The 72,089-nt window shown below is 37.7% G+C and overlaps 1 protein-coding gene and 1 pseudogene across 3 annotated transcripts; both read right to left on the minus strand.

Annotated features, from left to right (window-relative positions):
* Positions 1-1,842: 1,842 nt before the first annotated feature.
* USPL1 (ubiquitin specific peptidase like 1) lies at positions 1,843-41,456 on the minus strand. Of its 3 annotated transcripts, XM_061170646.1 has the most exons (9): positions 41,356-41,456; positions 32,898-33,063; positions 32,253-32,381; positions 25,881-26,526; positions 22,095-22,208; positions 16,263-16,392; positions 13,060-13,185; positions 7,400-7,557; positions 1,843-5,472 (listed from the first exon to the last, which is right to left on the minus strand). In XM_061170646.1, exons 2-9 carry the CDS (start codon positions 32,994-32,996, stop codon positions 3,572-3,574), a joined length of 3,303 nt encoding a protein of 1,100 aa, XP_061026629.1. In that variant the 5' UTR covers positions 32,997-33,063; positions 41,356-41,456; the 3' UTR covers positions 1,843-3,571. The 3 variants fall into 3 exon arrangements, with proteins under 3 accessions (XP_061026629.1, XP_061026630.1, XP_061026632.1); XM_061170647.1 differs by lacking the exon at positions 22,095-22,208; XM_061170649.1 differs by lacking the exon at positions 32,898-33,063 and having other exon boundaries at positions 41,356-41,436.
* A 5,435-nt stretch (positions 41,457-46,891) lies between these two features.
* LOC133076311 (pre-B-cell leukemia transcription factor 3-like) lies at positions 46,892-47,650 on the minus strand (annotated as a pseudogene).
* Between the last annotated feature and the right edge of the window lie 24,439 nt (positions 47,651-72,089).

Genomic DNA, 72,089 nt, shown 5'->3' on the forward strand with positions numbered 1-72,089 from the left:
TCACAGCTCCACTGAACTGTCCTGGCTAAGTTACCAAGGATGTACGTCCCTGTTACCAAAGCCAACGTCAAGTCTCAGTCCTATTTCTCTACTTCCCAGCAGCACCTGACAAATCAGCAGCAGATCTGATAGATCTTCCCCTGATTTTCAGGACACCACTCATCTGGTTTTCCTCCTAACTGCCCCTTTTGTTCCCCAGAGCTGTTTTAACTCCCTAAATGGCCCCATCCTATATCATGGCATTAAATAGGATCCATGCATTCATAATTCCTGAGGCCCAACACTGCAGATCCACTTTCCTATTAAATTATCTCCACTTGGAAGTCTAATAGAGAGCTTATGCTTAACGCATCCAAAACTGAATAAATTATTTCCTTTAAATGTCCTCCCTCCCAAGTCTGTCCCATCTCAGTAAATAGCGCAACCCATTTGTTCAGGCAACAAAATCTGAGATTTATCTTTGCCTCCTCTTTCTAGCCCACCTTCAACCATCAACACGACCTGTTGGCTCTGCCTTGGAAAGGCAACAGTGATCCAGCTGTTTACCGCCTCCACAGCGGGTCACCCTGTCTTAACTGAGACTGTTATAGACTAGCACTTCTATTTCTGACCAACTGCATTCTCCACGCTTCAGTGATCCTTTAAAAACTAGACCATGTTATTCCCTTGCCTGAAACCTTCCAGTGGCTTCCCGTTTTTCTCAAGCATAGACAAGGTCTTTACTATGCTCCACAAAGCCATACGTGATCTGGCTTCTGCCACCCTCTCTGATCTCCTGTTATAATTCTCCTTCCCTTGCCTCACTCTACTCAAGCACGCTGGCCTCTTCCCTGTTCTCAGTCATGCCAAGCACCCTCGCTCCTCAGGACTTTTGCTCTTCCTGGAATGCCCTTCATCCAGTCACGTGGCCAAGTCCCTAACTTCACTGAAGTACCTGCTCAAATGTCACGTCCCTCCAAGCAACCTTCCAAGTCCACTCAGTCTAAAATGGTCCTCCCATCATTCACCCACTTTTCTCCATAGCATTTAGTGCCACCTGACATTAGTCAATTGTCATTATTTGAAGAGTCTATTATTTGTGAATCTGCCTACTTGCCAAAATTAATTCGTAACCCTAAAAATCAATACTTGCAGTGCTCTTGTGGTCATTTATGGACATGTACACAGCAGTGAAAAATCTGAAACCCTTGCAGTACATTTGGTCCATGCCAAATATCAAGGCTCTTGCTATTTGGTACGGATCATTTGGCGTGGACCAAATATGCTCATGGACATTTTGGGTAGGACCAAATTTCAAGGACCATTGGCATGGACCAAATGTCTTATGGACACTTTTTGTCCTTTTTGTTGGTTATTTCACTTGTTTAAAATGGCCCCCAAGTGTGGTGCTCAAGTGCTGTCTAGTATTCCAAAGTGCAAGAAAGGTGTGACGTGCCTCATGGAAAAAAACATGCGTGGGATGAGTTCCATTCAGGCAGGAGTTACAGCGCTGGTGACCTTGTGTTCAATATTAATAAATCAACAATATATATTACATAAGGTGTCTTTAAACAGAAACCCACAAAAAACAACATTTGTTGATCAGGTGACAAAAATGTTGTGACCAGAGGCTCACAGGAACCTAACTGTATTCCCCCAGGAGCAGTGGTCCAGCATTTGCTAATTCAGTGTTTGTGGTGACTTGATACAACAGAAGTACCGCAAATAACAGGAGTCAACCGTATGTATCCCCTATTACCACCCAACATTATATATTTACCTCCTTGTTTAGAAGGCAAATTACTAAAAGGCAAGACTTTCCTTTTATTTATTTAGTTTTATTGCCTTATATCTGAGGTTTACAACAGTGCTTGGCACTCAGCAGAAATCTAGAAATAGTTGAATGAATAATTAATAACAAGGATGGATAAGCAATTCCTCAAAGAAACTCAACTGGCCAATAAAGTTACAGAAAATATTCAACCTCACTAATAATCATGGAAATGTAACCAAAACCAGCCAAGGTTTTTTCCCCTTCAATGCTACTACGTGGTGTTGGTGAGGGTTCAGCAAAGCCATGCAAACAATCATTAAAAGACTATAAAAACGTGCATATTCTTTGACCCAGAAATTCCACTTCCAGAAAATAAAACCTGAATCTGTGAAAATTTTTATCAATAAGGATAATTAACAATAACAAAACAATACAAATCACCTCAAAATGTAAATTGGTGAAACAATGGTAATACACACAATGTAACATTATATAGCTATCCAAAAGTTGTCAAAAACTAAGATGGAAAAATGCTCTTTAAACATTAACACAGATCATTAACAAATAGGTACAACAGAATCTCATATTTATTTCTTAAAGTCTAAATGTATAAAAATATGAAAATGTTTGCAGTAGTTATTACCACTAAGTGTTAAGATGAATGCTCCGAAATCTTCTTGGTGTTTTCCTGTATTTTCCCAGTTTTTCCTTACAATAAACATGACTTTTTACTTTTGCAATCAGAAAAAAAGGGAGGGGGAGGTTTGGGAGTAATTTTGACAAATCATTTTTGCAGTACTGAGTCCCTAACAAAGTATTCTCCCCCAAGACTGCCACCTTCAAACCTTAGTAACTCTGCTACTAACTAAAACCACTATAGCAGTGGTGCTGTTTGGGCACCCAAACTTTAAATGAAGCTAGAGGTAGAACATATATTAAGTTCAAGCACTGTAGTAACCACTCTATACTCAGTCCCAGCTCTACAACTTACTAGTTCTGTGCTGTTTCCTTATCTGTTAAAAGTGATGAGTACCTTGCTCATAGGAACGTTGAGGTTTAAATAAATTAATGTTTCATTTATAGTAGAATCCAACATAGGCAAGCCTTACATGCACTGGCTATTTCTCCCAAAATATAACTTAGATGGTGTCCCACTTTGGTTACAGAAATAAATGTCTTGGGGGAGAAAGATGATACTTACAATGTAAACTCTTAGCACATCAACACAAAAATAGGTTACTTTTTCCTGTTACAGATCATTTTTTTGATCACCTAACATTATATAAAGTTCTAGTAACAAGTTTCCTGCCATCTTTTGTAAAGAGAGAAAGAGGAAACAAGTTGTATGAGGGGAGCTTACATTCTACACCATTCCACTGGTAGAAGAGACAGGCTTAGGCTCTTATGTAAGACCACAAAACCATTAGCAAAACAGTCATGTGTTCATGTATCATATACAATGACTTAAGTTTGTATCAACTAGTGTTTTGCCTGAACCAACATAACTAAAATTTAAAATGTAGAAATTTAATGTACCCAACTGTACAAACTACCAGAAACTATAAACTACTTTTCATTTTTAACATTCTGAAATCCTCATTCTCCTACAAACACAAAATGAAGCCAACAAGGAGGACAAATTCTTCATCATTTAATTTGTGAAACAGATCATATGCTTTGTGGGCATAACCAAAGGTAAAACCTTCAGTAGCTTACATTTTGTTCATGACAAGGCCAGTGTGTAAACACTACCTAAAAACATAGTAAATTTTTCCAAGAGTAATAATAAATATTAAACTAAAAAGAGTTAATAAGCATTCAACAATTCTCAAACAGATAGTCATCAAAATGAGTGAAGTCTAATGTGTCACTTGCTAAAGAATTTAACGCTGAAGTAGAAAAAAACTCATCAAAAATATCAGTCTTCATGGGATTTTCCGAGTTCAATGTTGTAACATAGGCATTATTTGTGAGTGAGTTTGGCTGAACTTTGCATTGATTTTTCTTGGTGGGGCTGCAGTAATTATGGTCCTGTCTCAGATGTATGTCTTGGGGAATATTGTTTAATTCACTAGGTACTGGTGCTGGGATATGATTATCTCCCATTTCTAAGTACCTAAAGTCAGCCTCCTCATTTTCTGAGATCTCTGTTGAAACAACAGTTGTAGGGGACAGTAATTCTGCTAAAATTTCTTCATGAGTTTGACTACTGTATGAGGAAACACTAGGAACTGTGGCGCATCCAGATTTACTATCGGCAATATCAATTTGATGTTGTAGTTCTTTTAACAAGTCTTCTATTGATTCACAATCATTTGGAGATCCACAATGGGACATATGTTCTAAATTTTCACTTGGAAGTGTTCCATTTTGGGGGGAAGACATAAGAGCAGCTAATTTCTTCTTTTTTGCCTTAAGTTTTTTAAGAAGTTTTAGACGAAGTTTATGAATCTGACCCTCAACTGAGTCTCCATGGTTTGCTGAAGAAACACCATTTTCATTTCCATGAGAACTGTGGTTGAGGTGAGCTCCATATGAGGCGTTTTCACATTTCTTCAAAACTTCCAAATCACCATTACCATTAGCAGGGAGAGGAGAAGCTGTGCTAACTGGTGATGGATGGCTTGGTGCAGGATTACTAACTGGAGGAGGCTTACTTGCACACCTATGAGCTTCCCTGGATGCCCAGTTACCCTTTTGTTTTGTACCTTTAGTTTTAAAGCCACCAAAATTACTTGCCCCCTTAACTGAAGGCTGCAAATCAGTCATAGTGTTTCTATTATGAGCTGAAACACAAAACGGCATAAAAGAAACACCCTTGCTTAATAAGCCTTTAACCCAACTTCCCACAAATGGTTTTTTCTGATTTTCTTTCAGAGATGGATTCTGTGACGGCTTAGCTGTTATGGTTTGAGAAGATGCTGCAGTTTCTTTTTCCTTCAAATCAGACACCTGAGATGTAACATGTCGTTCTGGTTTTAATTTCTCAGTTTTTGGTAAAAGAAATTGTTTTGATGGAGCATCCTTCTCTAGGGCAACTGTACCCTCAGTTTCTACTGACTTTACTCTCTGTGTAAGGTCAGTAGCACGAATATCATTCACAGGCTGAGTAACTACAGTATCTTTTGTATTCAGCTGTACTGATGGCACATTTGTACTTACAAGTTGAGATGAAAAGCTTAAATCCACAAACTGGTCTTGGGTAAGCTTGTCCTTGCATGGAGCCGATACTAAAGAAGCCATTAGTGACTCTTGCGATTGCAAAGTATGTGTTTTGACAACCCCTGCATTTTCTGCCACAGGTTTATTTTCTAATAAAAAACCTTCAGAGTTAACCTGTATTTCTTCAAATGTCAAAGGTGAAATATTCTTGTCGACCAAACCTTTCAGACCTGGAAATAAATGATGTTCAAAAGTTACGGCTTCATCCTGTGAAAGAGTATTAGGAGCAACTGACACATTTGTGGGGTGAGTTCCTGAGGACATTTCAGCTGAGGCAGCATCACCTACAGAACACAATGCTGGAGATACTTGATTCTCATCTCCGAAAGCGTGTTGATCATAAGTCTTTTTAAGTGGGCAGCAGGCAGGTGCTTTATCTGTCATTTGGGATGTTTTTCTTTCCCAGATAACAATATGTATCTCTGAAGCAGGAACTTGAAATTCCTCATGCCTTTCAGAACATGGGCCTTTTAAGTCATCACATTCCAGCCAACTTCCTGGGGGATGGGGAATGAAAGTGAAAGATGTTAGACATTCAAAAAAACCACCATCCTGGGTTAACTTTCTTCTGGCCTTTTTAACCGCTGTATCACTGGATATCCACCAAAGGAGAATGCTTGAAAACATGGCCTTATCCTTATGTCACCATTTTTCTCCGCCAAATGTTAAAAGTCCGTATTCGGATAACAAAAGTTATACACTAACATCCAGAAATGTGAAAAATTGAGGTAGTGTTTACTCTTTTCTAAAGTGCCCACAAAAATCAAGACAGAAGTATCTTTAACTTCTGGAACTTAGAATACAGTACAGTATCACCTAATATACCTAACAATATTAGAAAATAGATTAAGTTTTTCATAATATAATAAATTTTCAAGATAAATGAAGCTTGTTACCTCAAGTACCAACACTTAATTCAATTCTTATTTTATTTCTTTTTGGGGTTAGAAAAAGAAGCTTAGGTTTTTAGGTGTCTGCTCTTATTTTATTTCTGAGCTCCTGTTTTGTCATTTGTCAAGTAGCAATGAGATGATGGATGAAGGGAAAGAGGTTAATGCCCCTCTACACACCAAAATATCCCAAACAAAACCATCTGTTAAGTTTATGTGGATACACCCTTATAAACTATCTGAACCCACTACTTTTTATCCTATACCCATTAAAACTTTGAGAATATTTTCTTTGCCTAGGTCAGTGGTTCTCCACCACACATACACATTAGAATCATCTGATTAATATTTGGGCTGAATTCTCAGAGACTGATTCACTAGTCTAGGAGAGAGCCAGGATGTTTTTTATAAGCTAACCATACAATTTTTATATGCTGTCAAAGTTGGAAACCATCTAACCTCTTCTACCTGAAGCAGACTTTTCTTTCTCTAGAATGCAATAAAAAAGTAAAATAAATTTTTTCAAAGTGTTTTTATGTTATTGAGAATCACTTCCCCTCCCCAAATTCTGAAGTAGGGTAAAACTTTAAGGTAATAACTATATTTATAACATGAGTTTCAATTTGCAAAGCGCTTTTATAAACACGTTATTGTGTCATCTAACCAAACTATCCCCAGGAAGAAAATATCAAATATGAAAAATTTCCTAACAATAGTAAATGGAAAAGTAGAACAAAATCAAAGTGACCCCTTATCAATGAACTGATATAACACTTTAAGGAGACTGGGTTATCTTGCCTAAGACAAAGTGAACATCGTGAGAGGAAACAAACTCAATAATAAACCACATTAAATATACAGAAGGGAAAAAGCAAAATTCATGAGCTGTAGTAGTTAACCTTGTATTGAAAAGTTTAATTATTTAAATAAAGGCTTTACCTTGACTGTAGCTATTAGCAAACTATGGATTTCAGATATTCTATTTCACAGTGAGAGAAGGTTACATAGTCTGTAATGTCTAAGAGTCTTAGAAATAGATGTTTACTTTTATTTGTATTACTAACAATTGCAAACTCAGCAAAACTTATTTTATTTTTGTTCTCAACTAAAAAACCTCCAGAACAATGTACTTTCTTTTTAAAAGAAATACAAGGTTATAGATCTAAAAACTCAAAATTGCCACCATTTTTTATACTGAACATGTATTACTCATATAATAAAAAAAATGAAAGCAAAGGCATTAAGTGAAAAATGGCAAACTGTAAACCAACAGTAGTATATCACCTCAATCTGTCTAAAAAAGAAATATGCATATGCATGTGTATACCCATAAATATGCTAATATAAATAAGCAAAGTTAAAAGTTAGGAGTGATTCTAAAGCATAGTGACGGAATAGAGGAGAGGGGCAGAATAGTAACAGGCAAGGACAAGAAGAGAGAAAAAAAAGCCAAGGCAAAGTCTGTCTTAAAAGAACAAATTACAGTTTAGTCTCCATGCCTATTATCATAAAAGAAAAACGTTTAAACACTTACCATCAGCATCTAAAATCCATGTTATAAAATGATTATTTGCTTGGTACTGAATTACAGAAGTTATTTGATAAAGACAGCCTTCAGAATGAAATGAATAGTGCTGCAAGTCATTATGCGGTAAGCCTTCCACAAAGTGCAACATGAATATGAGAGATACTCTGTGGGAGAGAAAGGTAAGAGAAGTCAAACAAATGTAATACCATGTGTCTGATTATACAAAAGATGGTCTGAAGTGAGTAAGTCACACATAACATTTTCAAGGCCAACTGCACTGATTTTTCTTGAGAACCTCCAGATGTGTGCCTTAATTAGAAATGGAGAACTCACTCTAAGAAGAATGTAACAGTAAACCCTTCTCAGAATGGTATCACTGACAGTTGGAAGCCATCATGCAATAAGGCTCTAACACAGACCATTAAACAAAAATTGCTCTGTGAGCTGTGATGCTGCTTTGGCTTAAAGAAGATGTCTCGGAAACTACTTCCCAGAATCAAAAGAAAAAAATCCAGACCTTTGAGAATTCTCTTTGGCATCAAGTGCCCAAATTAATTGCCTTTGTTAGATGGGACAGGTGATATGTGAAACAAAATAACAAACCTAAGATATTCAAACAAACATTTTAAAAACCCCAACATGCTAATACTTTGGCCTATTTCTCTCAGTTTTCTCAGGAAGTAGAGAGACCCATCAAACTAAAATTTCTACTTACAGAAAGTTTATTTGTGAGGAAGTAGAGAAGAAAATACAACATGATGGTTGATTTACTATAAACTTCAAGACATCCATAATTTCAAAAATACATTTTATTATTACAGTAACATGACAAACCAGAAAATAGAACCCAAAATAGGCCTCAAATAACTAAATTTAACAAAGCTCTCAGGATTTACAAAAAATGTTGAATACCACTTCCCAATATTTAAACAGCTGTCAAAACTTACTTAGCTTACCAAAATTTATTCAGCTGAAATAAACTTGAATCAATGTCCAAAATGCAGATTATTCAAACTGACGAGAGATAATTTGTAAATTATCCCTTGTCAATCTTTCTGTTAGAGAATAATCAAGTCTTTAAAACTTAAGTACCGATAAGTAAGAAGTCCTGCAAAACTGTCCATAACACTAAACTCCCATTGTTTTTTGCCACACATTGATCTGAGATGCCACTGATTATATAAAATGTATCATTATGAAAGAAGACTGCCAATTAAACTATACCATGCCATCGATTTTTAGATGTATTCCCATTTCAAACATGTTAAAAGGTGAAACTGTGTCTTTGAATCAGTGATCCACAGTAAAACCAGAGATTTACTCTCACAGCTGGATAGGCAGGCTTTAGGCCTCTTCAAGTACTAATATTTAGTTCTTTTGGCCTCAAATGTTACCTTTTCAATATATTTTCTGAGGCTAGTTACTAAAACATTCTCTTTTTGATCCCTAGACTACACAGTCTTACTAGTTTCTATGTGAGTTTATGCGTGGAAAATGTTAAATAAGCAGCATTTATTTCTTAATGGCATAATTTTAAAACAGTACAACTTAGAAACGTTGGCTTCTTGGAGTCAACAAAATAAAGCATATGCCTCCTCCTTTTCTAGTTTATTTTCCTTTCTACGTCTCCTAAACCCTAAAAGTCACAGTATTTTCCTACCCATAATTCCAGCTTGTCTCATTTCCAGCCTCTCAGGTGAGGGTTGAAGTTTACCTACCTCTAGCTTGGCAATAATAGATTTTGTTCTCACACTTCTTCCTACCCACAGTACCTTGAGTGTCAAAGATAGTGCTCAGAGCTGAAGAGAGCAAGTCAGGTTTTGACTCAACCATAAAAAACTGGATGGGACAGGTTAACAGAACTGGAACCAAGAGTCACAAGAGATTTCAAGCTACGATCCATTTGTACTCACCTCCCTAACATGAGATTCAACTACTCCTATTATAAGGATCTACCCTCAGGAAGAGAAGAAAAAATAGGAAAGAGAGAAAGCAAGCACAAGGGAACTGTGCTAGCTGCCCTGCTATGCAAGTCAGCAGGCCACACTGAGTCAGCTCCACAAAAAGTAGCCAGTCTTGTGCTAATGGCCTGGAGTACAAGTTTTTGATTTTCATCCCAACTAATGTAATATAATCATTCATATTTTAGAAAAAGCATATTTAACAATGTGCACATATGTACTTCTGAACTGTAATAATGTAGGCTTTAGGCAGAAAAAAATCTGCAAATGTAATTTTTAAACCTCATTACATTTTAGATCTATTATACCATTGTTTGAATTTGCAATATGACAAAAAATGAAGAATATGAGCAAAATTAGGTGTAATTCAAACAATTAGAATTCGTTCATGTTAATTGTAAAAAAGAAAATACATCTTTAGAAAAAATTCAACTGTTCGGGAATTCCCTGGCTGTCCACTGGTTAAGACTCCATGCTTCCACTGCAGGGGGTGTGGGTTCAATCCCTAGTTGGGGAACAAGGATCTCACATGCTGCGTGGCCAAAAAAAAAAAACTCAACTGTTCAACAAAGGTTTACAAACTGTGTTTTCTGAAGGTGGTTCAAGGATCTCACAAATAATGAAACATTTCCTGCCAAACAATGAAGACTTAAATTAAGAAACATAATTTTAACTATTTTTTATATCAGTATTCCATCCAAAATTTGTAGGGGAGAGTGTAGTTTATCTGTTTTAAAAAAGTCTGAAAATCATTGTATTAGACAGTTTAACAAAGCTCTCTTTATAAGCACAGAGCAGAAATGTCTTATTTCAATTCTCCCTACTCCCCTTTTAGAAATAGTTGTTTAAAAAACAGATCATTGTTAAAACTTTAAGTAAGTAAGCTTTTCAAATGACAATCCAGGATAGTGTATGACCAGATTCCTAAAGGAGATCGTGGCAGTAATGAGAGGTTCATTTCAAGAGTTTGTGAAGTAAAATTAAATCACATTCTAAGTCCATGTCACCATGCTCTGGATATAATTCCTAAACAATTTATTCAAATTTACTTAAAGAAAATAGCAGGTTTGGACCCACTAGATTTATCAATGGACTCTTTTTCCAATGGGAACATATAGAGATGGGGATTACCTGAGACAAGGTGTTCAGGGAACACTATTAGTTTTTAGAATGCTATAAGATTGAGTTATGCACGATATCATGATGGACCTAATTACTTTTAAGTTATCCCTAAAAGCTATATTAAATTTGCTTCTAAATTCCATTAGATACCAACAAGTTACACAAATTTCAAAGTAAAAAAATTACCAGGGACTTTATAAAGACCTTGTCATTTAAAATTTAAGTGAAATTTTACATACTAGTTCAATTTACTTTTGAATACAGTAAATGTCCAAATTATAAATTCTGCTTATAAATTGGCCCATTCATTAGAACTCTAAACACATTTCCCATTGAAACACTGTCTGGATACATTTCCAGATCAGAGCATGAATCTTTAATATAAGTAAAGCAACATATTTGTATAATTAAAAATTATATGTTGCAATGCAACAAATTAATAGATTAAACAAAGTAGTAGTGAGTTTATCTTCAATGCTAGGGCTTGAGAAAAAGCACTATAAACTGTTATAATTATATATACCAAGAAGCCTCAAGTGATCCAATGATCCAGGGCAGGATGACTTCCAATCCTGCTGCCCTTCTACCTCATCACTAAGGAAAGCACTTCAAAAAAAAAGGATTCCCTGGGAATTCCCTGGCGGTCCAGTGGTTAGGACTCTCTGCTTTCACTGCCGAGGGTGCGGGTTCAATCCCTGGTTGGGGAACTAAGATCCCACAAGCTATGCAGCACAGTCAAAAAAATAAAAGTGTGGGGGGGCATTCCCTCAAGACTTAAATCTCAAAGCTTGGACCCCAGACAGCCTATGGACTTTTGGTTAAAGGTATCTCCACTGTCTCCCCAATCAAATGCTATCAAATGATAGTAAAGGACAAAAAAAGGTAATAAACCAAAAGGACAAAAAAAGGGAAAGGAGACATGAACAAAGGAGAAGACAATAAATACTTAGAAGACAAAAAGCAAACAGAAAAATGGTAACTTAGCAGAATGAATGAAGTGATGAAATAAATGCTACAGAGTGGGGATACTGATGAGAAGAGCTTATATGCCCCCAAAGAACCCCTGAAGACTCAATACTGACAGGCAACAGATGCTGAAGAAGGTAGGGGTAAGGCCCTGGGCTGAATACTGAGATCGTGACCACAAGCGTGCGTAAAGAAGACCCCCATGCAGCAGGCCCAGGGAGGAGCCGGTGTAGATTAGAGCCCTGGAGCAGAAGGATGGAAGGTAGCCAGAAGAGAGGCTTCCAGAAAAAAAGGGGGAGGAGAACTTAAAAAACTGTGAAGCATTTGAGTGTTTAGAAAATTTATTAACGGGTATTTGAAGAATTTGGGAAAAAAATCACAATGTATATATAACAAAGCAAGTGAAAACACAGGCCATTAATAATTCCAGGAAAAATAAAGAGTTGTAAAAGAAATGAAACATAACCACGTATCCTGCTTGGCTGGAGAGGGAATATATGCATATTCATAATAAACAATAAGTACTGAAGCACTGATTTAACCAAAAATGTAATCATATTGGAAGGACAGGGAGAGGTTAAATAGAGATGGGGCCCAGGTGTTGGTGTAAGAGCCCTTAGTCCTCAACTACTATAAAAGAAGACTATATAAAGGTGGAATAAGTACACTGTTTTGAAATCTCAAAGTAAATACTACCTTAAAGGTTTAAAAAGCAGATGCCTGGAGATGGGGTAGGAGTGGCACTGCTCTTTTTTCCTTTTAAGTCTTGGCACTATTAGATTAACTGAGAATTTATTACTTGGATGATAATAAACCTTTAGGAAAGATTCTGAGAGGTTTCTTGGCACATCCAAGGGCATCAGAAAAAGGTTAAGAAAAGGTTAATGTCACTGGTTCTTTATTACATCAAATTAAACCTCAAAACATTTCCTTTATGTAGAGATAAGGGCAACTGAAAGCAAAGGTTAAAGAGGAGGTATGTGTGTGAGTGTATTAACAAAAGAGAGACAAACTTCCTAAAATGGAATTTACCTGTGAGTTTTTAAAGATATGGGGCTTCTGATAACACTGGAAAAGATAACTCTGATCAGTCCTCCCACTGAGGAAAAAATAGAAGAGCTGGCAAAATATAAAAAAGATACATCTGGTCAAGGGCAGCAGAAAGCTTACAAAAGGATGAAGAATTAGCAGGCCGAGGTCTGGAAGAAGATGGAAATTCAGACAGATGAGCCTATGGCTCATCTTTGAATCATCTTAGTTCTTGAAATTAGATTAAGGACATCCCAGAATTCTAATGACTCCAGGCACTTGGCAGAGGTGAGAAAAATGGAACTTTAATACCCTTAAAGAGAGAAAAAAGGCAAAAGAAGGTAAGACAGTAGGACAGTGGGGTCAGACAATCACCCTAAGTCAGCTCTGCAGTGGTATGTCGCCTGAACAGCTGGCTTATTGGCCAGAGTTCCTGATAGAGAGAAGCATTTTGGCAATTCACAAACATACGTTAACTCAAACTTCTGAAAGTAGGTTGTAGTCATCACTTTCAAGTCTACACATTAAAAAAAAAAAGTAAATCCACCTTCATTTTGTTCTAAAAATAGTAGGGCAATTTAAACTCACTTTTCTAATACCATTTTTCTTATCTGTGACTTATTGTTGCAATTGTTACATGGACCAAAATGGGCAGCATTAACTGGGTGCCACTCAGGGATGACGTTTGTAAAGGTGACCAGATTCTTCATACACCTATAAAAAAAGAAGACACAATTTTGATTAAGTTAAATTCATTTATGTTAACTCAATCAACATCTAAAATAAAAAGGTACTTTCCTTTATTTGTTTACTCATACTTTCCTATTTCCTCAAATCAATATATCAATGTTCCTCCCGAACCCTACTCTAGTAAAGCTCTCGTAAGAACTCTCCACATTAATTACCTATAGTTTTTCAGCTATGAGATGAAGAAAATGTTAAGGCAGAGTTTCTCAAGAGCAATACCATTGCTATTTTGCGCTGGGTTATTCTTTGCTGTGGGGCACAGTATTGTGCATTGCTGGATGTGTGGCCTCATCCCTGGCCTCTACCCACTAGATGCCAGTAACAGCCTCCAGCTGTAGCAACTAGTTATCTCCAGACATTGCCAAATGTCCCATGGGACAAAATTAGCCCCTAGTTGAGAACCACTGTTCTAAGGCTTTCAAATTTATTAAGAGCTCATCCCTTACTCAAAAAATTCACAATCTGGCTATCCATTATTGACGACCTAAAACAAAAAGGGGCACTTACAAATATATACAATCAGGAATAGAGACAACTTAATTATCTTGATCCTTAAAATATAAGAATATCAGCTGTGAAAGAATATGGTTTTCACAGTTTACACAAGTCCTAAATTTGCACTTTAGCCTGAATACTTGATAGCAATAGGCATCCAAAAAGATGATCTTTACAGATGCACACTGTACCTCAACTAGATTCGCTTTAGTAATATCTTTAAAAGAGCAATTATTTATTATCTAGGAGACACCACCTTCTTCTCTAAACAGTAACAAATACTGGTAAATCATAAGTGAGATAAGCACAGGCCATTAGACATAGATCAGGGAAGCTAACATTTTAAAAGCAAAGCCACATAGAGGTATCAACAAATACACTGACTATATTTCTGCTAAATTCTTAGTTCTCAAAGATAAACGTTAAGTAAAGGCTCCTATTTTTTAGTTAATAAAAGGGAGTTTGTCTCAGCAAATAAGCGTTAATGCTCCACATGACATCTAACATTTCTGAGCACTTACTATGTACAAGTCACTGTGCTAAGCACTCATGTACCAAACAAATCGAAGTGGCAGGTACTATTCTTACCCCCATTTTACAGATGAGGAAAGTGAAATACATCAGATGATAAATGACAGACTTGAGATAGGAATTCAGGGAGTCCAACTCCAAAGACCATGTTTTTAACTGCCTCCAGAACATATCTTCTAAATTAAGTAAAAGCTGTTCAACTGGCACTAAAAACAGCAGCACAAAAATGAATGAGTTTGCTGGGTATTCTTCCACCGGATTAAGTGAAAATAGTTTTAGTAAAATGCCACTTCATTTTAGCTTTTCCTCTATAACTCCTTTTACTTTTAGAACAAAGAACTTAAAAAAAAAAAAAAAAAAAACAAACCCAAGTGGTTGGTGGCTTCTGTGCCTTGAGCTCTCAGAGTTTTTTCTATACAGCTCCAAAATGCACTTATCACCTTGTATTCAAAGCCAACAGATCAAAATAACGACTAAGTCACTGGTCCTCTATTATGTTCATATGTTATTTCCCTAACTAACTGGTCTGAATTTGGCCAGAATAAAGATTACTTCTGTTGAGTTCCTGGCACATAGGATATGCTCAATGAAAAGCTGTCAAACAACTGAGATGGGGATTTTGGAAAAGCTATAATGAAGCTGATTTTAATCATCAGGCTTGTTTATGTTATTTATATCATTTAAAATCCAGGTGATGATTAGGCAGTATACCACAGTGAGCAGGAAAGTCTTAGAGAACAGAAAACCTAAGCCTGAATTTTGCCACTTACTAGCGTGTCACCTTGGGCATCAATCTAACCCCTTTAAAGCTTCAGTTTTCACATTGTCAAATGAGGAGAAAGTCAGATAATTTATAGAAATTAATGACAGAAGACCTAGAAGCAGGTATTTGTTCTCATACTCACTTACACAACATTATTTAAGTCCTAGGTATGAGTGAAATGCTAATTCTTACTCTGTTCTAGTACTTTCGAGCTAACTGGTGAAAAAACAAATGTTTCCTGGTTCTGTAGCTTGGATTCCCTAGAGTGTTCTCTCAGTCCCAACTCTCCTCAACTGATCCCTAAATACCTAAAAATAATCTCAATTAAGATAATGAATATCTAAAGTAATACTTTTCTCTTATAGTTTTATTTAATAACTTGGAGAGACTCCAAATTTTCTAGTTTACTAATAGTTGACTTTCAGAAAAGAGGAAAGGCCAGCCAGCCAGAGACTTTCTCATATATGGACAAAGTGTGGGTAGCATGCCTGATGAACTTTCTCTCCCTGACTCCTCTTCCAAAACCTAATTTCTCTCCTTATTTATGTGGTAGGTGTATGGAGGCAAAATAAATTTGCAGCTTCTTTCTTCTCCATGTTTCCTTCCAAGTACCAATCTCAGGGTCATGTACAACAATCATGATCCCTCTAATCCTCAACTAGAGGCATCAGGGAAGTAGAAAGTATGGCTGAGACAGCTCACGTGTGGAAGGATTCTGGTGATGGCTGGTCTTTCATGGGACTAAGGGAAGGAATGGGAAAGCGTAAGTTACCTCTGAGGACTGCTACCAGACTCTGGGAGCCTAAAATCAAGTTTCCATGATGCTAAAAACAAGCAAACAAAAGCCCTAGTCCCTAATACTGGAGTAAACAAAACACACATAGTTTTTCAAAGAATTCTAAGAGGTATTCTTACTCAGCAGGGAATCCAGAGGGGAGGGGAGTACAGGGGAACATGCTACGTTCCCATTTGTCCCCACTTCCCACTAAAGAACTTCTTAAGAAAATTCCTTCTAGTAATCTATCAAACCATTTTTTTGGTACTCTTCTAGTATGAAGAAGCAAGCAAATTGCAATTTCTGAGGCTCAAAATTTTCCTTTTAACCTTAATGGTGGAGAAACTTCAATATATGGTGGGAAATTTTATCAAGGGTAGAGAGAGCAGTGCTACAAGTGGAAGCAAGTTTTCTTCAAATTTTATTACTTGGAGCCATTTTCAATAGAATGAATCCATTTTAAAAAATAGAAACACTAACCTGTTTTGATATTTGTGTCCACAGTGTGAACATTCAAAATTCCAAGAAAAAGAATATGTGAAGAGGTTCTCAACGTGGGGTTCTGTTTTTAAGAGCAGGGGAAATGCAAACACAGGGCTTTCCATATCACCTTGAAGAAGAAAAAAAAAATTATTGCTCATAATTAACTGAAAAAAGATAAACCAAAATTACAAATTGTTGTCTTTTCTCACTATATTCACAGTGTGAATATATGTGAATATGTATGTATGACAGAGTAAGTTATTCACAGTTGGGCAAGGGAAGTTTTCAAAGCATTTTCTAAAAATGTCCATCATAAAGATTTAATTAACACTCAGTATCTTTCATTCGTCTTGGTGGACACTTATGAAAACTTCTTAAGACAAAAGATAGAAAAGGCTCATACTGTCTCCTCAGATCTTTTTAGGCTTTCTCTGGGAAAAAATATCCTCAGAACTATAACAGCCCTGGAGTATTATAAAAACAAAGCAAAAATATGTACAGGTTTGTTTGGTACAGATAATAAAAGTAATATGACTGGTGAAACACTGTACGATAATAATTTCAGAGCTGGACAAAACCATTAAAAAGCCATCTCTATTCTGACTCTCTTGTTCTACATGTGGTGAGGGCATGACAAACCAGGCTTAGAGGACCAGATTCAAATCTCCAGACTCCTTACCTACTACTCTTCTTAATCTTTTAACAATTAAAATTAAACTTCAACAACTTTAAGGCTAAAGAAGATCTGAATTTTGTTGTCATTAAAACAAAAACCCAACTGTGGATTCTGTTTTCCAATTTAGAGGCCAGCAAGCAAGTTAGTAGAAGGATTTATATTCTCCTCTTACATTCATCCTCCAATTGGTTTCTCTCCTTCCTATCCTCCAGGGAGCTTAGATGCTGCCTTACTGATTTGGCCTGAGAAAGAACCTGAGTCCTTCTCTCCTCTCCCTCCCCTGGGACAGTCTCACTTCCGTGGTTCAGTTCTCCCCCGGCCTGGAACTACAGTTGCCTGGAACACAGCCAGGAGGAGTCACCTTGGCAGGACCAAAAGGCAGAACAGTGGGTTTTATTGCCTAAGCACACTCTATAAATATCGGTGGTCACAAAGGCTATTTTAATAGTCACCTTTGTGGTATAGTCCCACAGCTATTTTTGTACAAAAAACATAAAACTAAACTATTTTTTATAAACAGAAATAAATACAAATCAATCTCCTAAAAATGAACATATGCAACATCATAACATAAACAGTGTAGCATAAACAGTACATAGTATAGCATGAGTTTGCAATTAGTTATCAGCCTTTAAATGCTTACTCTATTGTAACTAAATATTAAGTGAAAAAGTAAATAATTTATATTTCATAATGACGACATAGAATCTTTAGGTCTAAAAATACATGAAGTTTTCAATGAATCAAAATATCATGAAAGAGCTCAAAACACAGTTAAATAAGTTACACGATTACAGATCATTTTAGATAATTTACATAGCTCCTAAATTGATCTTAATTATTTTTCCTTTGATTGTAAGTTTTATGGGTATAAAGCATCCTATTAGAGAACATATAATGCCAATGCCTAATTCTAATTTTTAGAACCTCCAGGCTAAATTAGTTAAGTGGTTTGTTTATTTATTTATTTATTATGGCTGCGTTGGATCTTCGTTGCTGCGCTCGGGCTTTCTCTAGTTGCGGCGAGCAGGGGCTACTCTTCATTGCGGTACGTGGGCCTCTCATTGTGGTGGCTTCTCTAGTTGCGAAGCACAGGCTCTAGGCTCACGGGCTTCAGTAGTTGTCACACACAGGCTCAGTAGTTGTGGCTCGCGGGCTCTAGAGCACAGGCTCAGCAGTTGTGGCGCACGGCCTTAGTTGCTCCGTGGCATGTAGGATCTTCCCGGACCAGGGCTCGAACCCGTGTTCCCTGCATTGGCAGGCGGCTTCTTAACCACTGCGCCACCAGGGAAGCCCTAGTTAAGTGGTTTCTTTGCCTCTAGTACCTTATCCCCAACTCCTACCCAACTACAGATCTTCCTCATCTTATGATAGGGTTAGGTCCCAATAAACCTTTATACTGTAAGCTGAAAATATCATTAAGTCGAAAATGCATTTAATACACCTAACCTACTGAATATCACAGCTTAACCCAGCCTAACTTCAATGTGCTCAGAAAACTTAACATTAGACTACAGTTGGGCAAAATCATTGAATACAAAGCCTATTTTAAAATAAAGTATTGAATATCTCATATAATTTATTGAATACTATAATGAAAATGAAAAACAGAACGGTGGTCTGGGTCCAGCATGGTTGTAAGTGTATCGGTTGTTTACCCCATGACTGCATGGCTGGCTGGGAGCTGCAGCTCACTGCCACTGCCCAGCATCACAAGTGAGTATCATACCACTTACCACTAACCCAGGAAAATATCAAAATTCAAAATTCAAAGTGCAGTTTCTATTGAATGCATTTATCTCTTTAACATCATTGTAAACTCAAAAAATCAAAAGTCAGACCATTGAAAGATGGGGACCATCTATACCTAGTTTGCATATTTCCCTAAAGTACCTTCATTTATTACCAGGATGCAAACGTTTCAGTGACTCCTTGTTGTCTAGCTATTCAAGTGTCCTCTTCTGTTAATTTCTCATGAATGTCTTCTGGCCATTTTTCTATCAGTTTTTGTCTTTTTTTTTTTTTTTTAAACTGATGTACAGGAGTTCTTTGCAAGATATCCTGGGTATTATTTCTTTGTTCTGTCTTTGCCCAGAGGTTTTAAACTTTAATGTAATCACAGTCAGCAATCTCTTCTTTTATGTATCTTATTTAGGAAATTCTTCCCCACTGAGTGGTAAAATATTCACCTATATTTTCTTCCAAAGTTTTACAACTCTGCTTTTCATGTTTAGGCTTTTAAATATGCTGAAGTTTCTTTCTAATTATGGTGTGAAGTAGGGATCTAATTTTCCCCCTGTATCAGGAACCTACTGTCCCAAGCACCGTTTCCTGGATGGCCTTTTCTTTCCCCACCTACCTGCATCAGTACCTCCATCATGGTTACGAAGTAACCAAACGGGGAGGGTTCTGATCTGGACTTTCTATTCTGTTCTAGTGGTCTGTCTATCCTTACACTGGTACACAACACTCAAAGACTAAATTACTCTTTACACTTACATAAATAAGTAGAAACCATAATAATATCAGCTTTTTCCTTTTTAAAAAAAAGAAAGAAATATACACATTAGAGGGAAAGAAAACACCAAATTGAAGATAGTAGTTACCTTTGTGGGGAGGTAAGGAAGAATTGGGGAAGAGTACAAAAAGGGCTTCAGTTGTATTTGTAATGTTATATTTCTTAAACTGTGGGGAGGGAGAGCAGAGAGGACAGTTTACAATGTGTTTTTTAAAAACAATAATCAAAATAAGGAAGTGGCTGGCTGATCTTAAAAATTTAACGAACATTCCGGGTCAATACAGATTCTACTTCTCTTTCTTTAGTACTTTAAAATACACGTTAATATTCAGAATGAGGACACATATGTTGTAAGACTCTAAAGTGCTCCCTGAAACAAAGATTTCATTAGTAAGATCTTAGCCTCTAATGTAGCACCTCTCACTGCTGACTGAGTAGCACAAACACAAATGAGAGGATTCTACTGTAGTGGAAGAGCTGTATGCTTGCCCAATTGCTATGAGTGCACAAAATTTACAAATCCCTTCTCTGTTACACAGAAATCCAGACCCAAGGTGGCAATGGAGCAAGACGCCACCTTGTAAATACAATTAGCAGGGATAAGAAGAGTGATGACTCAGACTGGGGAAGAAACCACTGTTTAATTCAATTGGGAAGTGGAGTAGGGAACCTGAATAAAACGTCTCAGGTCACTCTAGGAGGGAAATGATACCTGCAAAATGCAACAGGGGAGCCCCTCAGTCTACACTCTGGCGATCTTATGAAAAAGGCTCCTTTGAAATGAGTATCCACCCAACAGATCAGTGATTGGGGGTAAGGAAAGGGGCTGACCACAAAGGAGCCAGGGGAACATTTTCATGGTGATAGAACTGTTCTATATTTTGATTGTGGAAATGGTAACACAACTGTATACATTTGAAAAGGATTTTACTATATGTAAATCATACTTTGATAAAAAGAATAAAAGAATATTCATCCCATCTGAGATCCCACCTTATGATGAATTAGAATAGCCCTTTAGTCCTAGAGGAGGCAATGCCAAAGATCTGGCATATGGAAAATCAGTTTATAAGAACAGAGTAAACTTACATATGTAGGAGTTCATGAAAAACAAAATAGTAAAACTAGGGGACAGAACTGTGGGACAAAGAAATAGGGGATACAACCATGCAAAAAAGACACTGCTTCCAGATACACTAGCTGGGTCTGATGAAATAAATGCCACTTGTTGAGAGAAAAACTTGAAGGCATTGATATTTTACGTAATTTAACAGGAATATTATACTAATAGGAGTATCATATATTCAGCTACTACAACACAATATTAATAGAAGAGTTAATACAAGGATAAAGAGAGGGACTTCCCTGGTGGCGCAGCGGTTGGGAATACGCCTACCAATGCAGGGTTCGAGCCCTGGTCCGGGAAGATCCCACATGCCGCGGAGCAACTAAGCCTGTGCACCACAACTACTGAGCCTGCGAGCCACAACTACTGAAGCCCACGTGCCACAACTACTGAAGCCCGCAAGCCTAGAGCCCGAGCTCTGCAACAAGAGAAGCCACCTCAATGAGAAGCCCGCGCACAGTAACAAAGAGTAGCCCCCGCTCGCTGCAACTAGAGAAAGCCCATGTGCAGCAACGAAGATCCAACACGGCCAAAAATAAAATAAATAAATAATTTTTTTAAAAAATAGACTTAAAAAAAAGGGATAAAGAGAAATATGGTAATTCCCTGGCGGTCCAGTGGTTAGGACTCAGCTCTTTCACTGCTGGGGCCCTGGGTTCAATCCTTGGTCGGGGAACTAAGATCCCGCGAGCCGTGTGGCAGGAAAAAAAAAAAAAAGATAAAGAGAAATAAAACATAAAGAGAAATAAAACAAAAGGCACCCCCTCAAAAAAAAAAAAAAAAAATGACTACCAGCTCCTTTTTGCAATACAAAAAAAAATTTATAAAGACCTGGAGACTCTAGCTCCCCTGTTCCACTCTGCTCCCAGAGGCCAAAAGACAATTCATAGAGGACAAAGCAGGTCTCATTCTTATGCCCTTTTTAAAAGTAAGAAAACTTTCCCAAAAGGTCATCAGTATATATCTCCTCATATTCCATTGGCTAAAATTGTTCCATATGTCCATTCCTAAACCAATCACTGGCAGGGGAAACAGAATTACTACGGTTGGTGTAGACCAGAGATTCTCAACCCCATCCATCCATAAGAATCACATGGAGGCTTCTAAAAATGACTGATACTTGAACTCCATCCTGAGATTCTTATATAATGGGCCCCCAGCACTAGTTATTTACTTTTAAATTTCCTAGGTGCTTTTTTAATGCACAGTCAGTCAAGGTTGAAAACGCTGGAGTAGTCTACTGGGGGACAGTATTGGGAAAGCAACCGATGGTGCACTCCGTGAGTATTCAGCTGGTTCTGAGAACTGCATCCACGCTGAAGGGGTGGAACACATGCCTGCATATTTATATAGAACACCTCCAACCACGAATGATTTAACCAGTGATTAAATGATCAGATTCCAAGAATCTGATCATCCCAAGTAATAAAACAGTATTATATTTCCTTTTGATGTAAGTATGTCTTTATGGTAGATGAGTAATACAGTTAAATTCCATAAATTACTTACCTAATGTACACCTAAGCTGAGGCTGAAGCCTAATAAAAATATCGTCTCTGACTTCATTCAGACAGGTCTCTATCTTTGCAAATATTTCAGAAGGAAGTTTTTTACAATCTCCATCTGATAATAAAATACAGAACATTATCAATTTCTCATCAACCTATTTCTTTCTACAGACAATTAAGACATTACCAAAATGAAAGTTTACCAGAGTCAACAAATTTTGTAGAGACAAAAATGGAAAATACAAAATTCCTTAATTCTTCTTCCTCTCTCTGTGGTATACCATATATTCCCTCAATATGTGTTAACAGCACAATATCATTAGTACTGGCTGCCTGCCTCAACATCATTCTGCCTGAGGAAAATCTCAGTGCAAGTCTTTCTCATCCAAATAATCACAGACAGCCCTAGCTAAAGAGCCACACTTTCAGATATTTTGCCCATCACTGAAACAGCTGAAGCTCTCTCTTTTCATGAAATTATTACTTATGCTAGAGACAAAATCTAATCATTTAATCCTCTCTGTATAACTTTTACTGAACTTAACTAGATCACAGGAGCAGATAAATTTATAAGGAGTCTTAATAAAGTCATGATTATTTCCCAAACTAACATTTGGTATGTTTTCCTCCTCCTATGTCTTTTGAAGGGTCTTCAATGACATCATCACATTTCGTACAATTCTACATTCTGCTTTTTTATTTACACAAATCTGCTTCAGTAAAAAATTTGCAGGCTAGTAATTACACTCTGACTGAACCATAGTTTTATTAGCCATTCCCTATTGCTGGACATTTGTTTCCTTTTTTACTATTATAAATACTATCACGTTAAACATCTTCGGGCACACACCTGTCCATGTTTTTAATCATTTCTTTAGGGTAAAAGTCCTCAAGATGGAATTACTCTGGCAGAAAACTACCTAAGATTAATAAGAAAATTATTTTGAATAAAAGCCGCCATATGCATCTGACTCTAGTTACTCTTAAGCTACAAATAGATCTTTTCACTCAAATCTCTTACAAATAAATAATTCATATAGCCTGATCACACCCTGCTTATATGTTTCACTATGAAAACATCCGGAGTCTTCTGTAATATGAAGTAAGCATTAACCAGAATTTTTGTTATTTGACCACACTGAAGAAAAGAGAAAACTTACAATCCAAAGTAATGTAGCTTGAACAAATGTAATTACAACTATATTGTAAAAACTACAATTATCTTGTAAAAAATTAATATAATATTAAAATTAAAAGTTAATATTTATTTAATATTCAAGTCAAAATTTGAATGAGGTATGTTCTTCTACAACAAACAACTGTCACCAACTCAGTACTGGGGTTTCTATAATTATAGAAAACAGGAATAAAGAGAAAAGGCAAAAGCAAATATGCTTGTGAGAAACTGAATTTTAAAAACTGCAAAAAAATTCAATCTCAAAGAAACTCAAACTGAAACAAAATATTTTTTATCTAAAAAAATTACAGCTTTTTAAACGTTTCTATGCAAAGGTGATTAGAGTGTTCTGGGATGTTTATTTCTACATATGAAAATGGATTATTATGTTGGTATAACCCTTCCGGAAAGCCATTTAGAAAGACTTTTTTTTTTAAAAGGATCCCCAGGGGGATCCCCTTCTTTTTTTAATATAAATTTATTTATTTTATTTATTTACTTTTGGCTGTGTTGGGTCTTTGTTGCTGCGCGTGGGCTTTCTCTTGTTGCAGCCAGCGGGGGCGGCGGGGGGCTACTTTTTACATAAATATTTTAACATCCCTTCTAGGGTATAATCAGCAATAGATTCAAAGGATACACGGATATCTGCCATGGTATTTACACATAGTAGCAAAAAAAATGGTAAGTAGCCTGAATGGTTAACAATGGGGAAACAATGTTTAAGAGTATACTAATAAAGTAAAATGTTGCACAACCGAAGTCAAACTGCGTAAAGGTTAGGATTCTCCACCTACCAGATACCAAAACCCCAAAAGCCATAATAATTAAAGAGTATGGCATTGGTACAGAGACAAAAAAATAGTCAACAATGGGGAAACAATGTATAAGATCTATATAAAAGATTGCCTGATCAAAGTCAAGTTGAATAAAGATGAGGATAGCAAGACCTAAAATGCCCTAATAATTAAAATAGTGTGGTATTGGTGCAGGGACAGATAAAGTGACCAAGAAAACAAAACAGAGTTAAGGAACAGCTGCACACATACATGGAATGTTATATGACAAAGGGGGCACAGCAGATCAACTGAGGAAAAAGGTGGAGCTAGAAAAACAGGCTATGCAATGGAAAAAAATGAACCATTACCACATACCAGACACAATTACCTCCAGTTGAACCAAGAATTTCAATGTAAAAAGCAAAGCTCTGTGACTTCTCAGTGAAAATAGAGGTAAATGACTTTCTGATCTTGAAGAAAGGAAACATTTCTTTTTAAAACCACAGACATTACTAGCTATAATAGGCAAGATTAACAATTTCTGTCATCAAAAGATATCTTTAAAAAAGTAGAAACATGAGATACAAACTGGGAGATTCAGTAACCTGTCTGAATAAATATAGCAACAAGGACATATAAAAACTCACACAAATCAATAAGAACATGACAATACAACAAACAGCGATAAGACACAAACAGGCTTCACAGAGGGAACAGAGGGTCAACCTACATACGAAGAGCTGTCCAACCTCTCTAAAATCTGGGAAAAGCAAATCAAGACCACAAACCATTTTATATCATTCAAATTGCAAAAATCACCACGTGTGAAAATAAGCAAGGGAGGAAATATGGATTAGGAAGATCTCTTCTACATTGCTAATGGGAGTAGACTGGTACAACCACTCTGGAAAATGATTAGCCATTATCTAGTAAATCTGAACTCAGAGCCTATCCCATGGTATATCGAAGAAAAACTCTTGTGTCCCAGGAGACTTGCCTAAGAATAGTCACAGCAGCAGTATTTACAATTACAAAAAACAACCCAATGACAGATGAATAAATACACTTATGTACTTACAAACTGATATACTTATGAACTGGAAATATTATATAGCAACAAAAATCAATGAAATACAAGCAGCAGCATAGATAAATCTTTATAAAAAGAAAAAAAAGTCCCAGAAGAAATACTGTACAGTATGTCTTTTTTTATAAAGTTCAAAACATTAAATTAGGCAATATATTGCTTAGCCATATACATGTAGGAAAAACTATTAAAAAACAAGAAACGATATAACACATTTCAGGATAATGATTACCTTTGGGGGAGGTAGATGATGGGATGTAGAGGAACACACAGGTAGATGTAAGTCACTGGAAATATCTTAATTTATCTTGGGTTGGAGGTGGGTTCATGGGTATCCTATTTTATAGAAAATAAAAATATAGCCCTCACTGTGAAGAGAGATTTTTGGGGAGTTGTGGGATTATGGATGGTTTGTATTTACTTCTTTATTCTGCTTTACGGCAACTCAAAAACTTAAAGTTGTACTTTGATGGACTCTATGTTGACCACCATTACCCTGACAGCTAAGATACAGCCATAGCCTCTTTATTCTTTACTCTTAGTTTTTGAAAAAGACTGCCTTTTGGGCAGTCATGATAACACAACTGGTGTTCACTCAAGCTTCACGACAGACTCTGTCCCTGTGCTCCTTGCTCCGAGGTTCTACGTAAAACAAAAGCTACTGATGGCATCTTTTTGCGTGCTATGAGACAACGTTCAACATTAACCTCTTCAAAAATTAAAGAGAAATAAAATGTTATTACTAACCTTTAACTCCATCCAACTGACTGGTGTGCAGAAACTCATTGGCTTGATTATACCTAGTGAACAACCGACCGAACACAGACTCCTCTGTAGAGCACAGGTCAGTCACAGTGTTTTTCAGCCCTTCCAAGTGCACCAACGCTGACAGGATACAGTCTAACCAACAGAGAGCATGTGCGTTTTTCCATTGGACACATGAAATCTGGCAAAATGAGGTATGCTTGCTCTCCAACGGCATTTCCAGTTCAGATGTGCATCCTTCATTTTGAGGGGAAGTCCCTCCAGTTCCAGAAACATCAACCATAGTAGAATCTTCTTCAGCAGCCGTGTCAACAATATCAGCTTCCAAAATCTCATTCTGCTCCAAGGAATCAGTTGTCCTAATTGGATTCTGTTGACCACCGTGTAGTAAACCACGTAAGTCTGATGAGGTTTCATCATACTCTTCTTCATTATGTTTACTGTTCAAAACTTGTTCACCATCAATACCACTATGATTTTTAGTCTTTTTGGAATTTGCTACAAGAGGTGAATCTTTATAGTTGGTTTCCACGATCTTTCTTTTTTGAGGCTTATTTGGAGTGTGACGATCTTCCAAATCAGGAGTAATTAAGTTATTAAGTGATTTAGAGCCCAAGGGATAGATGCACTAGAAAGAAAAAAATAACAAAAACTAAAAATTCAAATAAGCTCAAGCTTTAACTTCACAGATTCTATATCATGAAAAATACGTATAAAATTTTAGCATTAATTTGACATGAGAGGGTATATAATATTATCAATCTAAATTTGAAGGAACCAGGGATAAACAGCTATTTAATCAAAAATTTCATCCCCAAAAGAGTTATTTTTCCTAGTTAATTTGAACAATCAAGGGTTTAATCTGAGTTACTCTAGCGTAAGCTAGCAAGGAAAACATACATAATTTTGCTTTAATAAAGAATCTAATGTTGAGTGAATTAAAAATTCCAACATTTTATGAGTGTATTATTCTTTTTAAAACAGGTACACTGCATAGCATTAAAAACTAGAAAAGTATTTTCAAACCAAAACAGTCGCACAGAGTAATCTGTATTGTTTCTCAGTTTTGAAACTGAGTATTAATCTGAGAGCACATCAGCATATCAATTTTATACCCATATTGGGTCTAAGAATCAAACTGGCTGAATTTTAATAACTTCACCATGCATGAACACAATTTCAGGCAAATATCAAGAGTAAACAAATCACTAAAATAATCAATGAATTTTCCCTAAGTTTGAAAACTAGTAAAATATTTTACAAGACAAATGCAAGAAATCTACATACCGTGTGCCCTCATTTAAAATATGCTTTCTTCTACACAAGTACGGTAGATTGCTCCCTTGGTGGCCTCCAGTGAACTAAAGAACTATACCTCCAGATACTCATGCCCTTGTACAGTCAGCCCCCTGCCACACAGCCTCAGGCTTGGCCACGTGACTAGCTTTAATGGGACATTAGCAACCAGGATGCACATGCTTCATAAGCACTGGCTTATTGGGCTTGCCCTCTTGGAGCCCTCTTTCTGAACAATCTTTCTTAGTCCCAGCCATCACACTGTCAGGATCCCAATTAGCCTCACCGAGAGACCCTCATGGAAAAGAAGTGAGATCCTGGCTGACTACCTGAGTTGAGTTCCCAGCTGGCAGCTAGCATCCACAGCCTGCCATATGTACATTTTAGTTGTCCCAGCCAACAGTATGTGAAGTGTAAGAACTGCCTTGTCAACCCACAGAATCATAAGTGAAGCCATTAAGTTCCTTTAGTGACTAAGTTTTGAGATGGTTCACTTCACAGCAACAACTAACTGAAAGGCTCTCATTTAAAGTATAGCATTGTCTGGGCTTCCCTGGTGGCGCAGTGGTTGAGAATCTGCCTGCCAATGCAGGGGTCACGGGTTCGAGCCCTGGTCTGGGAGGATCCCACATGCCGCGGAGCAACTAGGCCCGTGAGCCACAATTACTGAGCCTGCGCGTCTGGAGCCCGTGCTCCGCAACAAGAGAGGCCGCGATAGTGAGAGGCCTGCGCACCGCGATGAGGAGTGGCCCCCACTTGCCGCAACTAAAGAAAGCCCTCGCACAGAAACGAAGACCCAACACAGCCATAAATAAATAAATAAATAAATAAATAATTTTTTAAAAAAGGGCTTCCAAAATGAAGGGATAAACTTTAAATAAATAAATAAATAAAGTATAGCATTTTCTATACAAGCGAACACTATATGCATAATATTGTACTTACTTCGAAATTCTTTAGTTTAACAGGACAAGTTCTTGATTTTTCTGTTACCAACTAGCTGTGCGGTCACCATCAACTAACAACTTGACCCTCAACTTTATACCTTGAGATTATTTCCTTAGTCCTACCACATGTCAGAAGACAGAGAACACTTTAAAAATCAATAGCAGTAATTTTGTATTCAGAGTCATCCAAAAAAATTGAAAACAAAACCTCAAAGAGATATTTGCACACCCATATTCACTGCAGCATTATTCATAATAGCCAAGAGGTAGAAGCAAACCAAATGTCCATGGACAAACAAATGGATAAAGAAAATGTGGTAAATACATACAATAGAATATTATTCAGCCTTAAAAAGGGAAATCCTGTCATATGCGACAATATGGATAAACCTTGAGGACATTATGCTAAGTAAAATCACAAAAAGACAAAAACTGTATGATTCCACTTTTATGAGGTACCTAGAGTAGTCAAATTCATAGAGACAAAGTAGAATGGTAGTTGCCAGGGCTACAGGGAGAAGTTGTTATTCAACGGGTACAGAATTTCAGTTTCGCAAGATGAAAAGGTTCTAGAGATATGTTGTACAACAATGTGAATATAGCAAACACTCCTGAACTGTACACTTAAAAATGGTTAAGATGGTAAATTTTATGTTTTTTTAAACAATTAAAAAAATTTTTACTTTTTTTTTTAAAGGCAAAAAATTTTTAAAAAACCTTCACCATTCTTAAGCAGAGTCAAAATCATGGTGTGCACATCCCACCAGCACCCCTACTTAATTAAAAACAACAACAACAACAAAAATCACTCTTAGCCAGTGGGTAATACAAAGAGTTTGCTGACTCCTGGTGTAAACCAATGTACTTCATAAAATACACTGGGCTCTTATTGATGATTAGAACATTTTCTAAAAACTAGATCAATAATTAATTACTCTAAAGTTCTTTTTTTACATTTGCAAAGTATATACTTGAAACTCTTGGTTATTTTTTTTTTCCTCATTGCTTAAAAAAGAATGCTTCAGGGGCTTCCCTGGTGGCGCAGTGGTTGAGAATCTGCCTGCTAATGCAGGGGTCATGGGTTTGAGCCCTGGTCTGGGAAGACCCCACATGCCACGGAGCAACTAGGCCCGTGAGCCACAACTACTGAGCCTGCACATCTGGAGCCTGTGCTCGGCAACAAGAGAGGCCGCGATAGTGAGAGGCCTGCGCACTGCGATGAAGAGTGGCCCCCACTTGCCGCAACTAAAGAAAGCCCTCGCACAGAAACGAAGACCCAACACAGCCATAAATAATAAATAAATAAATAAATAAAGGGAAAAAGATGGTTCAATTTAAAAGAAAAAAAAAAAAAGAATGCTTCAAAAACTAAAAATGCAAAAAACACATCTAACCGTAATAGTTAAAACCACTGTTCTGAGAACAGAGACTTCTCTATTCTGGTAGTCCTTGGTTAAATAACTCTACTGAAATATTACGTATTGTTCAGAAGAGGGAAAAAAGTAATTTTCTTCTAGAATCAGTAAGTTTTATTTTTCTCTCTTTCCAGTGCTCACAATTCTACAACTTTATTCTGAGCTAGTTAATTAGTAAACTCTGTAGAGTCTGGTGTTACAGATGAGCTGAGCTGTCAAGTCTCCTAAAGTCAAGCCCTCCCCTTGTGCAATAGAGCCTGTCATTTGCTCTAGGGATATCCCTCCAGCAATTCTGTGACACTTTCTCCTATTTTTCCCTCTCTACTGGATATAACCAGCATACAAACATGCTGTTATTTTTCCCAACTTAAAAACAAACAAAAGTAAAACTTTTCCCTCCAGGTACTACCTCACGTCTATATTTCTCAATTCTTCCTCTCCCATTTTCCATCACTCACTCCAATCAGGCTTTTACCACTACTACTTTACCAAAACTACTCTAATCAAGGCCTGCAAGGACCCCCATGACTCTCCAGTCAATGGTGAGGTGAGTCCTCAGCCACCTTGAGTTCTCACTGGAATTGACAGTAAATCATTCCTTCCTTCATTAAATATTTTTTCACTTGACATCCAGGACAATATACTTTCCTTCCTGAGATTACGCCTACCTCACTCTCCATGTCTCTCACTTCTTTGCTGGTTCCACTTCACCTCCCAAACTTTTTAATGCTGGAGTGTTCCAGGGCTCAGTTTTGCAACTCTTTATCCACACTCTTGGTAAACTCACCCAGCCTCATGGTTCAATTACTTACTGAACCATGTAAGTTCATGTAAGTTTGCTGATGACCCCCAAATGTATATATCCAATCTTAGACTCTCCACCTAACACCAGACACATAGATCCAACTGTTTACTCCATTTACCCAGTTATTAGATAGATGCCTCAAGCTTGATTGCTCCTGATCTCCTGATCTTTCCCCCAGATCTCCCTCTTCCCAAAGTCTTTCTCAGTTCAGCAACCGGCAGCTCCATTCTTCCAATTATTCAAGCCAAATATCTGGGGATCATCCTTGATCCCTCCCTTTCCTACAACGTACCCCACTCTTTCAGCATATCGTTTTAACTATCAAAATACATATAGAATCCAACCATGCCTCATCAACCTGGCTGCTACTTGTTCTCCCTGGAATACTACAACTGCCTTCCAACCATTTCCCTGCTTCAGATCTTGCCCATCACATTTTTTTCAACATGAAAATCAGATCATGTCACTCCTCTGCCAAAATCCCTACTATGGTTCTTTATTTCATAGTAAAAGCCAGCAAATGGCCTACAAGGCTTTACTGGATCCATCCCATCTTCCCTTATGCTGCTTCACTCACTCCGAGCCAGCTCTGCTGGTTTCCCTGCAGTAGCACAAACACGGACAGGCAACCTCCCCTCTCTCAGGACCTTGTATCTGCTACTCTCCCCACCTGGAAGGCTCACTCCTCAGGTATCCACAGGACTTGTTCCTCTTCATCTCTTTCAGATCTTTGCTCAAATGTCACTTTCTCAATGAAGTTTCCTCCTACACTTTTTTTAAAATTGCAAACTACCCACTCTCTGATACTCCAGTCCCTGTGGCTTTATTTTTCTCCAAAGCACTTTTCATTACCTCACACAAAAAAGTATGCTTTCCTTTTTTATTTTCTTTCCCAATCTAGAATACAGCCTTGTTGAGAGCAAGAAATTTTTGTTTTATTCACTGTATCCTAGCATCTGGAACAGTGCCAACATGGTGACACACAAATAAATATTTATTGCATAAATGCAAAAAAATAATTTATTTCTATTTGTAAGAATACCTGAAATTTTCTTTAAGTGTTACCCAACAAAAGTATCTATCACCAACGGTATAATATAGTCTAGTATTTTCCAAAACTGGCTGATCATCAGACAGTTCATAAAAGTTATAAAACTACAGAATTCTGGGCCTACTCTATTTAATAAGCACCTAGGTGAGACCTAGAAATTTTTAAAAAGCATTCCAAGTGATTCTGATGAACTGCTAGTTTACCTGGAATAATACCTATCTGAAATTAGAAGACTTTATTCCAATCACTGCTCTGCTGCTTTATGAAGATGTTGTGTTCCTAAACACTCTGCATCTGTTTTCTTATTCACAACATGGGAATACCTACCTTGCAAAGTTTTGAGAATTAAGTATGTATATGACAGTTTCATAAGTTATCAAGTACAGTAAAATATAGAGTATTATGGAATTTAACAAGCTCCTGTGTAAAAAGTTGTACCAGTGGGTACAAATTACTACAATTCTAAGATATTTAGAGCCTTAAGTACATAATATTTAGAGATTAATAACCTTTTCAATAAGTCCCAAAGTTAATAAACCAACACATGAGAATAACAACAGCTTAAAGGACCCCCACAAGGTTTAAAAAAAAAAATCTTGAAATATATTCTCTCTTCTCACAAGTCTAACGACAATAAAAACAAACATCTTCATGTAATAACTCAGGAAATCAAGTGGCAAAATAAAACAAAATATTTAAAATTACATACCAGACAGATCTAGAGACTATCTACATATTAAAAACATACAGTCTAAAAACTACAAAATGAGTACAAATTTAAACACTGAAGAAAAAAGCAAAAGGCGAAAACTTCAATACCATCTAAGATTAATACTTTACCTGCAGATCCTCACACAAAAAGACAGATTCTTGGAAACTAATTCGGTAAGTCTTTAAGGCTTTTAACTTTCCCTTCGTCCTACAAGCAGGGCAATACCCATCTGACGGTACTTTAGCTGAATCATAATTCTAAAAGAGAAAAAAAGTAAATTAAAATATAGACATTCCTAGATTGTATCAAATTACAAAAAGTTAAATGGAAAAGGAAACAGAAAAAAAATGTACAATTTTCACCTAGAAGTGTCCTGGCAAGATATCTTAAAGATGGCAAATAAAAGAAATGCATATAGGCTTTAATACAGCTATTGTTCCAAAAAGAGTATATTCTAGTTTTAAATATTAAATTAAGTGTTAAAAATAGCATCAGTTTTATCTGCAAGACAAAAAGTAACGTCAACTGTCACTGAAAATACGTTCAACATTTTCAAATAGTAAACTATACGGTCTATGTTTTATTTCTACTTTTACATATCAATAAAACATAGAGAGGTAAACAGAGAACAATCTTTCGCCATTACTGTAAGATTTCCGTGGAAGATACAATTTTTAAAAAATTAACTGGTAAAATTAAAACCAAATTTAAGTCTTAAAAATAGGAGAGAAAAAAACCAACTTTGCACTGAGGCAAAAAATAAGTTCACTAACTTTTCCCAAATACCCCACCATGTGGAGTGAAGATATCCCTATATCAGTCCCTGGTCCAATCACTGGCAAACCATTTCCAATCTTCGGGGAATCCATCATTCCGAGTCATTGGCTAATTTATGTCACTTGAAACATGTCAATATCACTAAGGATTTTTCAATGAACCCTGGAAAAAAAAAAGTTAATAGACAATTTTTATAAGATGTATGTATATTAAGTATATTTTGAGAACTATATATCTTATGTTAAACATATTCTGAAACTGTAATCTTGAAGTGAAAACAAAATACCTAAATTTATTTAAAGATCTAGCAAATTTGTGGAGAGAGGGCAAAAACTGACAATAGGACCAGTCTTCACAGTAGACTCATTTGTAAGCAAATTTATCAAAACTTGTAATAGAGACAGCTATTATTTAAATATATTGGCGAGACCTTGAAAACCTAAGTTTTTAGTCTATGCACAACTTGAAACAAATCTGTAAGCATTATACCAAGAAAATATTTAAATAAAACACAGATCCATTGTGCCATTACTTAACAAGGACAAAAGAACCCCATACATTCCTATTGCTTTCAACTGCCAAGAATACATCACCAACTAAGAACAGTGCCACTTTTTAAATAAAAGCTGCCAACAAAATACTATTTTACATTAAAGTAAATAATCTGTAACAGAACAAAAATATAAACACTGTCAATCATACAATGCTTTGAGTGTAGACCCATGGAGTAGAATCACATTTAGTAAAGTTGAAATTATGAAACTGGAGCTCAGTGTAAGGGAAAAGTAATTGTTAACAGTGGTTTAGATATGGATTTAAAATACAAGGAAAACAAGATAAAGGAGAACTTTAAGCAGAGTGAATCACCACTTCACAGGGATGTTGTAAAACACTTTCAAGCAAAATATTTCCCAAATCTAAGAATCCATGATTCTATGACAACCACTTCCTAGGAAACTGGGGCTCACAGATTCACTTTAAAAACTAGTTATGCTATTGTTTCCCACTGTATAAACATTACACACCATTCAAGCCAAGGAATAATTTCAAAAATAAAAATGCTTTTTAGAAAAGTATCAGTGGAGGATAGCCTCATCCACCAGAGGGCAGACAGCAGAAGCAAGAAGAACTACAATTCTGCAGCCTGTGGAAGGAAAACCACATTCACAGAAAGACAGACAAAATGAAAAGGGAGAGGACTTTGTACCAGAAGAAGGAACAAGACAAAACCCCAGAAAAACAACTAAATGAAGTGGAGATAGGCAACCTTCCAGAAAAAGAATTCGAACAATGATAGCAAAGATGATCCAGGACCTCGGAAAAACAATGGAGGCAAAGATCGAGAAGGTGCAAGAAATGTTTAGCAAAGACCTAGAAGAATTAAAGAACAAACACCTAGAAAAATTAAAGAACAAACAAACAGAGATGAACAATACAATAACTGAAATGAAAAATACACTAGGAAGGAATCAATAACAGAATAACTGAGGCAGAAGAACGGATAAGTGACCTAGGAGACAGAATGGTAGAATTAACTGCTGCGGAACAGAATAAAGAAAAAGAATGAAAAGAAATGAAGACAGCCTAAGAGACCTCTGGGACAACATTAACAACAACAACATTTGCATTTATAAGGGTCCCAGAAGGAGATAAAGAGAGAGAAAGGACCCAAGAAAATATTTGAAGAGATTATACTCAAAAACTTCCCTAACATGGTAAAGGAAATAGCCACCAAAGTCCAGGAGGCGCAGAGAGTCCCAGGCAGGATAAACCCAAGGAGAAACACACCGAGACACATAGTAATCAAATTCACAAAAATTAAAGACAAAAAAAATTATTGAAAGCAACAAGGGAAAAACGACAAATAACATACAAAGGAACTCCCATAAGGTTAACAGTTGATTTCTCAGCAGAAATTCTACAAGCCAGAAGGAAGTGGCACAATATATTTAAAGTGATGAAAGGGAATAACCTACAACCAAGATTACTCTACCCGGCAAGGATCTCATTCAGATTTGACAGAGAAATCAAAAGCTTTACAGACAAGCAAAAGCTAAGAGAATTCAGCACCACCAAACCAACTCCACAACAAATGCTAAAGGAACTTCTCTAAGTAGGAAACACAAGAGAAGAAAAGGACCCACAAAAACAAACCCATAACAATTAAGAAAATGGTAATAGGAACATACATATCGATAATTACCTTAAATGTGAATGGATTAAATGCTCCAACCAAAAGACACAGGCTTGCTGAATGGATACAAAAACAAGACCCATATATATGCTGTCTACAAGAGACCCACTTCAGACCGAGGGACACATATAGACTGAATGTGAGGGGATGGAAAAAGATGTTCCATGCAAATGAAAATCGAAAGAAAGCTGGATTAGCAATACTCATATCAGATAAAATAGACTTTGAAATAAAGAATGTTACAAGAGACAAGAAAGGACACTACATAATGCTCAAGGGATCAATCCAAAAAGAAGATATAACAATTACAAATGTTTATGCACCCAACATAGGAGCACCTCAATGCATAAGGCAACTGCTAACAGCTATAAAAGAGGAAATCAACAGTAACACAATAATAGTGGGGGACTTTAACACCTCACACTAATGGACAAATCATCCAGACAGAAAATTTATAAGAAAACACAAGCTTTAAATGACACAGTAGACCAGATAGATTTAATTGATATTTATAGGACATTCCATCCAAAAGCAGCAGATTACACTTTCTTCTCAAGTGCACACGGAACATTCTCCAGGATAGATCACATCTTGGGTCACAAATCAAGCCTCAGTAAATTTAAGAAAATTGAAATCATATCAAGCATCTTTTCCGACCACAACGCTATGAGATTAGAAATCAATTACAGGGAAAAAAACGTAAAAAACACAAACACATAGAGGTTAAACAATACATTACCAAATAACCAAGATATCACTGAAGAAATCAAAGAGGAAATCAAAAAATACCTAGAGACAAATTACAATGAAACATGACGATCCAAAACCTATGGATGCAGCAAAAGCAGTTCTAAGAGGGAAGTTTATAGCAATACAAGCCTACCTCAAGAAACAGAAAAATCTCAAATAAACAATCTAACCTTACACCTAAAGGAACTAAAGAAAGAAGAACAAACAAAACCCAAAGTTAGTAGAAGGAAAGAAATCATAAAGATCAGAGCAGAAATAAATGAAATAGAAACAAAGAAAACAATAGCAAAGACCAATAAAACTAAAAGCTGGTTCTTTGAGAGGATAAACAAAACTGATAAACCTTTAGCCAGACTCATTAACAAAAAGAGGGAAAGGACTCAAATCAATAAAATCAGAAAGAAAAAGGAGAAGTTACAACAGACACCCCAGAAATACAAAGCATCCTAAGAGACTACTACAATCAACTCTATGCCAATAAAATGGACAACCTGGAAGAAATGGACAAATTCTTAGAAAGGTATAACCTTCCAAGACTGAACCAGGAAGAAACAGAAAATATGAACAGACCAATTGCAAGTAATGAAATTGAAACTGTGATTAACAATCTTCCAACAAACAAAAGTCCAGGACCAGATGGCTTCACAGGTGAATTCCATCAAACATTTAGAGCAGAGCTAACACCCATCCTTCTCAAACTCTTCCAAAAAATTGCAGAGGAAGGACACTCCCAAACTCATTCTATGAGGCCAACACCACCCTGATACCAAAACCAGACAAAGATTCTACAAAAAAGGAAAATTACAGACCAACATCACTGATGAATATAGATGCAAAAATCCTCAAGAATAGCAAACAGAATCCAACAACACATTAAAAGGATCATACACCACCATCAAGTGGGATTTATCCCAGGGATGCAAGGATTCTTCAATATACGCAAATCAATCAATGTGATACACCATATTAACAAATTGAAGAATAAAAACCATATGATCATCTCAATAGATGCAGCAAAAGCTTTTGACGAAATTAAACACCCATTTATGATAAAAACTCTCCAGAAAGTTGGCAGAGAGGGAACCTACCTCAACATAATAAAAGCCATATATGACAAACCCACAGCAAACATTATTCTCAATGGTGAAAAACTGAAAGCATTTCCTCTAAAATCAGGAACAAGACAAGGATGTCCACTCTCGCCACTATTATTCAACATAGTTTTGAAAGTCCTAGCCATGGCAATCAGAGAAGAAAAAGAAATAAAAGGAACACAAATTGGAAAAGAAGAAGTAAAACTGTCACTGTTTGCAGATGACATGATACTATACATAGAGAATCCTAAAGATGCCACCAGAAAACTACTAGAGCTAATCAATGAATTTGGTAAAGTTGCAGGATACAAAAATTAATGCACAGAAATCTCTTGCATTCCTATACACTAACAACAAAAGATCAGAAAGAGAAATTAAGGAAATGATCCCATTCACCATTGCAACAAAAAGAATAAAGTACCTAGGAATAAACCTACCTAAGGAGATAAAAGACCTGTACTCAGAAAGCTATAAGACACAGATGAAAGAAATCAAAGATGACACAAACAGATGGAGAGACATATCACGTTCTTGGATTGGAAGAATCAACCTTGTGAAAATGACTATACTACCCAAAGCAATCTACAGATTCAATGCAATCCCTATCAAATTACCAGTGGCATTTTTTACAGAACTAGAACAAAAAAATCTTAAAGTTTGTATGGAAACACAAAAGACCCCGAATAGCCAAAGCAGTCTTGAGGGAAAAAAACAGAGCTGGAGGAATCAGACTCCCTGACTTCAGACTATACTACAAAGCTACAGTAATCAAGACAATATGGTACTGGCACAAAAACAGAAATATAGATCAATGGAACAGGATAGAAAGCCCAGAGGCAAATCCACACACCTATGGTCAACTAATCTATGACAAAGGAGGCAAGGATATACAATGGAGAAAAGAGAGCCTCTTCAATAAGTGGTGCTGGGAAAACTGGACAGCTACATGTAAAAGAATGAAATTAGAACACTCCCTAACACCATACACAAAAATAAACTCAAAATGGATTCGAGACCTAAATGTAAGAGCAGACAGTATAAAACTCTTAGAGGAAAACATAGGCAGAACACTATGACATAAATCACAGCAAGATCCTTTTTGACTCACTTCCTAGAGAAATGGAAATAAAAACAAAAATAAACAAATGGGACCTAATGAAACTTAAGAGCTTTTGCACAGCAAAGGAAACCATAAACAAGACGAAAAGACAACCCTCAGAATGGGAGAAAATATTTGCATATATTTTGAAGCAACTGACAAAGGATTAATCTCCAAAATTTACAAGCAGCTCATGCAGCTCAATATCAAAAAAACAAACCCAATCCAAAAATGGGCAGAAGACCTAAATAGACATTTCTCCAAAGAAGATATACAGATTGCCAACAAACACATGAAAGGATGCTCAACATCACTAACCATTAGAGAAATGCAAATCAAAACTACAATGAGGTATCACCTCACACCAGTTAGAATGGGCATCATCAGAAAATCTACAAACAACAAATGCTGGAGAGGGTGTGGAGAAAAGGGAATCCTCTTGCACTGTTGGTGGGAATGTAAACTGATACAGCCACTATGGAGAACAGTATGGAGGTTCCTTAAAAAACTAAAAATAGAACCACCATATGACCCAGCAATCCCACTACTGGGCATATACCCAGAGAAAACCATAATTCAAAAAGACACATGCACCCCAATGTTCACTGCAGCACTATTTACAACAGCCAGGTCATGGAAGCAACCTAAATGCCCATCGACAGACGAATGGATAAAGAAGATGTGGTACATATATACAATGGAATATTACTCAGCTATCAAAAGGAACAAAATTGAGTCATTTGTAGAGATGTGGATGGACCTAGAGACTGTCATACATGGTGAAGTCAGAAAGAGAAAAACAAATATCGTATATTAATGCATATATGTGGAACCTAGAAAAATGGTACAGATGAACTGGTTTGCAGGGTAGAAATAGAGACACAGATGTAGAGAACAAACGTATGGACACCAAGGTGGGAAAGTGGTGGGGGGGTGGTGGTGGTGGGATGAACTGGGAGATTGGCATTGACATGTATACACTAATAGGTATAAAATAGATAACAAGAACCTGCTGTATACAAAATAAATAAAATAAAATTCAAATATTCAAAAGAAAAAAGTATCAGTGGATCTCAATATGCTATTTCTAAAGAAATATCCATAAGCAGGGTTTCTCAACCATAGGATTATAGACATTTTGGACCAGATAATTCTTTTGTTGTGAGGGCTGCCCTGTGTGTTAAGAGGATGTTTAGCAGCATCAATGACCGCTATGTGCTAGATGCCAACAGCATCCACCCTTCAGTTGTGACCATGTGTCTAGACATGGCCAAATGTCCCTCCCTCCTCCCCGCTCCCAGGGGGAGGGGCAGAAATCACCCCATTGAGAACCACTGCCAAAGGGTAAAAACAAGTGTGGTGATAACTTTTTCTTTTTAAGCTCCTCACAGACAATACTAATTTGTTAACTTTGGCTGGTTCTATTTATAATCTACTCACAAAAGGGAACTGTATAATCAAGTGTCAAACTTCTGGTTCCAGAGTGGATAAAAGCATGAGCTTTAGGTTCAGAAATTTATTTGTGAAGTTAGTTTGTTCTAAGAATTAAATGTGATAATACACATAAAATGCTTAGCACCTGACATATAGTAAATTTCAACCACTATTTGGTGCTATTTTATACTTTATGCAGAAAATATGCAGCATAGCTTGGATCATTATGCAGTATTCTCAAAAGAGAAGTTGGTAAGCTATGTATCTTGAACAAATTTTTTTTGATGAAAATTTCCATCCACCTGAGGGATGAAGAAAACTTTTCCAGCTGGTTCTCTCTCTCTCTCTCTCTCTCTCTCTCTCTCTGTGCTATAAGTAAAACATGAGGAGCCTTCAAATCTGCTCTCCTGATCCTATCACCCAACATTTCAATGGGAAAAACAGGCAGGTTGGTGGTTGAAATCCTTAACATGCAGAACATCCAAAAGAAAATTCACTTAAAAAAATACCAAAGGTAGGCTATTCAGGTCTTCCAAATACAATTTACTGGGTCCTATGTACAAAACCCTGGGGTGATTCTTACAACTTAATTTGTTTCTAAATGACTGCCTTCATTGTCCTCCCTTCAAAATGACCTGTTCCTGCTCCTCTTGCTTGTATCTCACCTAGATTTTGGCACCTCCATCCTTACAAACACACAAACTAGAAAATCTGAGTGGTTCTCGGGACTTCCCTGGTGGTCCAATGGTTAAGACTCCGTCCTCCCAATGCAGGGGGCACGGGTTCCATCCATGTTTGGGGAACTGGGGAACTAAGATACCGCATGTCACACGACGCGCACAAAAAAGAAAAAGAAAAATTTGAGTGGTTCTCTACTCTTTCACTTCCCTCTTCTTTACTTAGTGAAAGTCATCAAATCCTACGGACAGTTCTTTGGAAGCATCTCAAATCCCCACCTCTCTTCCTATCCCATTCCCACTCAGTATCATGCCAAAGTGATGCTTCTATAAAACAAGTCTGAGTCTGTCGCTGCTCAACTTAAAATCCTCTACTGACTCCAGTCTGATTACAGGAAAGTCCAAACAGCTCAGTATGACCTAAAGGTAGTGCTATGACCTAAAGCTCACTGCACTATGAGACCACTGGTTTTCCAGCCTTACCCTCCTCTACTTCACTTCAACTTCCGCGTCTTTTTCATGATGCCCCCCCCCTTTTCATTACTTCTGTGATCCACTGATGCTCCAAAAGCCCGAATGTCAATTACTAACCCAGTAGGGACCCAGTTACAGCACAACCAAAGTGTGAAGTTGGCTCTGGGGATAGCGAAAGAAGCAATTAAGCTTAATTCACAGCCCCATGTGCAAAATGGGGAAACCCAGAGAACCAGCTGTTCGAAGAAGGCCTTATACCCGTTTGAGCTTTCCCTCCAAGACCAAGTGGGCACGCGAACTGTCAAAGGTAAGGCCACAACAGACTTGAAACCGAGGAACGGGGTCGGCTTTCGGCGCCCAGCCCTATCTGGTACCCAACCCAGCCGTCCAGAATCACAGACTAAGACACGTCACTTGCAAAACCCAACCTTGGAAACCGAGGAGGAGCAGGGTTCCGTTAATTCCCCCCGTCTCCACGCTCCTTGGGAAAGCGGGGGCGGGGGAGACTCTGGTTTCTCTTCAGCATTTACCTCTCTGAGTTCAAACGAATGAATCTGTGACTCCATTCTAATACCTTAACCACCAAGCCTTCCCACCTGAACCTACTCCCATCCTTTCCCCCTCCCAGCCTAGCCCCTCCTTTCAGCGAGCAACCGTCCCATAGATCACCCCAGCTCTGTCCCCCTGCCCTATTTCAGGAGCTGAGGGAAACTACTCCGTCTTCTCCCTTACCTGCCGCGGGTCCTCCCCTTCTTCGCGCCGGATCGCTCCGAACTCCTGTTCCAGCTTGAGCTCCACACCACAGAGCAACGTTCAACCCACGTTCCCCTCAGCCTGCCCCTCCCCCACCGGCCCCTCAGCTAGAAAAGCAGCTTCCGGTTTGAGTCCGCAGCTAAAGAGTTCCCCTTCCTGCCCCGCGCGGGGCCTGAAAGGACGTAAGCGTGGCGGGGAAGGCGAGGACGGGAGCACTTCCGTCAGGCCTCCGCAGAGAGGCGTGGTTGTCCGCCCGGCTGCCGCAGTCGCAGTTTCAGCTGCGGCGACGACTAGGGGCGGGGCCGGTGGCTGCAGAGCCCGCCATATGTGAGTGGCTGGGTTTGGGGTGGCGACATTTCTGGAAGCTGCTGGAAAGCGCTCGAGTGGCGGAGGTGACGCCGGCGGCCAGGGGGTGGGGCGTGATTAAAACTAGTGCGCGGTCGGCAGCGGAGGGATTACGCTGAGGAAAAAAAACCGGTTCGCGTCTCGTTGCGCTCTGGCCGCGCGAGCCCGGGTCGGAAGGCGACGCGCCCCTGAGTGACTTGGGTGGGTGGGCGAGGAGGGAAGGGCTACCCAGCCGGTGGAGGGTGCGATGGAGGCTCTTGGCCGGCGCCTCCTTGCAGCGCCGAGGTCACCGCGACGGCGGGCCGCGCGAGGCCCCCATAGTGCGCTCTCCTAAAGGTTCGGTGAGAGCCGAGCTGCCACAGAGCGTGTTCACAAAGGGTCACCACACACGGAGCTGCCCCTCCCTGTCTCCCTAAACCCCATCTGCGAGGCCAGGGGCTTTTCCACCAGGATTCTGGGTGTTTCTCCTCCCTTCCTCCCTCCCAGATCTTCTAACGGTAAGGGGAGTACCCGAGCACAGGGACCTTGCTCTCCAGGACCCATTCTTACTAGGCAGTGGCCGACGTGTCCCTGCTGCGCTCATTTCAGCTGCCCTGCCTTGTTTTAACTTCAGAGGAGGGGGGAGTTCTCATGGAGTTTCTAAGTTTAAGGCTTTGCTTTCGTAGGAAGGTCATGTGGTTTAAGGGACATCGTGACCGCGCGTGCTATTTCTGAGTCTGCGTTCTGAATCTTGGGGGCAGCATATTCCAGACGTCCTTCGCTCGACTGAGTTGCGTCCTGGATTAACAATGTGTAGTTTCTGACCATTTCTTTACAGAATAATCACCATGGGCATTTTGGACTGTGGCTTTTTTTTTTTTAAGTGGTCTCAAACTAATTATATGCTGGAATAATGCTGATAATTTTGATAGGGTGGTATAGAGAAGGAAGTCCCGTGTACCAAGAAATTCTTCAGTGAGAAGGAATTTTAGTTTTCGGTTCTTCTGAATGCAAATGGCCAAGAATCCAACAGAGAGTTTGTTGTTTTGTTTTTCTCCAGAAAACTGAAAAATAGGCTGGTTGGTTTTTGTTTACCTTTTTTGTGGTTGTACTAGATACCTGACGTGCCGGTGTATTGGTTGTCAGATCTAGCTAATTAGATTTTCTTTTATTTTAATGAATTATGATGAAAATGCGAGGATGTAGTAAGTGTTTCTTCCTGAAATAGTAGCGGTAATTCACAAGGTTTTTCTTTTTCACCCTTGGTATTTCCATTTTTAGAATGGAATACACTTTTTGTAATGAACACTTGCTGAATGTTAACGTCATACACTGAACAAATAATTGATTCAGTTAAAATGTCGCTAAAATTTTAAGATTGAAAGTCAACATGCCCAAACTGAATCATATCAGTCGTTGTTGTCTGCAAAGTTGATTTATAGTCTTTTAGTGCAAATTTGATTTTTTGCCAGGAGAAATTCTGTAATAGTAACAGAAACAAAATGGAGGTGGGGCTTGAGTTGTGGAAAGAAAAGAATGGATTTTAGTGTGTGCTGTGTTTTGATTCCAGACCTTTTCCTCTTGTAAAAAGTAGAAAAAGGCATGAAAGAGTTTATACCATTAAAGGAAGGATACTAATGTAGAAGTCAATAAGGAGAGGTTGACTAGAAAACTCCCCTTTCGTTTGTATTAGAGTATTGGTCCGAAGGTGAGAAAATTTGTGTACATTTCTGCTTATTTCTCACCAATATATTTGGAATGCCTCTTTCTATGAACATTGGTCCCCAAGAGTGCAGTTACCTTCCAGTAGGATTCAAGCTCATTGCCTCCATACCCTTGTTAGCAATGTATAAAACTCCTGTCAGGAGAAGTTTTATTTACCTATTTTCATTTAAAAAACTAACATGATTTAATCAAATGGAGTTTTTTATAAATTAATAATAAGCAGCCCCAATAGGAATACAGTGTTGTACAATTAGGATTTTTTTTTTTTCCTCTTCTCACATTTTCAGCTTTTGCCCCCCTCTGCTAGATTGGATTCCTTAATAACAAAACGAGTCTGCCCAAACATGGGATATAAAAGCTGCCTGCTATAACTGCTTGTTCCGGGCTCATCAAAAAGATGAACGTCGAAGTGACTAACCATATTTTCTAGCAGCACCGTTGTGAGTACAGTCTGTAGTCTCATATCTAATTCCAACATTCAGAAGGCTTTGAAACCAGAAACGTTTTAAGCTTGGAGACAAAATTCATTCGGTAGCAAACTACAACCTGAACTAATGAAAAGTTATATATATTCTGTATTTATCGCATATGTTTTGCTGACGAAATATTAATATGTTTGATTATGGGGTGCTGCTCTTGGCCACTGGTATATGAGGTGTTACATAATGGTTTGTGTGCCTTGTGACATTCTTTAATTCCCGAAATTTCTTATTTGTAAAACACATTCAGCCCCTGGGTTTTGGTTAAGGAATGTGAACCTGTATTAATATTTTTGGCAGTACACTTGTGCTAGGCATTCGCATATTTATTTATTTATTTTTCGTTTTGTTTTTGGTTTTTTTGCCATGTTTAGTTTTTTTTGTAACATCTTTATTGGAGTATAATTGCTTTACATTGTTGTGTTAGTTTCTGCTGTATAACAAAGTGAATCAGCTATATGTATACATATATCCCCATATCCCCTCCCTCTTGCGTCTCCCTCCCACCCTCCCTATCCCACCCCTCTAGGTGGTCACAAGGCACCCAGCTGATCTCCCTGTGCTATGCAGCTGCTTCCCACTAGCTGTTTTACATTTGGTAGTATATATATGTCCATGCCACTCTCTCACTTCATCCCAGCTTACCCTTCCCCCTCCCCATGTCCTCAAGTCCATTCTCTACATCTGTGTCTTCATTCCTGCCCCTAGGTTCTTCAGAACCTTTTTTTTTTTTTTTTTAGATTCCATATATATGTGTTAGCATATGGTATTTGTTTTTCTCTTTCTGACTTACTTCACTCTGTATGACAGACTCTAGGTCCATCCACCTCACTACAAAGAAGTCAATTTCATTTCTTTTTATGGCTGAGTAATATTCCACTGTATATATGTGCCACATGTTCTTTATCCATTCATCTGTTGATGGACACTTAGGTTGCTTCCATGTCCTGGCTATTGTAAATAGAGCTGCAGTGAACATTGTGGTACATGTCTCTTTTTGAATTACGGTTTTCTCAGGGTATATGCCCAGTAGTGGGGTTGCTGGGTCGTATGGTAGTTCTGTTTTTAGTTTTTTAAGGAACCTCCATACTGTTCTCCATAGTGGCTGTATCAATTTATATTCCCACCAGCAGTGCAAGAGGGTTCCCTTTTCTCCACACCTGCTCCAGTATTTGTTGTTTGTAGATTTTCTGATGATGCCCATTCTGACCATTGTGAGGTGATACTTCATTGTAGTTTTGATTTGCATTTCTCTATTAATTAGTGACGTTGAGCATCTTTTCATGTGCCTCTTGGTCTCTTGGCCATGAACCCGCGGAGAACTTTTGTTCGTATCATTTAAGTTTGCTTCAAGTTTTGTTTGCTATAATCTTTCCTTTGCTACGTCATAGCATGCTCCTTTTTTCCAGAGTCATTGCACTTGCTTTGTATATCTTGGGTTCTTATTGATAGATTGGTATGGGTCAGCATTGTATTGGGAACTTATTAAAAATGCAGTTGCTTGGGTCCCATTCCTGATTTTATGGGTTTGGCATGGGGGAGGTCACAGCATCTGTGTTTTTACCTTTCTCCTTCAGATTTTCTGATTCTCAAAGGTGATCATAATTTCTCACATATTTGGTAGTAATTATGTGCTTCTTATAGGTTATATTTGTTAGGTAATTCTTATATTATTATGTAACCTTTCAAGTGTTCTAGTTTATACCCAAATAGGCCATAAACTCCACAAGGGCACAAAATACCCATATAGTACTTTGTACTTAGTTTAAAGGTTGATAAGTTGCCCCCCCTTTTTTTTCTTTTCCCTACTGAAGTTTAGATCCAGTTTAGAAATAGGACACAGAAGTCAGATAGATGAAGATTCAAATGTAAGTTTATTTTATTTATTTATTTATTTATTTATATTTACAGCAGTTTTACTGATCCTGTGTTAAGACCCAATGTTTCCACTCTCAGTTTTTTTTAAGTTGCAGATGCAACCCTGATTTTTCTTTTAAAAGATTACAATGTACATTACATTTTATGAAGGGAAGCAAAGAGTTAATTACAAGATGCAAAAAGATAAGAAAGAGACAAACTACAGCGTGAGTATTGTTCAGAGGTAGTAAGTGAGCACTCTAAGCTACAGAACATGTTGAAATTCTGTTGGTTTGTATGAGTTCGCATGAGGTAATAAAGCTGTGTTTTGGTTGGTGAGATGTGTAAATACTCTTTTGCTACACTATGTACAACACTGCAGAGAGCAGGGCCTTTGTGAATGCCCAGAGGACGTAGCAAACCTTGACAAGTCTGCAGCAACCAGTGCACGCCATAAAACCCCAGACTGATCTCGTGGTCACCTCTATCAGCAGCAAGTATCTTCAGCTCTCAAAACAATATGGATCCATAATTTAATTACCGAGCAGACTCTGGGCACTGGTGCTTTCAGAGAGCGAAAAGATGCTACCGGTCTCTGATCTAATTATAACATAAGAGATCGAAACCCAAGTGTGACGAGGAAGATTCTTAAACACAACCATCATTAACAGGTAGCCAAACAGCTCCTGTATTCCAACTCCATTAGTGATACGAAAGAAGGACAATCAAAGTCTGCAATGGAAATATGCAAGAAGTTCAATTTAGGTGAGGTGAGTCTTTGTATCTGCTTTAGCGACTGAGGTTTAGCATATATTGTGCTTTTTACGCTTAAGGCCAAGTAATTGGCAAGTGAGAAACCGTTAGTGTAAAATATTGGTAATAAATTATAATAAAATAGCTATAGGACTGTCAACAATATTAAATTTTGGCCTAATTGGATAAAGTGCTTTTTTTAACAGTGTGTGTTTTTAAGTATAAATACAAATGATTATGATTCCTTAAAAAACAGATTTACCAAGTTCTCTAATAACACAAGGTTTTACAGTAAAGCTGTAGATGGTGGGCTACAAAAACTCTTTCCTTTTCATCCTGTTGCTCTGAATGCACTTATCAAGGCATGTCAGCTCAGGGAAAAGTGTTACCAGAGATTAGTTAGAGGTATCAGAGTGCACACTTCCTGGGCCTTCTGTAGGAGAAGTCACAGAAGATGGAGTTGTTGCGTCCTGCCAGCCTCCATTAGCGTTTAAGTTATGTGGACTGTACAGTGAATTTCCTCCAAGGCCATCACTATAGCCTCCCATCTGATTGATAACATGACGGAGGGTGTCCACCAGAATTTGGCGTGGTGGGCGAGTTGGTCTGGTTGTTCTGCACGGCTGCGGCCACTGCGTGTGCAGCTGTCACGGCTGTCTTTGCAGCGTAGAGATTGGCTTCTTCCTGAAACTTGCCGATATTCTTCTTGTACCTGATTCGTTTGTTGCCAAACCAGTTGGATACCTGTGACACTGTGATGCTGCATTTCTTGGCCGGCTCCTCTTTGGCTTCTTCACTGTGGTAGGGGTTGCTGAGGTGTGAGTAAAAGTATTCATTCAAGATTTCTGTGGCCTGTTTACTGAAGTTACGCCTTTTTCGTCTGGCATCAAGGAACCTTGATCTTAAAATCATAACTGCTTCACAAGTGCTTTGTTTGAGCTGCATCTGAATGGAACTAAATTTTCGATGGATGATGCCTACCATTCTTTCTGTCTCTTTTGGGGAAATGGGATGTGTTCTACTCTGCTCTCGGAGAAGGTTCATCACGTGTAGTGAGTTCATTACATGCCTTTCTCAGGACCTGAAACCCCTTCTGCCAGAAGCATATTGTCCAGTCTCATTAGCTGGGGATCGGGAGGGTCCTCCTCCTGGGCTCCTCTGATGCTGAGACCTGCTAGTGTTGGAGGGTCTCCTGCAGAGGCAGGGGTGGCTGTGGCTCACCGTGGGGACAAGGACATGGGCAGCAGAAGTTGTGGGAAGTACTCCTTGGCGTGAGCCCCCCCAGAGTCCGCCCAAATGTAAATTTAATTACCGAAAAAGTTGTTTGGAAAATGCGGCTGAGGTTTGCAGCAACAGTGAGCTTCCTAGTGTTGCACTCCAGAATCACGCAGACTTAAACCTCAGGTTTCAATGTCCACAAGAGTAAAGCTTGTCCCACTACGTTTACTGTGTGACAGAGCAGACCAGAACAAATGGCTCTCTTCGGTCAGACAAATGCGAAATGGAAAGGAGAGGAGAAGTAGCTGAGCCTCAGAATTCCTTCTCTCAAACTTGTCATCAGGCCAGTTACTCCCTCCTACCTAGGGAGGAGTTAATGAGAGGTTAGAGATCAGCCGTGACTGTTACCCTAAGGAAGTTGCATGTGGAGTATGAGAGAGCTTTTTTGCCCTCAGTGGTACTCAGTAGGTATTTGTTAGTGGGTTTTTTCACTACCTTACATTGCATCAGCATGCTGTGATTTTTAATACCTAAATGAGTAGTTATAGAGTTATAACTTTAACCAGTCAAATTAGTATATATTATTATATTATCCTTTGCTTTGTAAGAAATTTCCCCAAAACAGCTTAAAAGACAAACATTTATTATTTCACATAGTTTTTGATGGTCAGGAAACTGGGAGTGGTTTAGCTGAGTGGTTCCAATTCAGGGTCTCCTGTGGTTGCATTCATCTGAAGGCTGCTTGAGTGTCCTCACAGCATGACAGCTGGCTTTCCCCTGGAGCAAGTGTCTGAGAGAGCGGCAGAAACCCCAATGTCTTTTATAATATAGCCTTAGAAGTGACACACCATCGCTCTGTTGTACAGATCCACCCTGATATAATGTGGGAGGGATGTACACAAGCTGTAAGTACCGGGAGGCAGGGCCCACTGGAGCCCATCTTGTAGGCGGCTACCACAAATATATAATGTTAGTTTGATTTTGTTACCTCACGTTGCTTCATATGAGAGCAAGTAATTCAGTAATGTTTAATATCCCATTAAAATTGTTAAAGTATTAAGGTAGTTCTGTGAAATAACTGTATTTTTGTATATATTACTGTATAATTTCCTAGCTGGAGAATAAATTGAGAGGATGATTTTCCGCTGCTCGTTGGTCCCTCCCTCCCGTCTAGCTCTGCGTCTAAATCTAAAGTTTACATAGTATGATTATGGTCTTCCAGATAGTCTGTGAAAGTTCAAGTGACCTACAGGCTGACTTATTATAAGGTAATAATAGCTACAGTTTTGATTTTTATATGAATTAATAATTCTGATCTTAGGGAAGGTGCTTCTTAAAGTCTGATTCCCAGCTTCTGATTTATTCAGGGGAGGGTTTTTTGCAGTCGTAGTCAGGCTGAGGTGGACTGGACAGCTAGTGAAGGGCGTTTACCTCCCTGAGGTGGTCCATGGGCCCAAAGGAGTCGCCGTCACTAAGTAAGCGCCAGTGGTTTGATTCAGATTCCAGTGCAAAGGCATTAAAAATCATTAACCAAAAATCATTAACCATCGTATTTTACTCATTTATTTCATCATATGAGGTGAACTCACTTATTTTGTCCTAATTTAGATCTCATATAACATGCTAAATAATTTCAGGTTTTGTAAGATAAAAAAATAGCAATGCAAGTTAGAGGGAACTTGAAATGTTCATTGAATTAAAGAGTATAAAATTCATTTGTATAAAACATTCTATTTTTAATGTTTTCCAACACTGTGGAAAAGACAGTAATTTGAAGATTATGGCAGAAAATGTCTTAAGATAAATTGACAATGCCTAAATGTTCCTTGGAATTCTAGCTGTAAAAATTGTTGGGTCGATTTGCATTTTAAGTTGCTTAAAGAATGTTCATTAAGTTGTTTAAAGAATTTATATATGAATGACCAGTTATAGAAGCCCAAATATTAGTATAATCAAATTTTTCATCTGTATTTAAGCTGTTTACTACATAGACAGAAGGGCATACAGAACATACCAGCACCAGCCCAGTGAACTCATCTGGCTGTTATAATTTGCAGTCATGTAGGCATATGTGACAGCAGCTTTCACCCTCAAGTATTAGGAGGCACTATTTTGCTAATCAGGAAAGAAATTCCAGATAATTCATTTTACTTTCTAAATGTAATTTGTTGTGGTTAATCAATAAAATGTTGTATGGTTTGGGTACTGATTAGCTTTAAGATGAGATCTCCCTTGAATTCTTATAGTAGATGAAAGATGGTAGTATATTTTTTCTGAATATAGAGTGTATAAGCCCTGAAAGTTGCTCAATTGAGTCTTCAGAACTAATAGGTGGCAGTTAAATTTTTAAAAAAATCTTGGGGTAAATTGAGAATTTTCTGAAACTGAAGGGCTTTGCAGAGAGATATCAGAAAATTGGGAAATGTTAATTTTAGGATATTGTGCCAGGAATAATAAATGTATTTACTACCCTCAAAAACTTCCCTTACAGGATAGAAGAACAAGTTAAATGTCATAACAAAGAACCAGTCCAATCCATTTTATAAAACAGGTCTTTTTAAAAAGTCATTGAGAGAGACCAAAGAAACCTGATAACCAAATGCAATGCATGGACTTGGATTAAATCCTGGTTTGAAAAAAAGAAAAAACTGCTGTAAAACACATTGGGAGAATTTGAGTATGCCTGGCTATAGAATATATTTGGGAATATATTTTTTATTTTCCTGGGTGTGTTAATGGTTATCACGGTTATGCAGGAGAAAGGCCTTTTTTAAAGGAGGTATATCTGAAGTATATGTAGAGGTGAAGTTATCTTCAATATTCAGAAATGTGTGTGTGTGTATATGTGTATATGTATATACAGGAGAAACTAATATGATAGTGTTAAAATTTGAATCTCTGGGGTGGATATAAGGGGAGTTGTCATACTGTAAACTTTTCTGTATGTGTGCATATGTAAAACAAGAAGTTGGAAGAAAAAAAATCCCCTCCAGATATTATTGTTTCTTTACTCAACTTTACAAAGGCCTCGAGAGAGTGGATCACTGTTTACAGCTACTATCTCTACCTTCGTCTACTATTAACTCTTGAGTCCAGGCGAGTCAGATTTTCATTCCTATGTCCCCAAAACTGTTCATTTCCACATCAGTGTTGGCATCCATGTTGCCAGATTTGGTGGTCATTTCTTAGTGCTCATTTTCCTTTTGACATCTGAGCAGCATTTGACACAGTTGATTATTCTCTTCTCTCCTCCTCCTACCTCAAGTTGTCTTCATCTTCTTAGTATCTTTTACTGGCTCCTCCTCTTTAAACATTGCAGTGCCTCAGAGCTCAGAGCTCTTCTCAGTTTGCATTTGCTCTCTAAATAATATTAGCCTGTTCTGTAGCTTTAAATACTATACAGATGCTAAGAGTCCCAAGTTTTCTCTAGCCCCAACCTTGCCCCTGAACTTCAGACTCATATCCATTTGCCTACCTGATATATTTATTCACTTGGCTCCAAGTAGATAGATATTTCAAATTTAGTATGTCCAAAACCGAATGCTTGAATTCCATCAGTTACTTCTCACTCCCAAATAAAAACAAAGCACTTGTTCCCTACCTGCTACTCCCACATCCTTTCTCATCTCAGTATGAAGCACTTCATTCTTCTAATTGCTCAGATGAGAAACCTTGGTGTCATCTTTTATAGGAATCCTTTTCCCTTGTACTGTACATTTAACCCCTCAGCAAATACAGTCAGCTCTACTTTTAAAATATTTAAAAATATATCCAGAATCTAAGCACTTCTCCACCTCTCCCCATTACTGTCTTAATCCTTGCCACCATTGTATGACGCATTATAACAGAGTTTCTCAACCTCAGCACGATTGACATTTGGGACCATAATTCTTTTGGCGGGGAGTGGGCTGTCCTGTGCATTGTAGGATGCTTAGCAGTATCCCTAGCATCTACTGTACTCTGTGGCTTTAAAAATGATTTATAATTTCTGCTAATTCTGTAGGTGACTGTAAAGTTCTGTTGGTCTCACCTGGGTCCACTCATGCAGCTGCTGTGAGTTGGCAGCTGGCCTGGGGCTGAAGGGTCTGAGGCCAGGATGCTGCATGTCAGCTGGGCCTGTCTCTCTGTCTCCAAGCCATCTCTCCTCATTCATAGTCTCCCTTGGACTTTTTAACAAGGCAGCAGGAGTGTTCCAAGAGGGCAAGGGCAAAAGGCGACAAGGGTTTTAGGCCTAGTCTCAGAAGCTGCACATCACTTCTGCTGCCTTCCACCACACTATTATGTATGCACATTACTCATTTAAACTTCATAATAGTGCTATAACAAGTAGGGTACCATTATTACCTTCATTTCTTAAAATGAGGAAACTGGAGCTCAGTACTAGTAGTTTGACCACAGGTACCCAACAGGCAAGCCACAGAACCAGACATGGGTTTTAATCTCTCCTTACCTATCAGCAAACTCTGTGATATTAATTTATCTGAGCCCATTCCCTCATCTGTAAATGGGGTTAATACTACTATATAGAATTATTTTTAAGATTGAATTATTTGCTTTCTAAAGTACATAGCAGAGTACATGATACAGAGCAGGTACTCAAAAATGTTAATTCATCACCTTCCTCTTAACTCTTCTCAGGTTTCTTTATTAGTTGAGGAAATGTTTTTGTACATGATGTTTGTCTCTATCTTTAAAAAAAACTTGAATGACCTATATACTAGAATTATTATTAAAGAAGACTGTCGTTAACATTCCAATAGCAGAGCAATAATAAAGAAAATTCCACTATGATGGAATTAGTTATTTTAAGACTGCGATCTTAGTTGTTCTACCCTAAGGTGTTAGTGGCTAATGATCACTTAATATATTACATTTTCAGAGGAAACAAAATGCCAGTGAAGGAATAGAATAGAAGAATTTTAGGTTTTATGGCAAGCCAGTGAGGAAGCAGTGATTAGGAAAGGGAACTTTGGTGCTCCTTGTGGCCCACCTACTACCGTGGGCCAGCCCTGGCAAATTATCAAGTAAATCCCATGCTTTGTGTGCAATTTATAGATTTGGGTTTCTATAGGAAAAAGAGATGCTTTTTAATAAATTGAGGTCATCATGCTATATTACTTCATTTGCTTATGTGACATGTAGATAAATAGAGATGCAGTCATTGTACTGTAAATGCAAACTACAGTGCTGACAAATTAAAGTTTGGGCCTGTTATGGGCTGAATTGTGCCCCCCCCCCCACCAAAATTCATATGTTGAAGCTTTAACCTCCAGTACCTGAGAATATGACTGTATGTGGAGATAAGTTCTTTAAAGGCGTGATTAAGTTAAAATGAAATCTTTAGGGTGGGTCCTAACCCATTATGACTGGTGTTCTTATAAGAGGAGGAGATCAGGACACAGATGTACCATGTACAGAGGGAAGACCACATGAGGACCCAGTGAGAAAACAACCATCTGTAAACCAAGGAGAAAAGCCTCAGAAGAAACCAACCTGGTAACACGTTAGTCTTGGACTTCCAGCTTCCAACTGTGAGGAAATAAATCACTGATGTGTAAACCACTCAGTCTTTGGTATTCTGTTATGGCAGCCCAAGCAAGCTAATACAGGGCCCATTTTCCACCCTTATAGATGCTGTTTAATATTTGTTGTTTTTTCAAAACCGAAAATTTTTGTTATAGGAGAACAAATCAGGAATGGGTTATAGGAATCTTTTCTTAATAAGTAATCAATTAAGTTATATGATGTGGTATTTGAAATAAATCAGGTTAGAAGTGTCTTCCTTTATTTTACCACTGTGGCCATAGTAACCCCTTTTCCTTCCACTTCGCAATCCTTTTCACCTGACCCTGCATCACCCTGAGCCATTCCAACACTCATGCATACCAGAAAGCTGGCTTCTTTCACCTTGCATTTTCAGGTATATTCTCTAAACAAGCTTTAGTTGTTTTTCCTAAGCAACATGAAAATCATCCATCTTGTTTTTCTATCTTCACTTTGTAAAACACATGAGTAGCCCAGTTAAAGAAGGAGAGAGGGCCTTAACATTTATGGAGCACCTATTTTATGCTAGGTACTACGTTATTCACTTTACAGAAACCAGCTCCTTTAGTGAGAAAACAGCAGTGGCCCAATTTAGAAAAAGAGAAGGAAAAGCAACAGTAATAGCCTGTGGCATCACCTTGAAACTTTAAGTCTCTGGCCTTTGTCTTGCTTTCTATATACTTAGCCCTGCTATCAGATCCACAGTACCTGGTGATTATGAAAAGTACCTTAACTGTTTAAACCTCTAGATGTTAATCATTTTGTGAGATGTGAAAGCAGCATATTCTTGGGGTATTCTTGGGGAATGTCCCTGGAAATAGCATGGGGGTACTAGTGTTTCTGAGAGTGTGTAGTTGACAGTCACAAGTAATTTCCATGTGCATGCCTCCTTCTTAATGGAGAGTAACTGAAGGAGAAATGGGGAAAGCTGCTAGCTCTGGACTATTACAGTGTAATAGTTATAATAGTCAAGAAGGGACAGCTAGCTCTAAGAACTTTGGAAGCATGCCTTGTCTAGTGTAAAATATCTTCCATCTAGTTGTGAAAAGAATGTGAAATAGTTTCTCTGGGCTTGGGACTATGAGAAAAAGGAACCCAAGGAAAAAGAGGCTTGTTAGCCCTACACATCGTGGGTGAGCAGACTTTCCCCGTGGGTCAAATGTGGACTGAGGCCTGTTTTTGTACGTCCCTTGAACTAAGTGATTTTTACATTTTTAAAGAGTTTTTAAAAAATAAGAATATGTGACAGAGATCTTATATGTCCTACAAAGCCTGAAATATTTACTATCTGACTCTGTAGAAGTTTGCCATCCCTTGAATATAGTTACAAAGGATCTTTTCTGTTTTCTGTTGAAAGACTGGTGGTATACTGTAAACAGCTGAATATGAGAAATCTTCCTGAACATTTGTAGTATTTCATAGAATTACTCAATTTTAGACCTTCTGGAATGTTAAGAGATCGTCTCTTCTGTATTAGTTTGCTAGGGGTGCTGTAACAAAGTACCAAAAACCAGATGCCTTAAACAACAGAAATTTATTGTGTCACTGTTCTGGTGGCTAGAAGTCCAAGATCAAGGTGTCACATGGTTGGGTCACTGTGAGGACTGTCAGGAAGAATCTGTTCCGTGCTTTTTCCTGGCTTTTGGTTGTTCACCTGCAGACTTTGGTGTTCCTTGGCTTATAGACGTTATCACCCCAAATTCCGTTCTCATGTTCACATGGCATTTTCCCTGTGTGCATTTCTGTCTCTGTGTCCAAATTTCCCCCTTTCATATGGACACAGTCACACCCTAAATGACTTCATCTTAATTTATCAACTGCTGAGATTCAATTTCCAAATAAGGTTGTATTCACAGGTACTGTGAATCTTTTTAGAGGACACAATTCAACCCAAGCCTTTGTTTTACAAATAACACAGAGGCCAAGAAAGTATAAAGAAGTCATTCACGTCCTACAGCTATCTAGGAGCGGAACTGATATTAAAATGAAGGTCCTCTGACTGGTCCAGTAGTTGTTCACCTACATGCTTTATGCCATAATACACAATTGATTACAGAGTAATGAGGTTCATATCAAGTACAGTACTTGTTTATGCTGGCTGCATTATTCCAGTCATCTTTTATGTGCCTTCCACTAATCACAGAAGAACAATGAATTATAAGTGGATCAGAATTAATCCCTCATTTCCATTAGAAAAACAAGCACATCATGCATTATTTTGGGTTGAAACCATCTTAGTACATTTAGCTGAGAAAGAATTTGCTGAAGGTCTGTTGTTGCTAGAGAGAATTTAAGCATATACTAGGTAGTGGTTGTTGGAACATTGTGGGGATGTGCATCGGTCTGGATCTGTGTTGCCTAAAGTTTTCATTCCTGCTTCTTTAAAAGAAGGGATGAGGTTTTCTAAAATCCCTTGTAATTCAAGGATTCTGTAATTCTGTGAATGTGAATGTGATAAGACTCTCTTGCGTTTGAGGTACTTACTGGTTAGGGGCAATTCTACACTTAACTTCATATTAAGGAGTGTACGGCACACCTCTGTACGGACTGAGACTTATGTGCCCACCTGAAGTAGTACATACGAGTGTAAGTCGTGGGGCCCCAGTATCTGATTATAAAAAACTGTAAAGCTGTCTTTGGATACATTCTAGTGTATGCGTGGTTAAAAGAGGGAGGAACATTGCCAGGCTGTTGTATTCTCTGTTACAATTACTGGCTTACTTTCTGAGTGAAGAACTAAATTTAAAAGGTTATACCCCAGAGATAACCTAATATTTTTTTTTGTCACTGGCAGCCCAAGGAATGGGGTTATTTGCACCTTCTTGGTACTCCCTTGGTATTTTCTTTTGTGGTAGTCAGCTTCCAAGATGGCCCCTGGTGATTCCTGCCCCTTGTTATTCATGCCCTTGTGAAGTCCCGTCCTGTACTAAGTAGGATTGACCTGTGTAACCAGTAGGATATTGTGGAAATGACAGCGTGTGACTTCTGAGGATAGGTCATAAAAGACGTTGTGGCTTCCATCGTGCTCTCTTGAATCACTCGCTCTCAGGGAGGCCAGCTGCCATGTCATGCGTGCGCTAGAGCAGCCCTGTGGAGAAGCCCACGTGATGCGGAACTCAGGCCTCCTCCCAGCAGCCGGCACGCACTTGCCTGGCATGTGAGTGAGCCACCTGGGCAGCTGATCTTGCAGCCCTAGTCACGCCCTAGAAGGGCTGGAGGCCCAGCCCACCTCCTGTCTGCAGCTGAGCCAGCTAAGCCCTCCTGGATTCTTGGCCACAGAGACTTTGTGAAATAATAAATGTTTATAGTTTTAGGCTACCAAGTTTGGGGGAAATATGTTATGCAACAATAGAAATACCACCTTTGTTGATTCTGCCCCTTTTTTCAGATCATAGTTTATATCTTTATCTCCCACTAGATTTTTATCTACTGAAGGGCAGAGTTTGGGTCTTAAGCTCACTTTTGTAGGCCTTGCAGAGGTTATTACAGTGCACTGAAAATATTTTTAATTGTATGTGATTAACTTATATAAAGCCTAGAACAACTGGGTTGCACCTATTGCTTCTGTTTGGAAAGGTTGTAAATTACCTCTGCTATTTTATTTGAAAGTAAATGCAGAAGGAGTTAGAGTGTTTGAACAATGTAAATAAAACAAAAACAATTATTTATATGAGAATTAACATTTTAACAAGTGTCTAAACAAATGGGGGAAAAGACTCACAGCAGAACCAGGAAGAACAGTTGGAGTTGGCCACCTTTAAAGAATTTACTGAGAAAAAAGAATGTCCTTTTTTGATTACCTGTTTTTATTCATTTGAAAGTAATTTCAAAACTTATAAGTTGGTAAGTTGAAAAAAACAACAAGAAGAATACCTATATACCTTTTACCTAGATTTGTCTATTAAGATTTTTTGTCTCATTTGCTTTATCATTTATACTTCTGTGTGCTCTGTCTCTCTCAGAGCATGTGTTTGTAGATATACATGCATGTATCTACACACACTGTATCTTTTCTAAATCATTCAAGGGTAGCTTACATACATCATAGCCCTATATTCCTAAATTCTTAAGTGTGTAATTCCTGAGAAGTACAGTTAACAAACTTCAGTAAGTTTAACATTGATACTTTACTGTTGGTATTCCACTTTTGTCAATTGATTCAGTAATGTCCTTTATGCCATTTTGCCGCTTCCCAATACAGGATTGAGTATGGGGTTATGCATTTAGTTGTGTACCTTTAGTCTCTTTTAACCTGTAACATTTCCATGGACTTTGTCTTTTATGGCATTGACATTCTGGAAGAACATTCTGTTCTTCCTCCCCTTTTTTAGAAGAATGCTCCTCATTTGGGGTGTGTCTGGTGTTTCCTTGTGAATTAGATTCAGTATCCTTTTAAATTTTCTAAAGTGAGAAAACAGTATTCCATTCAAAGGATCAATTTAAAGCAACATTTAGGTCAAACTTAGTTCAAAGGAATTATTAGAAGCTGAAATGGAAAACCAAAACATGTTGTAGAATCTTAGAAAATGTTTAGAATAAGAGAGTTTTCTATCTTTCATGTTCCTGTAAATAGTATTGATTGACTCAACAACTGGATTTTTAAAAGTCAATCAATGTCTTGGCATTGGGGTGACCTTAGGTGGTTTCATCTAGCTTCATCATGAACTTGCCTCCCCAGAAAGCCAGTGGTATCTTTCTGTGGAAACAAAGGATTTTCTTCCAACTATTGCTAAATTTATTTAACAAACATTATTAAATTCTTATTATCTGCCAGACACTGGAGTGGATCCTGGGAATACAGAGAGGAATATAACAGACTTTGTGTGCCCTGCTGTCTATTAAAAGACAATCACAGAGGCCGACATGCCACAGAGGTCAGGAGGAGCCTCTGCCTGGGAATAGTTGTAACCACACTGGAGTGGGAAAGCCTAAATGCTCTTTTCTGCCCAAAAGGAAATTCCTGTTGTTCTGTAAGAGTTGCATCCACCTGCTAGAAAAACTTATCTTGCTGTTGTTTGGCATTTTTATCTATTGTGGTGTATTAAAAATGACTAGATCAAGTTGAATAATTTAGTGCAGGTAATCCCTTTAAGAGACTGGGGGATAAGAGTTTATTTCTTTTAATGCTTAAAATCTTGAATTGTTGCAGTTGTTTTGTACTATATAAAATGCCTAGGAATTCATTTTTTTAAAAAATAATGGCACTAAAGTTTTAATTGTATATCTATTTTTGTATGCATCATTCCCAACAGTATCACAGGTAAAGGCTTAAAACTTTTATTTTAAGGTGAAAAATGTTCTTAAAAGCTGAAGATAAAACAACTTTGAATCTTCTGATGCTGTGGTCATAGTTATGGCTTTGTTCCTGACTCTTTCCATGTGGCAGTGTCCTAGGCAGTTCATTTCATCTGAAGACTAGTGTATTCTCAGCCACTCAACTTTGTGATTCTGGTGTAGGGAAATGTCATTATACATGGCTGCCTAAAATACTGTAATTTAAACTTGGAAATAAAATGCTAATATGCTGAAACTGAATAATTTCAGTTAATAATAATAATCCCAGCATAATAACTGGGATAATTTCTAATAAGAATACCACTAAAGATCATTTCTTTTTTTCCCAAATATAACATAGGGGAATGGATATGGTTGTACTATTGTAGAAGATGTTCTTTATCTTTAACTAAAATTATATTACATGAATGATGGATATTTTCATGTAATTCTCAATATAAAAATAAAGAAAATGTAATATCTATTCTAAATTCTAGATAATATTTTGTTAATACAGTAACCAAATACCAGGCTAAAGCAAAGGAACTATGATTTTATATTGTTAGAAATGAGATTTTAAAAGGCACCTAGAGAACAGAAAGGAATTCAAGAAGATCTGAAAATCTAATATAAGATTGGGAAAGATTTTTTTTTCAAGTCACTGTATATATGTCCTTGCTCCTATGTTGGTAAATACTGACCAAAGAGAAATATTTTATTGATAGGTATGTATTTTAATCAAAATAATTCTCTGATATGACATTCAAATAAGCTAATTTTGACAATTTGTCTTCTCTTAAAATTGAGAGGAAAAGAACACAGATGCTTTTCACCTGTGCAGTTTAAATGCAGTTAACTTTAGTGTATAAATATTGATCTTTCAAACGACCTTAGTTGTTCGGCTGCCTACGGTAGGACAGTATTGTGAAACATAAGGTAAGCTCTGAATCTGATGATAAATGGAATGTAGATTACGTAGAGGTTATTTCTTATTTATACTGTTAATAATGATTTAGAATTGATTAGGTTGTCTTAAATTTTAAAATCCCTGTTGCTTTGCACAGAGCTTAGCAGAATACAAAATCTTATAAATTTCATAGCACAATACAGTATATAAAATTGCCTTTTTAAAATCAAAACTGGTTGAATATTAGAAATTTTATATTATTCAACCTTAAAATGGGTTTCTTTGTAATATGGCTTCTGCCTCAGTCCACCTTGCATTTCATCTTCTAACAACATTTAACAGTCTGTCATTTCCTTGCTCACATCTAACTTTCACAGTTAGAGTTGCACTGTGTGGTCTGATAGCCAGTACTTGCATGTAGCCATTTATATTTAACTTTAAAGTCACTAAAATGAAATTAAAAATCTAGTTCTTGCTGCAGTGGCCACATATAAAGTACTCAGTAGCCACATGTGACAAGTAGTTACCTTACTGGACAGTGCACATATCAGATGTTTCCATCATTGCAAACTTGGTATTAATGTAAGCATTTTTGAGGCTGTCCAGTTGCTAAAACACTTTCCAATGTAATGCCTCTGGTTGACCAAAATAGTAAATATTTTATTTAAATAATTGGAAAATACCTGCAAAATAACAACATTTGATTAATTACATTTCAAAGCATATGTGTTTTGCTGAGAAAATGAGATGATCTAAGTAGAATGTTTTGTAGCTAGTCAGTAAACAAAATTTTATTAAGCACTTGTATGTTCAGGCACTGTCCTAGGTACCAGTGATACAGGAGTGAAATGGTGTCTGCCCTCAAGGAATGCTTACATTTTAGGAGGTGGGGGGAAGACAACAAGCACATACTACTTAGTATAGTAGTAGGTGCTAAGTACCTAGTATAGTGCTGCTTAGTACTTAGCATAGTGTTAGCAAGTACTGTGAGGAAAATGTAGTAGAGTGTGACTGCGATAACTACTTTTGCTGGGTGGTCAAGAAAAGCCTCTTTGAGGTAACCTTGAATTAAGACTGAATAAAGGGGGATGTCCCTGGTGGTCCAGTGGGTAGGACTCTGTGCTCCCAATGCAGGGGGCCTGGGTTCAATCCCTGGTCAGGGAACTAGATCCCGCATGCATGCTGCAACTAAGAGTTCGAATACCGCAACTAAGAAGTGTGCATGCTGCAACTAAAAAAAGGATCCCGCATGCCGCAACTAAGATCCGGCGCAGCCAAAATAAATAAATAATAAATATTTTTTTTAAAAAGACTGAATAATGGGTGCAGGAGGTTATAGTCAGAGAAAAGAGCAAGTGTAAACATCTTGAGGCAAGATTATATTTGGCTAGCAGCGGGAAGGTAAGGCTAGTGTGACTGCAATCTGGAGTTATCTAGGAATAGAATGGTAGGAAATGTTCAGAGAGTTAGTTGGGATTATTAGTTTTATTGACTAGGAGGGTAAGGAACTTGGATTTGGGTTTTTTCCTTAATAGGAATCCATTGAAAGGTTTTAATCAGGGAAGGAGCATGACTAGATTTGTGCTTAGGAAGATCAGTCTGAATGCCGTGAGGAACATGAGGCATCTGCAGTCCAAGTGAGACATTGCGACAGTTCAGACTATGTTTTAACAGTGGAGATGGTGGGGAATGGGTAGATTCAGGGTGGATTGGACATGGGGTGTAAGGAAAAGAGAATCATCATATTCAGCAGAAACTTTTGTAAGTACCTATCCTGATGTGGTGCCATGTTAGATAACAGATATACAGATTGATTTAAGTAGTTATTTCCCTTCCTTCTTGGATAGTAATTCTTCATCACTTCTTCCCATTTTGGTTTGTGTGTTTTTTTCACCACCTAAATGGTACCATAAAATTAATTTTCTTTCTACTTAAAAAATAATTATTTTTCAAACAATTTTTTTGAAACATACCGCATCAAACTCCATAATTCTAAACTACCCTACTTCTCTTACTCATGTCTTGTTTTACTCTACCTTCTTGCTGTTGGCTCCAGCTTTGATTCCGATTTGTTCTGGCATGATATGGTAATTCTGTTGAAAATCATAAAACGCTCCCTTCAGAAAGTCCTGAGACACTTTTTCTCCCATCTCCCCTACCTTCCCAGAAGGTCTTGGGGCTTATTGAAAAAAGCAGTCTTTGCCAGGGAGAACCACCTATAGAAGCATGGTTAACAGGTTAAATACATAACTGAGCACTTGTTCACATGTTGAAATGAACTCAGAACTTCTTCCTGCAGAAATTCTGACTTTGCCTACAGGTGTCTCCCTCCTCGTTGAGTTAAGGTGGCCTTATATCAAAGCAGGAGTCCTGATTAGGAACCTCAATTTCCATTATAGATTATTAACCTTATCACCTGCTTGTCTGGTTTCTAATACATGTAGTTATGCTCTTAATCAGAGACATAGAGTACTTGTACTCTCTAAGCATCAGCAAACTATCTGTAAAGGATCTGTTATGGACTGAATGTTTGTATCCCCCAAATCCATATGTCGAAACCCTACCCGCACATGATGTAATTAGGAGGTAGGGCCTTTGGAAAGTAATTAGGATTAGATGAGGTTATGAGGGTCGAGCTCTCATGAATGGGATTAGTGTCCTTGTAAGGGTCAAAGAGAGCTTGCTCCCTCTCTGCTCTCCACCGCGTGAGGATACAGCAAGAAGTCAGCAGTCTGCAGCAGGGAAGAGGGCTCTCACCAGAGCCCAACTGGGCTGGCACCCTGATCTTAGACTTCCAGCCTCCAGAACTGTGAGAAGTAAATTTTCTGTAGTTTATAAGCCATCCAGTTTATGGTAGTATTTTGTTATAGTGGCCCAAGCTGACTAATACAGGCTTAGGTTATAAATATTTTAGTCTTTGTGGGCCATAACTACCCAACTCTGCTCTTGTAGTGTGAAAATAGTCATTGGCAATATAAAAATGAGTGGGAATGGCTGTGTTCTAATAAAACTTTACAAAAATAGCAGGCAAGATTTGGCCCATGAGCCATTGTTTGCTAAACCCTTCTCTAGGCCTTTGAAGGACAAACTTGTTACACTGTTCAGCTCTCATCAAAGCTGGGCTGTGCTATTTATGGAATATGATTAGAAGGAGCCACCATATATCCACTCCTCTAAGTAATCTAAATTATAAGATTCAGTTTTTGGATTTGATTCTCTCGTGTTTGTTTAAAAAAAATTTTTTTTTTGTAAAAGGCAGGTAGACACACGGCTATAAGTCTGCATCATCTACAGTAGAAATGCTGAAGAGGAAGAATGTCTTTATGTAGCCAGTGGCTTCTAGGGAAAGGGTGTCTCAATTATGATGACCAGTGGTAATGGAAAAAATGGGAAATAGATAAAAACCTATTATTGTCTCTCCAGCTTTACCCTCTTTCTTGCCTCTGGATGTCATTCTAGCCTCTAATTTTATTCAACTAATAGTTGTTAATGTCTGTTAGGTGCAAGGTGTAGTGCTAAGCAATGTCTCCTGAGAGTATCCTTCTACTAGGAAAAGATGCCTAATATAAACAATTGGCATCTGCTTTCTTGCATTTATAGCTCACTCCCTGGCATGGAGAAGATACTTAATAAATCTTTGTGGCTGAATTAGTATCTCCTATTATAGATGAATAAATTGATATTGTTTGTAAATTACTCTCTTACGGATTCAGTTAACTTGAATCAATGGATGAATTGATAAATAAAACAAGCCAAAACTAATGTCCAAACATGAACCCAAGGTGATTCCAAATATCCTGTGATATCTAAGGATTTTAACAAGATTACTGAAATATCTCTTCTTATACTGCCATATATAACATTGAAATATGTAAAAGGTCATAATTGAATTAAATAGATACAGTAGATTTGTTTAGGGAAAGTTTTATAAGGTATCACTGTGAGCTATGCTATGAACCCAGTCTGCCTAACATATTTTCACAGCTCACTGAATGTTCCCCAAACTCTGTCATGGGCATTATATTATAGTTGAGGTCATTAAAAAAATAATAAGTTATACTAAACTAAGAAATGATCACACGCAGTGTTTTCCAAGCTGATTTTTAAAACCACACTCCGCAGTGGCAAAAGCATTTTACATTTCAGCTAGTACACAAACACACATACATACGTGCAACTGAAACAAAATTGTGTGAACTAGTACCCACCCCTACTGTATGTGATGCCCTCTGAGGTTTTCAATTATTTGAATTCTTTTCATAATGGATCATGAACTACAGTTTGAAAAATAGTGATCTAATGTGATTTTACTCGGTATGTATTCTCAGTATGACAGTATGATATTCAATAAGCCATTTGAGAGGTTCATCTCATTTTTTCTAGCCATTCTGTTCATTAATTTATTTTTAAGTGTTTGTACATATTGAGTGCTTACTGTACATCAGATGCAGTTCTAGGTCCCAAGATACACAAAGATGAGTATGATTCAGTCCTTGCCCTTGAACTCAAATGGGTAAGACAGACAAAGTTATAATAACGTTTAGTAAGTATTATAATATCAGAATAAAAAATGTACTATGGGAACAGAGAGGAGCAAGCAACTAATTCTCCCAGCAGAAATCCAAGAAAGGCTTAGTACAGGAGGTGACTTATGAAAATTAGGTTATATAGAATGAATGCGAATTTTCCAGGTGTAAGAGAGAAGGGCATTCTTGGCAAAGGGACCTGTATGCACAGGCAGGAAGTACGAAAGGGTGGAACTTGTTCCAGCAGCGGTAAGAAGTTCAGTGTAGCAAGAGTTCAGGAGTGTAAAGATAAATAAGGCAGAGAGGTAGACTGAAAGACCTGCGTTCCTTGTTAAAGAGATTAGATTTCTTTCTTATGTAGTGAGAAGCCCAGAGGTTTTGATATGTAAGGTAAGATATTTGTGTTTTAGGAAGACAGTTATGTCGGCTCTTTAAGGGGTGGTAAGGATAAAAGATATTAGAGACAGGAAATTCTTTGCATTGCTTCAAATGAGAAATAAAAGGTTGAACTAAGATAGCAGTGCTAAGTATGGAAAACATGGTCTGAATTCCACAGTTCAGTTTGTCAGACATTTATTGAATGTTAACTGTATGTCAAGTTATTAAATACTGTGATACAAAAAAAGAATAAGAACTGGTCTCTGATCTTGAGTTTTCCGTCTAATGGGAAACAAAGACAACAGATAGATCAGTTCTGTATTATAATGGTCAAGTGTTATGACAAAGACTTGCATAAAGTATGAAAAGAGCAAAGATGAGAGAAGGGGCATTACAGGCAGAGGGCAGAGGAAAGCAGTCCTGAGAATTAAAGAACCTGCGGGGAGCTACCTGGAGTTCAGTACTGCTAGAGCACAGTGTGGATGAGGAATGATACGAATGAGCCCAGAGTAGGAGTGAAAGGTTCACACGAGTTCTTGTAGTGGAACTTGCAGGTTTGTATGGAGCCCATAAGTCATGCTAAGGAGCCTAGACTTTATCCTGTCACTGGTGGGGAGCCTGTGGACTGACATGGGCAACTTTGTGGTTGAGGTGGCTTATTTTGATAATGTGGAGGATAATGACAGCTGACTTTCATTGAATGCATGTAATATGCCAAGCACTGTTGTAAGCATTTTACATGTATCACCTTGTTGAAGCAACCCTGTTGTTAATAGTCTCATTTTACAGGGAAATTACTGACACACAGATTAAGTAACTTGCTCAAGTTTACACAGTCAGGGGCAGAGCAAGGACTCAATCCCAGTGATCTGACTCTAACCCACAGTGATATGGTGCTGGGTAGATGAGCGAGTGGCCAGACTATAGGGAAGAGATTATGATGACCTGCCCTGGGGTAATGGTAGCAGATGGAGAGAAGTCTGCTCAGGCCGCCATAACACAATAGCGTAGACTGAGTGGCCTAACAACAGAAATTTATCTTCTCACAGCTCTGGAGCTTAGAACTACAAGCTCTCGATGCTGTCAGGTTTGGGTTCTGAGAGGGCTCTCATTCCAGCTTGTAGATGGCTGCCTTTTTGCTGTGCCTTCACTTAGCCTTTCCTCTGTGTGTGCACTTGGAGAGAACAAGCTCTCTGATGTCTCTTTTAAGGACGCTAACCCTGTCGAGTCAGGCCCCACCCTTATGACCTCATTTAACCTTATTACTTCCTTAGAGGCATCCCTTGGCCAAATACATTCACACTGGGAGTCAGGGTTTCAACGTATGAATGGGGTGCGGGGGGAGGCACAAATACTCAAGCCATAACAACAATTCCAGAAAATATTTAGGAGATAAAATCAGCACAAGTTGGTGACTGATCTGATGTGGAAAGCAAGGGGGAAGGGAGAGTTTAGGATGACTCTCAGGTTTCTCACAAAGGATACAGAAAAAGCAAATTAGTTGGGGGAAATGACAGTTCCGTTGGGATTATAGTAAATCAGAAGCACCTGGAAAGCATCCAGGAGGTGGTTGGCAATACTGATATGAGGAGAGGTATCAGCATCTGATGGTAGTTGAAGCCACAGTTTGGGTAAAATCACGTAGAGAAATAATGTGGAGTGAACAGAGGTAGTACTGCCAAAAATGGAAAAGTACTTATGAGGTAAGCAGACGAACAGCAAAGGGAGATACAAGAAACAGGAGATTTCTATCCCTGAATCCAAAGGAAGAGAGTATTTCAAGCAATAGGGAATCCTTAACACTCAAATTCTTTAGCCTCTTGTGTGTCAGATTTGTATTCTTAGGTGAGAAAAGGAAACAGTCGCAGAATCATCGCATTTTATTGCCTAATAGGACCAGAGAGATGATTTTCCAATCCCCTTATTCTGTAAACAAGGAAGCTGAAGCCTTGCAAAGCCTAGGGATTTGTCTCTTTCATGGTACAGGAGGAACTAGAATTTAGGTCTCCCAAGCCTCTTGACTTCAATCCAGTGCTTTTTACAGTATATCAGATTGAATCTATTTGTGGGGTTTGAAAATTGGGTCTAGGTTGTAAAAAAAGTACACTAAGTAAAATGGAGAAAGAAGCATCAGAATTTTATTATTGTATGCATTTGGGTAAAGGAAGAAGTAGTACATAAAATGTCTAAAACTCGAAAGGAGAGACTAATCATGTTGACCTTGAATGATGATAAGAAAATTGACTAGGGCTTAGAGACAAGGATTCTGTTTTTTCTCTATTTAGAATGGAAATGGCACATTGTCAGGGTCACGTGTTAGGCCCTGGGCACGCATTTATACATGTGACTCCTTTTTATGTTTTTCCTATCAATGACTAACCCCATATTAGGAATTTAGCAATACCGTATTATTAGAAAATTAGCGTTCAGTCAGTATCTTCTTATAGGCTTCAAACTGTCAGACTTCATTACTTTTGGAGAGGAGTAGCTCGCTCTTTTACAGGATTTCAAAGTTGCCTTCAGCTCATGGACTCCCCTAAGTGAAAATTTCTGTTGGTAACAGACCATTTGTCTTATAATTCAGTTAATGAAGTATATATTGAGTCTTAACTATAAATAGAGCACTATGCTAAGCACTTCAGGTTTGTAGGTTGTATCAATATTAATGAATTGGATACAGTCCCTCTGTAAGACATGAAGAATCTGTTTGAGGCACCAGTAATGTCATGTAAACCTTTAGACTCACAAGTATTTTAATGGTGTCAGTGGGGTCAATAGTGCCGTTATGTCCTCATCAGTACTTACCATTGAAAATATGAGCTGCCTTTGGTTTGTATTTATCCCTTTCAATATTTTAAAAACAAACAAAACTGAAGCAGGTTTAGCCACCATCTTGGCTTGTATAGTAATTGCTTTCTTATTTTTTACCAGCTAAGCAAGCGTGAATTTGACTTAGTAACACAATAAAAAAACTATTTTTTCCCACTTTATAACTCTGTAGTTTGAAACTGTGTAAGCTAACATTTAAAATAATAAGTATATACATACCATAAAGATACTCTTACTCTGTATTTATATTTTTGGTAGATTTTAACATATCAAATAAGGTAGAATTGTACAGAAAATAACTGATTCACTAACAGACACAGCTTTGGTACTAGGCCATTAACAGAATTTTTATATGGTATACGCAAATTACAAAGAGCACACTATGTGGAAAATAAACCAAGCTGGGAATATGTAAGCATCATATAAAAGGACTAGATAGCCTGCAGTTTGCATCATAAAAAGGATGTTTGTGTTTGATACAATAGGGTAAGTTTCTGCATCAGGCGAACCCTCAGCAAAATTGTGAAATAGGCAAAGCATAGCTTCAGAGGGATCAGAATCTTGGCACGGCCCATGGTATGTGTTATTCCAAATATGAAATTTTTTAAATTTATTTATTTATTTATTTATTTATGGCTGTGTTGGGTCTTCGTTGCTGCGCGCGGGCTTTCTCTAGTTGTGGGCTACTCTTTGTTGCGGTGCGTAGGCCTTTCACTGCAGTGGCTTCTCTTGTTGCTGAGCACGGGCTCTAGGGCACACGGGCTTCAGTAGTTCTGGCACGCGGGCTCAGTAGTTGTGGCTCGCGGGCTCTAGAGCGCAGGCTCAGTAGTTGTGGTGCATGGGCTTAGCTGCTCCGCGGCAGGTGGGATCTTCCCGGACCAGGGCTCGAACCCGTGTCTCCTGCATTGGCAGGCGGATTCTTAACCACTGTGCCACCAGGGAAGCCCCACAAATATGAAATCTTACCACTGAAGGCATTTAATGAAAAGTTTGATCCATAATGCTGCACTAGTCAAGACTTTCAGGAGAATGGGGAGCTTATCATATTCATATTAATATTCCCATGCTAGCATGGTTCATGGAAATTCATATTCAGTAAATGTTTATTAAATGAATGCATTCTGTTAAGTAAAACATTAAGAAGAAATTTTGACTGGGAGTTATATTAACATTGTGCTATTATCATAAGAGGATTCATTTAGCAATTGTTTACTGAGCATCATCTATGTGTAGATGCTCACTGTGTTGGCATTAGGAATACGAAAATGAGTAAGATGGACCTTCAAGTGGTGAGATTGGGGAAGAACTTGTAAACAGCTGTGATAAAGATGATTGGTGCCACAGAAGAAATATGAAGACAAATAACTATTAAATAGTACAATCATACGAATACCTGCGAACAAAATATAGTTATGATATTATCAAAATACAAAGTGCTGTGTGATCCCAGAAGAGAAATTGATTCCATTTGGAGGTGGGAGTGTTTGGCAAGGTTTCATAGGGGAAGTGACTTATGAGTTGAACTTCGAAGAATATCCCACTGGCATCTTGGGCATCTCAAATCCACGGTGTCCATTGGTATATTCATTATTTTCCTCTTCCACCCATCTGTCCCAGACCCACATGTCTGATAGTCTTGAACATGGTTAGTGATTTTACCATTCACCCTTGGATCCTTCCTTTTGGAAAATGCTAGAATCACTTGACTACCTTTTTTTCCCCTCCAGTATTAATTTGGTCACTATAGTTGCATGAAGTTTTGAATAGTTGAGTTTTTTTATAATCGACATACTTTGTTCATAATCAAAGCTTATCAAACATATTTGTATTTGAGCATATCCACCTACTAATTACATATTTTAATTTTGTTGAATAATAGGCAAAAATGTCATATTTTGAAACAATTCACTTATTTTTTGCACATTGAAAAAATACAATTCTAATATCTAAATAATGTACTGAAAATCGCAAAGAACTTAGTATTCTAGAGAAGCTATCCTGGTAAGCAGTCATGACAGCGTTTTTATTTTAAATAATGCTATTCTTCTAAGAATATATTTCTTTTAATTTGTCCTTATCTCTACAGAACCATAAAATTTTAGCACCACTCTAGAATTTCTAGACAGTAATACATTTCTGCTGCCATTTGGAGGAGCCTGCATCACAGAGTAATGAGGAGTTCAGTCTGACTTGCAAAGATGCCTTCATTTGAAATTCAGAACCCCCCAGAAGAATTTAGTCAAATTCCATAGTGAATTGTGTCTTCTAGATTTCTCTAGTACTGAATTTAATGGAAGGTACAATTATAACTAATTATTTTGTAGAGATTCTAATGATGTTCTTACACCACTGAAACAGTAGATATTCTGAAAACAAAGTGAAACTGTCAGACCTTGACATCTGTAGTTAACAACTACTTAGAGTTTTGTTGATAGATATCTAGATAATTGTGAAATTAAACCACGAGTGTGGGAGGCCTCTGTGCTTTTCTAATGAAACTTTAAGTTTTGATAAAATCCATGACATATAATCCTGGTCTCTTTCAATCCAAATTTTTAAATAATATCTATAAATACTTATTCTCTAGAGTGGTCTTAGGAGTTAAGGAAAGCAGAAGTTTATGAAAATTTCATTCTGTTTCTCCTTAAACCTTATGCCAGAGTTACTAAGAATTAGCAAAGTTCTTTGATACAAGATTTACTCTTCTGATATCATGCTCTGGTGAAATACTAGAAAAATGTTTTGAGAAATAAAAGACAGATGTGTGAGTTAAAGGAAATTTTAGTTAATTAACGGAGTTGCATTACAATAATCTTAACCATGATTGTGAAGTCTTGAATTCTAAATTTGCCTGTGCTAGTATAATGCTAATTATATATTTTACTTAATTTTTAAGTTTTTATAATAAATAGTCCAATTTCTATCAATAAGGTGGAGAATTCGCATTTAGAATTGCCTTCAAAATTAAATTCTTATGCTGTTACAAAATGTAACTGAACGGTCTGGTCTCCAAAGACCAAGATGCACACTCTGCGTATCTCTGATATGTCCTTGCAGTCTGTTGCTGACGTGTATGAGGAAAGAAAGGTACTTCCTAATTGGAGTATTAACACCACTTACCCCTAATACTCATGAGAAGTCCTGGAATCGTTTCATACCTGGTGACATCACATTTATCCTTTAAGTTTTAACTCAAAGTCAGTTCTTTGAATGAAGTCATGCTTACTTGCAACATCATAAGCCCGCAGAACTAGGCCTGAAGCAATTTTCTTTCCTCCAAAGTAATACCTGCTATCCAGGTACACATCAATACAGAAGCAGTCTCAAGTGTAGTCTCACGGTCCATACAGCTAGACTTATGGTACACTAAATTTACTGAGAGCCAATATATCCGTTTTCCATTAATTCTTAAATATATATATAACTCACTAAAATGGGTGGATGTAAATATTAACTACTAATACTATAATATAAAAAATATATAAAGTAATACTTGCAAAATACTCAAATTTATTAATTTTTCTTACTAATCTTAAACTGTTTTCAGTCTCTGCTTAGACAATCCCAGTTTTCTCCAGACTTGAATAGATTTAAATGCTTTTCATTAATCTGTTTGTGGCTTCAAAACCACAAGACTATGCCATCTATTAAAAGTGGAATTTCATTCTTGAGCTTAGTTATCTTTAAAATAACTTAGTCATTTTTTGCTAATCCTGTAAAAGGGCTTCCCTACCATAACCAAAGTAAAACAATACAGAATAAAATGTCTGTATATGTCAAAAATTTCCTTATGACTTGCATTTCTAGTCAGAATAAGATTTTTGTACCACCTTCCAGCTATTCTTGCTCTTTTACATTTGACTTTATGAAAACATAATTTATAATGAATACACACATTTGTGAAGCTGACTTTTGAACAAGAATTTTTAAAGGACCTATGATACTATTTTTTGGGAATTAATTTATTTGAAAAATCTTAAGAGGATATGAAAATGCAAATTGCCTTTATTTAAGAAGAGAAAATTGTATGAAATAGAACTCCTCCAGAAAATGTGAACTATCTCTATGGAGCACGGGGCTTACCTATTTGATGCGTCTTGGTAGAGTACCTAGCACAGTTGTACAAAACAATGGGCATTTAACAAAAAGCTTTTAATAATCAGGGAATGAACTTCCTTAGATATGAAGTAGCCAAAACTGCTTTTATTCTCATTGTCTCTACAAGTGTAGGAAGCAGAGCATTTTAATACAGTGCTTGAACGAGAAAGCTGCACACAAAATCAGAAGTATACCATGTAGAAAGATCAACATTTATGGAGGCCCAATTACATGAAGGATATGTTAGTAGAGCCCCATGTGTCATTATGTGGATGTAAATTAAGTTAAGCACTTACTGAAACTGATTTCTGAAAACTAACTGATGATAAAATAAAATGCAGAAGTTCAAAGTGAGAAAGTTACCTTAGACCAAGAGTGAAATGAGAACCCAATTATGCACTAAAGCAGTTTTGCAACACTTAAAAGTTTTCACTAACATCTAGAAATTCACGAGTGATTTTTTTCAAAGAATGAGAACTGAATCATTTGTTGCTTGCTTTATTAGTGTACTTGTTTAAGCAGAAGGGTAGTTTCTATGCAGTGCCTCAGATTTCTTTTTCACTCCTACTCTCCCTGCTTATGAGTCATCAAGACCAGAGTGCTTTCCTTCACACACAAAGAAAATGCTGCTGACCCATTGTCTTGGTCTGCTCAGGCTGCTATAATAAATTACCATTGGCTTAAACAACAAACATTTATTTCTCATAGTTCTGGCGGCTGGAAGTCTGAGATCAGGGTGCCAGCATAGTCAGGTTATGGTGGAGGCCTTCTTCCTGGTTTATAGACTGCTGTTTTGCTGTA

The sequence above is a fragment of the Eubalaena glacialis genome, chromosome 16 (genome assembly GCF_028564815.1).
Source record: "Eubalaena glacialis isolate mEubGla1 chromosome 16, mEubGla1.1.hap2.+ XY, whole genome shotgun sequence".
NCBI lineage: Eukaryota > Metazoa > Chordata > Mammalia > Artiodactyla > Balaenidae > Eubalaena > Eubalaena glacialis.

Bases quoted from the DNA above. Each gene is read 5' to 3' on its own strand.
- USPL1 (XM_061170646.1), bottom strand. From the start codon at position 32,996: ATGATGGATTCCCCGAAGATTGGAAATGGTTTGCCAGTGATTGGACCA. The intron at 32,382-32,897 runs GTTAGTGAACTT...TTTCTCTTTTAG, and splicing joins TGGTGGGGTATTTGGGAAAA to AATTATGATTCAGCTAAAGT. The intron at 22,209-25,880 runs GTTAGTAATAAC...TTTTATTATCAG, and splicing joins TCAGTTGGATGGAGTTAAAG to ATGGAGATTGTAAAAAACTT.